This window comes from Nicotiana tabacum, chromosome 10, assembly GCF_000715075.1.
Source record: "Nicotiana tabacum cultivar K326 chromosome 10, ASM71507v2, whole genome shotgun sequence".
NCBI lineage: Eukaryota > Viridiplantae > Streptophyta > Magnoliopsida > Solanales > Solanaceae > Nicotiana > Nicotiana tabacum.
In genome coordinates, this window is record NC_134089.1 from 88,534,442 (window position 1) to 88,606,530 (window position 72,089).

Here is a 72,089-nt window from a genome sequence, read left to right on the forward strand (position 1 = left end):
AAAGCCTCGAGGGTTACCATAGCGTCGATACAAAAACTGAAATGCGCAATACCCGGCTGCTAACTTCTCTTCCTGGGCATTCCGGCTGATACTTAACAAGTCCAAGAATTTGTGTGGCGTTACCGGCCTTGGTGCCAAAGGATAAAGAGTTTTGAAATTTGGGTTGAGACCCGCATAACCCGCCATTTCCTCCAAGGTGGGTGTAAGTTCAAAATCGGAAAACCGGAATATGTTGTGTGCAGGATCCCAAAAAGGTACCAGCGCCTCAATAACATCCACCTTCGGCTCAACATCCAATAAACCGACGAGCCCACCCAAAATTTTTATCGCTGCCTTTCTGCTATCGGCTTCTAAATCATTCCACCACATGTGGAGCTGCAGAGGGATCTCTTTAAGGGCCGTGAATGGTTTATTTTTGGTCGTGCTCATCCTGCACATTTATTAAGGCGATTTAGACAAAAGGGAAAACCTATATTTGACTCAAATATAAAATAAAACTTCTTTTCCCATTTTTCCAATTTTAAAGAAAAGAAAGACTGGTTTTCCGAACACGGCCTTTCAGCGCTTCATGAACAAAGATTTTAAGGCTGTGTGGGCTAACCGGTCAAAACCTAAAATGACTAAAGGTGGCATTTTACGCAAAGTCAGCCTTCCGGCGTCCCTTTCGGGAACATTCGGCTACATTTGACAAAAACGGCATCACCCGACTCAATTATGATGAAATTAAAATTCTGACATTTTGGCTATTTCTACAAAAGGGGAGGTTGGACCCGACGAGGGTTGCTTACGTATCTCACGCCATGTGAGAATCAAACCGGCGTAGTTCCGGCCAATTAACTGAACTATTTTAAAACAGGACCCTTTTTTTCATTTTTGGTAGCAAATAACAAAACCACTTTCAAAGCATGACTCTTTTCATTTTTATTTTTCATGGCAAGACAAACTATTTTCCTTTTCTATTTTTGAAAACAAGACAGAACAACGACTCTTTTTTTTTCAACAAACAATAAAACAACCTATTTTTCCCAAACTAAAATAAAGACTCTTTTCTTTTACTTTTTCTGCGATCAATTTCCAAAAATAAAGGCTCTTTTTCTATTTTTCCTTTGCTTTTAGTAAAACAAACTATTAAAAATAAATTATTTTAAAAAAAAAATTTCGGCAGAGTTTCGACACTATTTGGACATTGTTATTTTTTCAAAGCAGAAGATTAACCCTATACACTGCTATTTTTCTTTCTTTTTTTTTCAAACTTTTCCAATATTCAAAACCGGTCAGCATGCAAGTCCAAAGCAAATAAAATGCACAAGCAGTAAGTAGGATGCATCAGGATGGTCTTTTCTGTTTCAGGTTGTTATTCCTAGACGGACCCAACCCCTGTGTTGAGTCCCCTAAGTCAAAATGCACATGATGCAGATAAGCGTTCCTACTAGGGATCCGACATGAAGTTGAGTTATTCTAAGTTCAGAACCTGGGTGTTTGTTTTAGACCTGGCTTACCCGAGCGGACAACTCGAGCCGGGGGGAAGCGTACCGGGGATACAGAAGCTCAACCCGGCTTTGCAACTTATCCGAACCTCGTTCTAAAAATGGGATTGACTCTAAACAGAAAAGAAGTTACACGAAATGCACCCTTCTTCATGATTTAGAAGACTCGGAGAGGAGATGGGTTTCGGCATAGTTTATATACAGTTCACGAAATATCAAAGCGGTAAAAGCAGTCAACTAGCATTTTAAGCACCGATCACGTAACAAAACAGATAAAGCTCAACATAACAATTTATTCTAAGCTCGATTTCTAACCCTGAACCAGAGGTTCTGGGTATGTCCCCAACAGAGTCGCCAGAGCTGTCACACCTCCTTTTGGCCCGCGCCACAAGGGCGCAGAGGGAGTTTTTCCAATTAAAGGACAATCGAAACGAGATTTGTTTATTTATTTCAGAGTCGCCACTTGGGAGATTTAGGTTGTCCCAAGTCACCAATTTAATCCCGAATCGAGGAAAAGAATGACTCTGTATTACAGTCCGCGAACCAGAAATCTGGATAAGGAATTCTGTTAACCCGGGAGAAGGTGTTAGGCATTCCCGCGTTCCGTGGTTCTAGCACGGTCGCTCAACTGTCATATTCAGCTTGTTTATCTGATTTTATACAATTATGAGCTCATGTGCCAGTTTTAACTCTTTACCGCTTTTATTACTATATTTTAAAAGAATGTGAACATCGTTTAAAAACATGTCTTCGGATTGCGTCACATGCAATGCGCCCGCAATTCAGAATACATTTTTATTCAGTGTTTTGGGATTTGGATTTGGGTCGCATGAAATGCACACCCGAGTTTAAGAAGGTAAGATTATTAAAATGCGCGCCTAAAGAGATTAGCGTATTATTATTTTGTGTAAGGCCGTAGAGTTCGCTAAGCGGCCGATCCCGAGTTCTAAGTAATTAATACATACATTTGTGAGGGCCCCGCAATCTATACGTTTTACTAGGCGAGGCTCATCTCATTTATTTTTTAAATGGACAATCCTAAAATGACTACAATTTTCTATTAAAATTAGTCTCTAAAATAAAGAAAGAAAATCCTAATTAATTAGGAGATTTCAAAAAATTGAGAAAAACGTAACATACTAATTGCTAGATTAAGACAAATATTAAAGGAAAGGAATTTTACTAAAAAAAAATCGAAATTGTAAATAAAATAAGAAATTCGACAACTAATATTCAAAAGAAATCAAATATAGCTAGATTGAAGCTCGCATTGTTATATAAAAAAAACTATTGGAATAAATTATTCACAACCATTTGAAACTAGATTTAACCATAATTACTAAAGTTTATTAAGCTTAGACATTATCTAGTCTCGTTTGAACTCAAATCACGCCTTAAATAAATTTAACTACCCGTTTACGATTAACCTACTATTGACAATATTAAAACATTCATAGCTAGTGAATTAACCCGTTCTGCCAGGCCGATTCACTAAAGACCAACTTATGTTATTTTTATCTTATTCCAATTATTAAACAGTTTGACGGTAAGGGGCATGCTTAAACATATATTACCTAATAACCAAACTAAAACAGAGTACTATTTAGTACATCACTAAAAAATGCCTAGTTATGCAAAGCGATAGAAATTTATAAAATAATAATGCCTGAAATAGCCTAAATACAATCAGTAAAAGAGACAAGGAAAAAGCTAAACTAAAACTTCAAAGTTCCATTCTTCGTGTATTCATGCTTTCACATTCTTCAGCTTGCAATATCTAGTATTACAGTCGTGTACCTGGTATTGGAAACAAGAGAAGTTGAAGATGAGAATCAGCAGCAGTAGTAACAATACAACACAACAACAATAGTCCAGCAACACAGGAATAGACTAGTAACAGAGTTTGCAAACCGATGGAGTAGTAACCCAAGAAAGAAGCTTCAAGCTTAGATGAAACAATAGCAATTAATGCTGATTTCAAACAATGAAGGAAAGTAGAAGATTTTTTTTCTTCAGTTTTGTTCTCTTTCTCGCTGCTCCTCCTTTTTTTTTTCTCTAAGTGTTAAATGAGTCCTCTTATACCCAAAGCAAGACTCCCTTTTTCTTTTTCTCTCTCTCCTTTTTCCCCAATCTTCTTCTACTATGTATAACTTTTAACTTTTTATTATTACCTATACTATTTCTGATTTTTACTTAAGTAAAAGTAGTCAACACGGACCCCACGGTTCCCCTTTTTTGAATGGTCAAAGAAGACATCATCATTAACCCCCTCTTTTTGCTTTACATCATTTTGTCTTGTCCCCCACTATAACATTTTAATATTATTAAACCTAGTGGACGGAGCACTTCAAATTAAATAAATCTACAATTGGTTAATTCCCGTATTACCCCTAAAACTACTGTTACTGGCCTGATTCAAAAATCTGTTCAAACTTCAGAAATTATCTAAGAACTAAAATCAAATTAACAGCTATAACCAATTCACCTAATCAATTAACCAAAATATAGCAACTATAACAAATTCTTAATCAAATTCAATCAACAAATTCAAACTAAATGATGAACAACAACGAAATAACTGGAATTATTTTGACTAAACAATATCTTTAAACAACAAGCCTACTTTCAGATTCAACAACAATATCAAACAATCATATTCAAATTACTGAGTTCAAATTCAAATTATCACTGAACTAAATAACCAATTGAACCTCAAATTGAACCTAACAATATTAGAGTCAAGATGAAGGATTCAAGTTATCAAACTAACATATTTCTATATTAAAACTAAATCCTTTTAAATGAATAAAACAAACTGAAGAAATAATTAATTGGACTTCAACTTAAATCTAACAACATTATAATTAAACTAACAATTTCTATTAAAAATAAACTAGAACAAATGAAAGAACCTGAAGCAATAATCAATAAACAATAAACATGAACAAAAACAAGAATCAAACATCTACTAATTTCAGATCCGAGAATATCAAAACAAAATACGGACATAAACGAAACTTAAACCCACTAACCGAATCGGAACGACGACGAACTCGAACGAAAACAAATCTGCCCGAAAACAATTATCACACCAAAATAACTTGACGCCGAAGACGACCACGAACGGATGATCGAAGAAGATGGTCGTTTGGTGTCGTTTGAAGATGAAGCAGTGGCGTCGAGGAGGCGGTGAAGCAGTAGCAGCTGCTACTGCTGAACATGCTGGGCAGTCCATGGTCGTCCATGGCTGGACGTAGCAGAAGCAACAGTGGCGACGGACATGGGAGGTCGACGGACGTAGCAGGAGCAACCACACGCAGCCATGGATGAGCTTGGAGCAGCTGCGTGTAGTTGAAGACGAGGGAGAGGCTGCCATGGTCGTTCGACGTGGATCTGGTCGAGCTGTTGGACATGACAGTGGTGAAGCAACGATGGGGGTGCTGGTTCGAAGGCAGTCGCGGGGGAGGCAGCCATAGTTGCCGGAGGTGAAGCTCGTTTTGGACTGGTTCGCTGCGTGCCGAAGAAGATGACGAAGCAGCGGTAGGCAGCCATGGTTGCCGGAGGTGATGGTGGTGAAGCAACGAGGGGGGGGCAGCCATGGCTGCTAGGTTTTTGGAGAAGAAGAAGAGGGAGGGGGCGGGTAGGTTCTTAGTTTTTTTTTTGGTTTTTTTTTGTGAAATGAAAGATAGAGAGATAGGGGTGTTGGGTTTTTTGGGTTATGGACTGGGTCGACCCGATTTGAAATGGACTGGGTCGTAGGGGAAGGTTGGGTATCTTTGGGCCTGTGACTTAAAATTGAAGAAAAGGCCCAATCCGATCTCTTCTATTTTTGTCCTTTTCTATTTGTTCAATTTATTAAATAATAAAGCTAAAAATGATAAGATTAAATTATAAAACCCAAAATTATCTGGAAATACTAATTAACTCTTAATAACAATTAACACACAATTAAATAGCGATTAATAATAAAATCACACAATTTGGACATTAAATGCTAAAAATGCAACGTACATTATTTTTATGATTTTTTCATTTTGTAAAACAAACTTAATTAAATATCAAATGCTGATGCGACATATTTTTACATTTTTTATTAATTTAACTCATTAACATGCACAGGCAAAAATACAAATAATTATTAAAAAATGCCAAAAATTGCACACAAAGGAAAATTATTTTATTTTGAATTTTTTGGGAGTAATTCTCATATAGGGCAAAAATCACGTGCTCACAAGTACCATTTTCAAATAAAATACAATATCGACAGAATTATTACCTTTATCATGAGATTTAAGAAATTAACTTAGTAGAAATTCTATTTTTAAGTAAAATAAAACCTCAGACGGTTTAAAGAAATTTAATTGAGTAACTAAATGAATTGAAGATGAAACAATTATTAAAACTTTAAAGTATTGAAAAATATGTATATAAATATGGTGAAGTATTGAAAACGCGATGGGGTTTCTTCGCAAAGGATCACAGCGGTAAAGGAATCTGGACAGTTAAAACACTTGAATTGGTAACAACAAATAAGCATAGCAAACAGAAAGTGTATGACATCACCCTTCATGCTTTATCACTCTTCCTTACTATATGCATAAATAGAAAGGTGCACGGCATCACTCTTCGTGCTTAATCACTCTTCCTCACCATATGTGTCACGACCCAAATCCCGGTCGTGATGGCACCCAACACATTACTAGGCAAGCCCGACCATTATTCAACACTTAACCCAATTTATCAAAAATAGCGGAAAAAAATATCAATTAAGCAAGATTAAAGTACTGAAGATTTTAACAAAATACACAATATATTCTCACTAGGACCCGGTGTCACGAATCTGAGCCTCTAGAATACAGAATATCATCCTAATACATGGTATATCCAAAGTCTGATAATGCGAAAATAAAGAGATAGGATAGGAGAGAGAAGATCAATGGCTGCGAACGCCGTGCAGCTACCTCGATACTCCCAGAGGCTGGGTCTACTGATCAATTGGATCTACTGAGCCTGAGACTGCCCTGGATCTGCACACAAGGTGCAGGGAGTAAAGTGAGTACTCCGAACCAGTGAGTAATAAAAGTAACTCCAGTCCGAAGATAAGAAAATTCAGTAAATGCACAAAGTAAGCTAAAATCCAAATATACAGCAACATATGAAATTGAGCAGCTAAACACCAGTATAAATACAAATACATGAATGCAATGCAATGCATATGATGGTACATTCCAGTACCCACTGCGGCGTGCAGCCCGAGCCATCCATATTTATTTATCGTCGATGGCGCTCACTGGGGGTGTGTACAGACTCCGGAGGGGCTCCTACAGCCCAAGCGCAATATCTTGGTCAGTCATTGTTACCTGACCGGTCAGCCATTGTTACCTGACCAATTTATATCATACAGTGCCATTGTTACCACTGTTCAAGTATATCATCCAGTGTCATTGTTACCACTATTTCAAGTATATCACACAGTGTCATTGTTACCACTGTGTCAAGTATATCACACAGTGTCATTGTTACCACTGTTTCAAGTCACTTTATAATCAGTCCAGAAAATAATATAATAAGCCCATTGGGCATTTACAAAACAAAAGTTCCCAGCCCGGAATACATTTAAAAATATCATTTAAGTTTTCAACACTTAGAATTATGGCTGAGTTTGCCAAACAACATTTAAAACCTTGGACTGAAATTAAATGATATGCAAATCATGCTAAGCAGTAATATCAATCCTCGAAGGATTTTACAAATCAGCACAAGGCCCCAAACATGGCATCAAGCCCAGTAATATCAATGAAGTATGTGTATCAATCACCAGTATAGTATAAACATCACACGGGGTGGACCAAGTCACAATCCCCAGTAGTATCCGACCCCGCACTCGCCATGGAGTGCGTGTCACGCCTCAATATAGCGTTACAATGTGAAAGTCCGGGGTTTCAAACCCTCAGAATAGCATTTACATCTATTACTCACCTCTAACCGGCCGTAGACTAGTCCGCAATGCCCTTTCCTCTTGAATCGACCTCTTCGCGCGTCGAATCTAGTCAAAACCACAACGAATACATTACAATAGGCTAAGGGAATATAACCCAATCGAAAAGACTCGAAAAATGTCGAAAATTCCGAAATTAGCAAAACCCGAGCCCCGGGCCCACGTCTCGAAATTCAGAAATTTTTACATAAATACGACCCTTATCTCGCCACGAGTCTATACATATCAAATTCACAAAAATCGGAGTTCATTTGACCCCGCAAATCACTATTTAATTCTCTTAAGTTTCAAGCCCTAAACCACCATTTTTGTCCATAAATTACTTGAGTTTTCAGCTCTAATCCATGTATTTAACTTGGAAATAAGTAGAAACAACTCACCTTTGATGCTTGATGAAATCCCCCTTGAAATTCTCTCCAAAATAATCCAAGCCAAATGAAAGAAATAAGCCAAATCAGTGTTTAAAAGAATCTGTCCGTGCTTCGTCGAGTTGTACCTTGCACTTGTGCTATACAAGTTGTACATCCTATTAAAATTGTTCCTTGTCGGACACCTTCTGTATAAACACCCATAACGTCTTGTATAAATGTCCAAATGACAAACGGTTTAATGATTTAGAAACTAGACTCAAAGATATTTAATATGATAGGTTGTACACCATATAACTCTTTATATATCCCGAGATATGAGCTTCTAAATCGGCTCCATGAAATCAGAAAATTTCTGGAGAAACTGCTCCACCAGTCATCTTCAATCAATCATAACTTTCTCTACAAATGTCCAAATTATGATTTCTTTAGCTTTCTGGAAACTAGATACGAAGGGATACAACTTTTGTTTTTGAATCATCTCAAAATTCCTTGTAAATAAAAATATATAGGTCTTCGAAGTACGCTCCACGACTGTACATTGTTGTCCAAAGACAGCTTAGCAGCAGAAATTGCAGCAGCTTTTATTTTCACTAAAAAGGCTCTAACTCCATCATACGAACTCGAAATTAGACGATTCTTATTCCTATGAGTCACAAATAATAATATGAACACAACCCTTCAATCGAAACTCAATTCAGAGCTCATTTGCCCAGTTCAATACCCATTTCGCTCGTTAAACAATAAACTCACATTTCACGTCAAAAACTCAATCGCGACTTGATGAAATTAAACCAAAATTTCCAGATCAGTCCTATAATTCATGATTTAAATTCTGAAAGTCTCGAAATTAAATTTGGATATCTAGAACTAAAAATAGACCCTTGGATCATTACATGCTTATGCTCAAAATGGCAAAAATCTTCCAAAAACTCTTCTAAAACTTATTCGAACCTCATGGGACCCCGACCAAAAATGCCAACATAATTCATAACATCATTAAAACCTGCTCAAATCATCAAAACACCTCAAACAACATCAAATTACCCAAAACTCATCGAATTCAAGCCTAAGTTTCCAAAAACTTCCGAAAATACACTTTCGATCAAAAACCCGACCAAACGATGTCCGAATGACCTGAAATTTTGCACACACATCACAAATGACATAACAAAGCTACAGCAATTCTCAGAATTCCATTCCGACTCCCGCATCAAAATCTCACCTATCAACCGAAATTCGCCAAAATACTAACTTCGCCAATTCAAGCCTAATTCTACACCGGACCTCCAAAATTACTTCTGATCACATTCCTAAGTCACAAATCATCCCCCGAAACTAACCAAATCATCGAAATTCAAATCCGAGCCCTCTAACATATAAGTCAATGTTCGGTTGACTTTTCCAACTTAAACCTCCTTAAAAGAGACTAAGTGTCTCAAACCTTACCAAAATCATTCCGGAATGACTTCAAATTTTGCACACAAGTCACATTCGACATTACGGACTTGCCCCATCTTTCGGAACCGCTTTCCGACCCCGATATCAAAATTTCCACTTCCGGTCGAATTTTCTCAAAAACCTTCAAATTTCTATATTTAGCCAAATGACTTCAAAATGACCTCCGGACATCCGAATTCACTTCCGATCGCGCTCCCAACTCCAGAATCACCATACGGAGCTATTCCCAGACTCAGAATCCCAAACGGACATCTATAACACTGAAATGTCTTCCAACCCAAATTTATGAAATTCTTCTAAAGTACTAACTTTCACAATATACGCCGAAATGCTCACGGGTTATCCAAAACCAAATCCGGACATACGCCCAAGTCCGAAATCATCATACGAACATGCTGGAACTTTCAGATCCCAATTCCGAGGTCGTTTACTCAAAATTCCAATCCTAGTTCATTTCTTCAATTTTAAGCTTTCAAAATGAGAATTTCCATTTAGATTTGACTCCAAACTTCCTGAATTTTAATTCTGACCATACACACAAGTCAATATACCTGGGATGAAGCCGCTCATGGCCTCAAACTGCTGAATGACACGCCGGAGCTCAAAACGATCAGTCGGGTCGTTACAATCTCCCCCACTTAAACATACGTTCGTCCTCGAACGTGCTGAGAACTACACTGAAGTAGTCCAAAATCACTTGTTTAACACATCATGCACCTTCCCATGCTACCACTACTCTGTTGAGCACATTAGCTCGATAATTCTGTAGATATACTTATTTATTAAAGCAAATAAGCCATTAGGCCCAATTCCAACATCCTGAATTTCCCTGCCAAGCCTGTTTCCATCATACGACCACCATATCAATCTCCACACGTTGTACCCAAACATGACTGCATAACTTTGCTGAATTCACACTTTGCATCACTTACTCATAGAACCATAATAACATTCTTTAAACATAATGGTCGAAATTCCACGAATCTGATGCTCCCATTGCATTTCATGATCTACACAGGTCTTTCTCTGGTTTTTTTATATATTTTTTTTCAACACCGATACGACTAAAGAGATGTGCCGAAATTCACAACCAACTGCTGAATCAACAATTCATTGGATCTACACTCCTGACAAGTTCCATTACCTTGTCCCAAACCAAAGAATGATCTTTGCTCTATAATATACTTCATATAATCAGTTTGCTCTGACCCCAAATCTAGTAACCTCGTCTCACCCAGTACGAACTGCTCAGGCAATAAGCCACCTCAAACATAATCAAAAATCCCACAAGGCGCCACAATGTGCCAGTATGCTATCAATTCGAATGCGATACAAAAGGAAGGCGAACTCTAGAAGGAACTACTCAACTCGCACACTAACATAGACTTCCTTAGAAAACAGGGAAACAGAACACACAAAAGCAAATATGGGCACTGAACTGAACATCACACTATTGCGGCGTGCAACCCGATCCAAACAACATACCCATGACGGTTTGCCACCCGATCCACATATAGAACTCGCATAAGGAGATATACGTCGAGCTGAATAGCTCATCACATCAAAATACCGAACATCGGTCATAAACACACTAAGGTGCATAATATCATTCCCAAGGAAACATATAGCGCTATAGGCTACAAACTCAAGCACAACTGAGGTGCGATACATGATCTAAGTCTCATCCTGCTCATATAACATCATCGCTGAGCGAAACCTCAACATATAAGGAATTTACCAAGCCATCTCACAACTCATACGGTGCAATATATCTTTTCATGAATTAACTGACCACGAAATAAGACTGCGACTATCCTTCCATAAAGAGCGCAGTGCTGAAATAAACACAACTAGCTTGATGTAAGGCTCACTTCCACATTTAAATCTATCCACCGACCTCAAGTCGATCCTGATCGTGCCAAGCTAGGCCAATAATCTTTCACAGGTCCATAACCCAATAAACAGAGTGCCCTCCAGGCATAAATTCTCAAATGGATGATATTACCAAAATCCTCATACTTGGTTTAAATTTCTAATTAATCAAGTGACTACATGTCACACTTATACAATATTCTTGTGGGACAAGCTCCCACCATCTTTCGAAATAATTAACGGGTCTGCACATCCAAACCACCGGCTGCACTAACGCTGAAAAGCGATCAAGAATCCCTAACCAGGATGTAAAGCCTTTCTCATAGAACACCGACCTCAGGTGATACTGACGTCATTACCCATCTTACTCAAAACACTGAAACTCATATACCGCTCATCCGAGTTCGTGACATCACAGTCATTGACCAAACTGCAACCTTGGTCCTTACTTCAAATTTCATACCACTCACTGCACCTCACGTGCCAATATACGATAGACGCGATTTCCATCACAACTCTGGAACCGCTGATAGGCTAATACTTCATCACATAAGAATTTCCATTTAACTCACTTTAGGAGAACTATAGCAGCATACAGGCAAATCCTCATAATCGTCGAATATGCCAATCTCTAAGTAGTTGTCCAAGCCACCATAACACTTTCAGGGATCCGCCTACTCATAATAGGCCCTAACAAAAGCATGCTTCAGAATAACATCAATCACTGCGGCCGACAAGCCTCACATGCATAACTCGATCACGCTGGACGAACCGATCACTGACACTAGTATACCAACTCAACTATGGCTAATCAATCTACTTCCTTCCAATTTATCCTTGATTGCCTTAGAAATAATAATATCTCCCTTTAACACCTAACTTATTTCAACCAAACTCACCCCGAGTGACCTTAAATCACGAGACCATGCTATCTCAAATACCATGACCATTTCATGTCTCTCAAATGCTACACCGCAAGTCAAAACATCATAGAACATTCTGTGCCTTTCTTCATAAGCTGCTTCAAAAGCTTGACTCTTAACTGTACTTATAGACTCAAAATCATTAGGCACCACACTTTACCTCTTGAATTAACTAGGACCGCTATTGAGAGCCACCCATCTCTGACTTGGCCCCGAATGCAACCAACTCTACTGAATTTTATAACATATGAATACCCTCTCGATAAAGCACCCAGAGGGATCACTTCCCTTGAAGCCGACACCTATACGAGGCATAAATCATGAATCTTCCCTCAAGTCTGAACATGAGCCAATAAGGCTAACCATAGCATGCATCCAACAATTCATTTACTCAAATTACCACTCATGGTCCTTTTCCGTAGCTGCAATAACCCACCAATACGCCAATAACCAGAATTCACGCAGGTAATAAACCGTGCAATCAACTAATCAACAGCAAGCTCCCCAACTTGGCTCGAAGCCATAGATCACAACACATATACTCTATTGCTGTCGTAATATCATGGTGAGATTAAACTCACTCCATCATAAGCTCGTGGAAACACGAATCATCTGGAATTTTAACTCTTCTGCAATTCTTGCATTTACTCACACAACAGCTAAGCCCACTTACTAAGTCCTAAATTTTTCAAAAATTTCGGCAGAGCCTCCTTTTAATTGGTCATATCCACATGCCAGAGAATCACCAAAACCATCCTAACAACACATCCACAACTTGACAAAGCATCACAATGCATATCAATTACATAAATCAAAATTGATACATGGACATGCGTTGCACCTATTTGAATCATAACACATAGAAAATACCCTTCAACCCTCCATTATTGGGCTATTCAACCAAGTAGGAACATATTCTTCCTTTAGTATTTTCGACCGTCGAGGTGGTCTCCTTGACTCAACGATTTCGTCATAATACATTTACGGAAGCGATCTCAACTCCCAGACTTATCTAACTAGGAGACACGAAAAATATTCTTCACGTGCCCATAACTCGGGCTACTCAACAAATCACAATAAGAAACGAATCACTTAACCGTTCATCTACTATCCAGTAGGCTTCTTCGCCACTATTAAGTCATACAAATACACCTCGCAACACTAACATACTCATCACATGGATATCCAACTGCCATTCCGGCTAACAAGGACAATAATGAACATATGAGTTCAAAACACTTGCTCACAAAATTAGCACCTCGGTGCTCAAGCCATTGGCAAAGATTTGGCATCAAGTCCTCCAGACTGGTCTAACTTCAAACTCACAGAGATTACACCTCGCCCCTCGATCGGGGAATCAAAATCCATCGAGACACATCTGATACTGAGCGCCTGTTGGTGCATACGATCACGCGGAAGGAATTTCAAAAGTTTCTTTTCAAGCTGAATCGAGGACGCACGATAAGAATTCAAGAATGTGAAGTTTTCCTAAAGGTTCTGCAGCCTCCCGAGGATAAGTACAGATGTCTCCGTACCGATCCATGAGACTCTACTAAACCGGCTCATGACTCGTGAGACCAAGTAACCTAGGCTCTGATACCAACTTTGTCACGATCCAAATCCCGGTCGTAATGGCGCCCAACACATTACTAGGCAAGCCCAACCATTATTCAACACTTAACCCAATTTATCAAAAATAGTGGAAAAAAAATATCAATTAAGCAAGATTAAAGTACTGAAGATTTTAACAAAATACACAATATATTCTCACTAGGACCCGGTGTCACGAATCTGAGCCTCTAGAATACAGAATATCATCCTAATACATGTTACATCCAAAGTCTGATAATGCGGAAATAAAGAGATAGGATAGGAGAGAGAAGATCAATGGCTGCGAATGTCGTGCAGCTACCTCGATACTCCCAGAGGCTGGATCTGCTGATCAATTGGATCTACTGAGCCTGAGACTGCCCTGGATCTGCACACAAGGTGCAGGGAGTAAAGTGAGTACTCCGACCCAGTGAGTAATAAAAGTAACTACAGTCCGAAGATAAGAAAATCCAGTAAATACACAAAGTAAGCTAAAATCCAAATATACAGCAATATATGGAACTGAGCAGCTAAACACCAGTATAAATACAAATACATGAATGCAATGCAATGCATATGATGGTACATTCCAGTACCCAATGTGAGCACGTAAATTTTGCCCTAAATATGATTATTCCCAAAATCCCAAACAAAATAATTTTTCTTTATTTTTACAATTTTGTGCATTTCAGTATCATTTTCTGATAATTGTTGCATTCTATTTGTGCATGTTAATTTTTATAAAATACAAAAATATGCATTTTTGCATTTAGGTTTTAGTTTTATGTTTTTTAGTATCAACTAAAGTTTAATTTTTTTAGAACAAAACATGAAAATCATAAAATTAGTTCATTTTTGCATTTTAATGTTTTCTATTGGGAATTCGTCATGAAATAGTTTTCAAACAATTTCAAGAATTATTTAGTCTTCGTTTTGAAATAACTAGGATTTCATGTTAGTTTTACATCTCCATAAAAATAAGAAAAATTATAAAAATTGTAAAAAGTAAGAAAAGAAAATAAAAAGAAAATAAGAGTAGAAATTTGGTCTTAATAGAAGACCCAAATTTGGGCCAATTTGTTGGATTTTTCAGGCCCAAACGCCCTAAACCCGTTGCAAACCAGTCCAGCCCAAACCCCCAATCCGGTCCGGTCCCTAGTAAGTCCAAACGACGTCGTTTCCCCAGCATTCAACCATGACCGTTGGATCTCATCAGTCCAACGGTCCGGATCTAACTAGGATGTTTGGTATATAAATGTCCGAAAACTTCCCCCCTACCACATTTATGTCGTCTTCCTCAACCCGCCTATTCTCTCAAACCCTAATCTGCGCCGCCCCTAAACCCCTCTCCGGCGGTGAACGTCACCTGCACCGTTCAAGCCCAAAATTACACCACTCGTCCTCCTCACCCTCCTCTTTCCATTGCACCCATTGGTTCCCCTTGAATAGGGCCGGAGCTCGTCGAATCTTCGATTGAAGTTTCCGGTCAGATCGCAGGTTTACCCAAACCAGCCCAAAGTCACACCACACAATCCTCGGTCTCCCCTCAACACTAATCCATGATTATTTTCCTTCAAATCTCTGTAAAACGGCTCGAATCTCAGATCTAAGAATTTCTACCAAAACCCTAAACCAAAATCTTTATGATTTCGAACCGTAGTATCCTTAACCATGTGTTCTCTTGTAAGAACACATGGTTAGGGATGTTGCGTGTCAAAAATCTGAAAGGATTCGGATGTTAGTGACTGGCCGGAGTTCCTCGGACTTTTGTGAGTCTTTCCTGTTTCTTTTTACTCGCATGGTTGAAGTTTTAGTTACAGTCTTGGTTTCATTAAGTGTTATGTTAATTTTACGGTTTATTTTTGTGTATTAGTATAATTCTGTCAATTGCTGTTAGTTATGAGTTTGATATTTGAATGGTCGACTGTGAGTTTATTAGTTAAGAATTAGTTTAATTTCATTTAATGTTGATCATGTTAGCTTAAGCTTTGCTTTGATTGATCCTGTATTTCTGGTTTCTCTTAGTTTGATTGAGTTGGTATTTGAGCAATTGGGATTGGTTAGTTTGATTAGTTGATTTCTGAGTGCTAATTAATCAATTTCAGTTAGTTTTGGATTAACTTAGGGGATTGGTTATAGCTGTTAAGGATGAGGGTAGGATCAGTAACTTTGAGAAGCCTTCAGGGGTAGTTTGGGTATGGAAAAAGGTAGTTCTGATAGGAATAGTAATATCAAAGTATATGGAAGGGCAGTATAGGTATTGTATGGGTAGAAGAGCATCCTAGAGGCTTCTAGAATAGGATTTTAGTGCATATTTCAGCACAATAGGGGTGCTTACTTGTTTAGCAAGTCAAGAATAGAGGGACTAAAACTGAAATAAGGGAGGGACTAAAAAAGAAGACCTAAAATCTGATCTACTCTCTCTTGTTGCCTATATAAGGGCATGAAATGCCTTGGGAAAGGGGGTTCTTCTTCTTCCTTCAGCTCTAAGCTCGAAAATCCCCACAAAAGGCTCTCCTACCTGCTTTCAAGTCCAGCTAGTATTTCCATTCCAGTATTCAAAAAATAAAAACATCAAAAATGAAGAAATCAAAAACAAACTTACAGTTTCATTATTAGTTTTGGATTTCAGTTGGGTTTTGGGTTTAGCAGTATTGCAGAGGTGTTTAGGTTCAGCTGTGAGGGCTAGAAGTGCATTTGAAGTGTGTGTTGAATTGATCTGTGGAGTCTGCTTGTATTTCTGGTTTTCAAAAGCAGTTCCTGGCATGTTCTGTGGTGTATATTGTTGAGTTTATTGTTGTTGCTGTTCAAAGTAGCTGACTCCTTTCCTTCTCATATTTTCCTTTATCCAGGTACACAATTGTACCCCTGATGAATGTGAGCTCAGATAGGCAGAACTGAATTATGTGAAGAATATTACATGCAGAATTGAGTTCTGATTTAGCAAATTTCCAGATCTACGTATTCAGTGTTCAAATTCATGGATATTGTTTAAAGTTTTATTTGCTTTAGTGCTAAATGGACTATATGAACTGTTATATTTTAGAGTCATGTGAGTACTATGAAGTGAACACCAGTGTTAGTTGATTACATGATAGATTGATAGTAATGTTGGCATGAATTGATTCAGAAATAGCTCGACTGCTTTATGTTATTGAGATTGTGTTTATAGCTTGGTACTCACCTTGATGATGTCTAAGAAACTCACCAGAATGTCATTAGATGAATTAGTCTGTATATGAAGTTGGAATTCAATTGATTAATTTCCTTCTAAGTTAAGTAGATGTGTACTATTTCCCATTGGCTGATTATTGAATACTTGCAATAGCTTACAGATAATTTCAAAGGGTTGTCTGAGTAAGCAAATCAAAGTCTCGCTGGGCTCAACGACGAGCCATCTCAGGCTGTCACGCGAGCAGCCTTCATGAGTTTGGGCTTCTTAAGGGATTCGATCCCAGGTGCTGAGGTCTGTCGCCTGGGCTTCCCTTTCGTTTGCCTGACCAGATTTTGGGCCGTTTCTGAGGCCCATCAGTGGTCCAGCCCACTGTGGAGGTTGGACTACTAAATTTTTTAGTTTACATCTAATTAAGTTCCCTTTCTTCTTTTAGGGATATTTGATCGCTAGAAATTGTAATTATTCTCAAATGGGGTTTTCCCACTCGGGTTTTTGGTTCGCGGACTGTTAACAGAGTCATATTTTTCCTCGATTCGGTATTCAACCGGTGACTTAGGACACCATTAATATCCTAAGTGGCGACTCTGAATCATTAATAATTAAATTCCGTTTTGATTGTCCTTTAATTGGAAAAACTCCTTTACGCCCCTACGGGTGTAAGTGAAAAAGGAGGTGTGACAGCTCTGGCGACTCTGCTGGGGACCGAACCCAGAATCTCCGGTTCAGGGTTCAGAATTCGAGCTTAGATAAATTATTGTATTTGGTTGTATCTGATTTTCCTACATGTTTTGTGCTGAATGTGCTAAATGTTACCGCTTTAATATTATCTGAACTGTATATAAACTGTGCCGACACCCTTCTATCTTCACCTCCGGGGATGTGCTTACTGGTTGAGACTCCCTATTCTGTTAGTGTCATACCCTGAAATAAGAAAGAGGCCGGACAAGTTACGAAGCCGGATGGCCTTTTGGTTCCTGGTAAGTTGCCCCCTCCTCGACTTGAGTTGTCCGCTCGGGTACACAGTCTAGAACACTGACCCGGGTTTTGAACATAGAATAACGTGACTTCATGCCGGATCCCTAGTAGGAACGCTTATCTGCATCACGTTGCATTTGACTTAGGGGACTCAACACAGGGGTTGGGTCCGTCTAGGGCTAGCAACCTGAAATGAAAAGACCATCCTGATGCATCCTACTTGCTCTGTACATATATTTGTTTCGAACCTGCATGTTGACCGGTTTCTGAATCTCGGGAATGTTGGAAAATTGAAAAAAAGAGAAAGGAGAAAAAATATATATCAGTTAGGGAGTTAATTGATTATTTTAGAAGTAAAACCCAATGCCCAAACACTGTCGAAACTCTGCCGAAATTTTGAGAAAATGAAAAAGGAAAATGCTTTATTTTAGTCTGTTTTACTAAAAGAAAAAGAAAAATAGGAAAAAAAAAAGTCTTTTATTTTGGAAAGTGTTTGTTAAAAAGAAAAAGTCTTTTATTCTTAGTTTGGAAAATAGGTTGTTTATTGTTCGAAAAAGTAAAAATGGAAAAAGTCATGTTTTAAAATAGTTCAGTTAATTTGCCCGAACTACGCATGGTTTGATTCTCACAGGGCATGAGATACGTAGGCAACCCTCATCGGGTCCAACCTCCCCTTTGCAAAAAAAAATATAGCCCAAAAAATATCAAAATTTTAATTTTGTCATAAATAAACCAGGTGATGTCATTTTGTCAAAAACAGCCAAATGTTCCCAAACGGAACGCCGGAAGGCTGACCTTGCATAAATAGCCACCTGTGGTCATGTTTTTTTTCTCGATCCACACAGCCTTAAGTTTTCGTCCTCGAGGCGTCGAAAGGCTGTGTTGCAATACTGGGTATTTTTGTCTTAAATTAAAAAAAAGAAAGAGAAGTAAGAATTGTGAATAAGCTAAGCAGAGTCGTCTTGTCATAAATAGCCTTAAAATCTTTGTTCCCAAAATGCTGAAGGGCCATGTTTGAGAGTCAAGTGTTTCGCTTGAAAATATATCGGTAATTTTGAGTCAAAATATAGATAGTTTTTTTTGAGTCAAATAAAAGTTTTCTTTTTGCTTAAACGCTTTAATAAATGTGCAGGATGAGCACGATGATAAATGAGCCCTTTTTAATAATGACCAAAATCCCTTTTGAGCTGCAATTATGGTGGAATGATTTAGGCAAAGAGGGGCAAGACGAAGTGAAAAAATATTTGAAAGACCTTCCGGATTTATTAAACATTCAGCCTCGGGGGGATATTATCAGGGCATTGGTCGCCCATTGGGATTCGGCACATAATGTATTTCATTTCTCAGACTGTGAGCTCACCCCAACATTGGAAGAAATAGCGGGGTATATCGGAAGTGATCAAGCTCCATTGAGGTTCAAATACTTGATTGCTCCTAGGGCCATTACCATACACCGATTCTTGGATTCCTTGAAAATACCCCGAATAGTTCATCATCCAGATTTTACAAAGGGTTTCTGCAGTTTTCGCTTCATATATGATAGGTATGGCCACGTGGGCGGGTTCAACAATCCAGACTTTAAGCTATGTAGTAGAAGTAACCGACAAAAATGGGAGGAACACAGACGGGTGGCTTTTATGATAGCCTTCTTGGGCCTCATAATATTCCCAAGAAAAGATGGTAATATTGATTTGAAAGTAGCAGGGGTCGTCAGTACCTTGCAAACCATGGGGAAAAGCACTTTAGCACCTATGATCGTGGTTGATATCTTCCGAGCTCTCACTGCGTGCAAAGCTGGGGGCAAATTTTTTGAGGGATGTAACTTGTTGTTACAAATGTGGATGACTGAGCATTTGTGCCCTCGCTCTCAGTTATTGAGTTATAGTTCGGTTGAGAAAACTTGTATAGGTGAATTTTACACAAGAATCAAAGGGGCTAGTCTACCTGAAGGAGTCACAGCATGGGCATTATTATTTCGGAACCTCAATGTCAGCTAGATACAGTGGGTGCTTGGATGGTTGCCTGTCGAAGAAGTCATATATATGCCAGCATCTCGGCCGCATTTTTTGTTGATGGGACTCAAAAGCATCCATCCCTATGCACCATATCGGGTTCTGAGGCAACTCGAGAGATATCAAGTAGTACTGAGAGATGAAGATCTGAGTACCCAAGTGGTCGAAATTAGTCCTGACGGTCGATTCCCCGAGGAAGAAATTCGCCAAATTTGGAGTGAGTGTCAACATTTGACGGAGAACACTTGTGTGTCTGATAGGGTTAAAGGGGAAGTTGCCCCAGGGTATCATGATTGGTTCAGAGGTGACGTGGCATGTGGGAGACCGGCTAAAAGACCTCATCTCGAAGATTTCGCCAAGTCGTCCCAAGAGCAGTGGGATTGGTTAGCAAAGGAAGAAGGCTATCGAGTCGAGATTGGTAAACTGAAGCAGCAAGTTGAAAGTTTGAAATTCGAAAACAGTGTACAGGTTGTCGCGGATCAAGGGGAAAAGAATAGACTGGCTCGAGAAAATGAAACACTTAGGGCCCGAATCCGGCAATTGAAGATAACCGTCGATAAGCAACCGAGGAGCCGATCCGATGAGCAATTGATAAAAAGATTGGAAAACAAAGTCAGGAAATGGCGGGATGAATTAGAAAAATCTGAGAATGTCATGGCAGAACTTAAAGCACAGTGGGCTACAAGAACAGAGGAGCGTCGCCAGTACTTGAATAAGTTGAAAAGGGACCATGAGAAAATTGTTGTCAATTTAAAGAGAAAAGTGGTTGCCCTTGAGGGTAAAGCGGTTAGGCAGGCTAGATATTTTGAAATTGAAAGTGGACATTGTTACGACTTGTTGGCCCAAATGGAGGTAAAAGTGCAGTGGCTGCAAGACCAACACCTGCAGGACTCTCGAGCTTTAAAGATGTGCAGCGATCAGATAAGACGCTTGCTCATAGAAAAGAAGCAAACAAAAGATAGGATTAGAGCCATTGCTCATGCCATTTTCAGGAGATGTCAGGTTTGTGAAGACATGACCCATACTACTTTTGTCTCAGCAGTGATGATCTATGTGAAGCAAACCATGAATGAGTTAGATCAGTTTGAAAGGGATTTGGATCCTAGGCCCGCGGCGAGGCCGAACGACGCCCCGCGGACACCTAAGTTTGAAGCACTAGAATATGCATAGTCCGTGTCTGTAATTTTCTACCATTTTTGAGTCAGTCTTTCGTATGTCCGTTATCTTTCCGGGTCAAGCATGTTTGCAGTCTTAGAGTTTGTGGTTTGCTTTTTAAGTTGCGTCTGTTAGTTTCTTTCCAAAAAGTGTTGAGTTTGTAAGAGTTTGTTTTAGTAATGAAAGTTGAAAATTTTATTTCCACCCTTTATTTTCGCATTTATTTTCATGAACTACGCTTGGTCTGCTTCGTGTGGGGTCACGATACGTAAGCAATCCCTATAGGATTCAACCGTAATCGTAAGAAAGGAAAAAACAAGGAAAAGAGAGAAAGAGAGAAAAGAGTAGGAAAATAAAAGAGAAATGAGTGGGAACACAAAAGAGAAAGAAACAAAAGAAAGAGAAGAGCACAAGAAAGGGATGAGGTGAGGAAATTTGAAAGAAGGGTAAAAAGAAACGAGGAACGAAGTACCGGGATGACGCATGCGATCGAGCAAATGCATAATAAAAATGATTAATTGTATAAGTGCATTCATGCCAACGTGCGGTTGCTAAATCTATTAAAACTTAATCGCTAACAAAGTGGTTGTCCAAATGTGTGAGTCCAGGCAGGTGGTTAGTTGATTGGCAATTCTGGCAACTCACCCGTACAACACCCGATCGAAGGATCAAGTAAAAATGACAGGGCAGGATTCGGTAATCAGCATCGTAGACCCTTCAAATGAGGTTGAGGTAACAGATGTGGGTGCTATGAAAGAAGAAATGAGGAAGTTAAAAGCACAAATGGCTGAAATGCATCGGGCATGGTCTCAGGGACATCCGGCACCACTATATCCCGCTAATCCATCTTACATCCCACCCTTGGCCCAAGCTCAGGAGCCCACCACTCCCCACACATCTTCAGCTTTCCTCTATCATGCCCAGGATTATGGTACCACTTCATATGCTCCCCCAGCTCCACCCCCTAAACAGAACCCTCCACCACCCATGGTTCCCGTCTTTGTGGCACCTCCCCCAGCCCCACTACATAGATCGTCCAGTGAACCGCTATTCCAAGCTCACGACACCCAATATTACCCTCCCGAACCCACTTTCAAAGCGCCTGAGCCATATACCTATTCTCCCCATTTTGAAATCCCTGGAGAGGTTGAGAAACCGGTTAAGAATACAGAACAGGAGGAAGGGATTCGTAAAGTCAAAATCCTGGAGCAATCCTTCAGGAACATGCATGGTTTAGGTAACCAAGTCAGCATCGCATACAAAGATTTGTGCCCTTTCCCTGATGTTCAGTTGCCTGCGGGGTTTAAAATGCCGAAGTTTGACTTGTATGAGGGGCACGGTGACCCAGTAGCCCATCTGCGTGGCTTTTGTAGCAAAATGAGAGGTGTTGGGGGAAAGGATGAATTGTTGATAGCATATTTCGGTCAAAACTTGAGCGGGTCAGCGCTAGAATGGTACACGAGACAGGACCCCGGCCGATGGTATACATGGGATGATTTGGCACAAGCATTCATTGGCCATTTTCAATATAACCTTGAGAAAGTCCCCGACCGTCTATCATTGTTGAATCTGGAAAAGAAGCCTGGGGAAAGTTTTAGAGAGTTTGGTTTCCGCTGGAGGGAACAAGCAGCGAGGGTTGATCCTCCGATGAGGGAGAGTGAGATGGTAGATTACTTCTTGCAAACATTTGAGCCTACCTATTTTGGCCATCTGGTGACATCCGTCAGAAAATCGTTTAATGAGGTGGTAAAGATGGGGGCCATGATTGAAGAAGGATTGAAATCTAAAAAGATCTTGAGCTACTCGGCATTGAAAGCAACCACCCAGGCCATCCAAAGCGGTACTGGTGGTGTGCTCAAATGTGAAGGTTCAATGGTTACTCGGGCACTGATCGATAACGGGTCGAGCGCTAATATTTGCACGTTGTCCACATTGAACAAGTTGAAGATCGATGAGGATAAAATCCGCAAAAATAGCATTTGTGTTCGAGGGTTCGACGGAGGGGGAACAAATACAGTAGGGGATATTGTACTCGAATTGACTGTTGGCCCAGTCGAGTTCACTATGGAATTTCAGGTGTTGGATGCTGCAGTATCCTACAATATTTTGTTGGGTCGACCATGGATTCACGCGGCCAAAGCCGTACCTTCGACGCTGCACCAAATGGTCAAGTTCGAGTGGGACAGACAAGAAATTGTGTTACATGGGGAAGATCCCACATGCGCCATGAATGATGCCATTGTGCCCTTTATAGAAACTGAAGATGATAAGGGACCATGGGTTTATCAGGTCTTCGACACGGTCCCTGTGAGCAGATGCCCGAGGGTAAAAGCATGTCGTATCCCAGGGTGGCAGCTGCGACCGTCATGGTAGTATCAGAAATACTGAGTAACGGGTTCGTGCCAGGGAAAGGTCTGGGGGCTGAACTTCAGGGCATTATTCAACCTGTTTCCCTGCCCAAAAATCTGGACACCTTTGGATTAGGGTTCAAACCAACAGCGGCAGATGTTAGAAGGGCCCGTAAATTGAAAAAGAAAGCTTGGGTTCTTCCTAAACCTATTCCACGTTTGTCCAGGTCCTTTATCAGACCGGGTAACAAGAAACAGTCATTGGTAAAGGTGTCAGGTTCATTGATTGGGGCAGAGAGAAATTTGGATAAGGTGTTCGAGAGAGTATTTGCTGAAGTAAACATGGTTGAGGCCGGGGAAGGGTCAAGCAGAGCAGATATACAGTACATCGGACCCCATGCTAACATCAACAATTGGGAAGCTACTCCTCTTCCAATTCGGAGGGAGGCATGGTAATGGGTTTTGTTTTCCTTTTGTCACCTGGATTATTCCACGGTTTGTAATCCAGTTGCTATGTTCCGTCTGTTTGGATGAGTTAAAACCTTGTTATCTTTACATTCAATGAAATGCAATTTTCTTCGTTCCTAATTTTGTTTCCATTTTTTTTCTTTTCTTTGGTACAGTTCTTTTTATGCTGATATCAATGATATGACATGCATGAGGAATCTTCGGCCCAGTTTTAAAAGCCAATCTAGCTCGGAAGTAATAATACAAGAAATCGAGTGTGATGATGGGGTGGATTGTAACAACGATGAAGCTTATGAGGAAATTAGTAAAGAATTAAGTCATTTTGAAGAAAAACCCAAACCTAACCTAAATGACACAGAAGCAGTTAATCTAGGGGACCAAGACAATGTGCGGGAAACTAAAGTAAGTGTTCATCTGGAGCCACAACTCAAGGAGGAGATAATTAAAGTATTGCATGAGTACAAAGATGTTTTTGCATGGTCATATGATGATATGCCAGGTCTAAGCACCGATTTGGTGGTTCATAAATTACCCACTGATCCGGCACTCCTCCCTGTCAAGGAGAAGTTGAGAAAGTTCAAAACGGACATAAGTGTGAAGATCAAAGAAGAGATTACCAAGCAGTTTGAGGCAAAGGTCATTCAGGTTACACGATACCCCACTTGGTTAGCTAATGTTGTGCTTGTGCCGAAGAAAGATGGCAAGACCAGGGTGTGCGTCGATTATCGAGACCTTAACAAGGCAAGTCTAAAAGATAATTTCCCATTACCCAACATCCATATACTGATCGACAATTGTGCCAAACATGATATTGGCTCTTTTGTGGATTGTTATGCGGGTTATCATCAGATTTTAATGGACGAGGAGGATGCAGAAAAGACGGCATTCATCACGCCGTGGGGAACGTATTGCTATCGGGTCATGCCGTTTGGTTTGAAAAACGCTGGGGCAACTTATATGAGGGCCATGACAACCATCTTCCACGATATGATACATAAGGAAATCGAGGTATACGTGGATGATGTGATTGTGAAGTCTAGACAGCAATCCGACCATGTCAGAGATTTGAGAAAGTTCTTTCAAAGGCTTTGCAGGTACAATCTTAAGCTCAATCCTGCAAAGTGTGCTTTCGGGGTGCCATCTGGGAAGTTGTTGGGGTTTATAGTCAGCCGGCGGGGTATTGAATTAGACCCATCAAAGATCAAAGCTATTCAGGAATTGCCACCTCCAAGAAACAAAACCGAGGTGATGAGTTTGTTGGGAAGATTGAACTATATCAGCAGGTTCATTGCTCAGCTCACGGCAACTTGTGAGCCAATTTTCAAATTATTAAAGAAAGACACCGCGGTCAAATGGACTGATGAATGTCAGGAGGCTTTTGATAAAATAAAGGGGTATTTGTCGAACCCACCCATGTTGGTCCCTCCAGAACCAGGGAGGCCTTTGATTCTATATCTGACAGTTGTAGATAGTTCATTTGGCTGTGTACTGGGGCAGCACGATGTTACGGGCAGAAAGGAGCAGGCTATTTACTATCTCAACAAGAAGTTCACATCTTACGAAGTTAAGTATACTCATCTGGAAAGGACATGTTGCGCCTTAACTTGGGTGGCACAGAAGTTGAAAATTGTATGTCATCTTACACTACTTACCTTATATCTCGCTTGGACCCGTTGAAGTATATTTTTCAGAAACCCATGCCCACAGGGAGGCTTGCAAAGTGGCAGATCTTGCTTACAGAGTTCGACATTATCTATGTGACACGGACTGCCATGAAAGCACAAGCATTAGCCGATCATTTGGCTGAGAACCCGGTCGATGAAGATTATGAGCCTTTGAAAACCTATTTCCCTGATGAAGAGGTGATGCACATTGATGAATTGGAATAAGCTGAGAAGTCGGGATGGAAACTTTTCTTTGATGGGGCTGCAAATATGAAAGGCGTGGGAATAAGAGCGGTACTTATTTCTGAAACAGGTCAGCATTACCCTGTTACAGCTCGGCTTTGTTTCTACTGTACGAACAACATGGCAGAATATGAGGCGTGTATATTGGGATTGAGATTAGCTGTGGATATGGGTGTACGGGAAGTCTTGGTCATGGGTGACTCGGACCTACTGGTACACCAGATTCAAGGAGAATGGGAAACACGGGATTTGAAACTTATACCGTATCGGCAGTGTCTGCATGAGCTTTGTCAGTGTTTTCAGGCCATAGAATTCAGGCACATTCCAAGGATTCATAATGAGGTTGCCGATGCTTTGGCTAATTTAGCGTCAATGTTGCATCATCCAGATAAGGCTTATGTTGATCCATTGCAGATTCAGGTCCGTGATCAGCATGCTTACTGTAATGTGATAGAAGAGGAAATTGATGGCGAGCCGTGGTTCCATGATATCAAAGAGTACATTAGAGCGGGAGTATATCCGATACAGGCCACCGGTGATCAGAAAAGAACGATTCGGCGATTGGCAAGCGGGTTTTTCTTTAGTGGAGGAGTGCTGTACAAAAGAACTCTAGATCTCGGGTTTTTGAGATGTACAGATGCAAGACAGGCCACAACTATCATGACTAAGGTACATTCCGGAGTTTGTGGACCGCATATGAGTGGGTGCGTTCTAGCAAAAACGATTCTCCAAGCAGGTTATTATTGGCTCACGATGGAGCGGGATTGTATTAGTTTTGTGCGTAAGTGTCATCAATGCCAAGTGCATGGAGATTTAATTCATTCTCCACCATCAGAATTACATACGATGTCCGCACCATGGCCTTTTGTTGCGTGGGGCGTGGATGTTATTGGGCCAATTGATCCAGCAACGTCAAATGGGCACAGGTTTATTTTGGTAGCTATAGATTATTTACTAAATGGGTGGAAGCTAAGACGTTCAAGTCTGTGACTAAGAAAGCTGTAGTCAACTTCGTGCATTCAAATATCATCTGTCGGTTTGGGATTCCAAAGGTAATCATCACAGATAATGGGGCTAATCTTAATAGTCATTTGATGAAGGAGACATGTGAGCAGTTTAAGATTACTTACAGGCATTCTACTCCATACCGTCCCAAGGCATATGGTGCGGTTTAAGCAGCCAATAAGAATATAAAGAAAATACTCCGGAAGATGGTTGAAGGATCTAGACAGTGGCACGAGAAATTGCCTTTTGCATTGTTAGGATATCGCACCACCGTTCGTACCTCGGTGGGGGCGACTCTTACTCATTGGTATATGGTACCGAAGCAGTAATACCCGCAGAAGTGGAAATCACATCTCTGCGAATCATTGCAGAGACTGAGATCGATAATGATGAATGGGTGAAAAGCCGTCTTGAGCAGTTGAGTTTGATTGACGAGAAGAGATTGGCGTCAGTGTGTCATGGCCAATTGTACCAACAAAGAATGGCAAGAGCATACAACAAGAAAGTACGTCCAAGGAAATTCGAGGTCGGACAATTAGTACTGAGGCGGATTTTGCCTCATTGGGCTGAAGCGAAAGGAAAGTTTGCCCCAAACTGGCAGGGACCATTTGTAATAACCAGAGTGTTGTCTAACGGAGCATTATATTTGACAGATGTGGAAGGAAAATGTATAAAAATGGCCATCAATTCCGATGCGGTCAAGAGATATTATGTATGATTTCTTTATTTTCTAAATGTATCTGTTTGTATTTGGCATATCTTAAAGATTGAAATGATGAAGGCGTTTTGTCCTGCTATCCAAACACTCTTATCCCTTGTTATTCCCTTTGAGCCTTACTTATTTTTCATACCCCTCTTTCAGAATCAACGGCACTATCAGGGAACACAGGTGCCGAACATAAAAGAAAGAAGAGAAAAACAAAAGGAAAAGAAAGAAGATAAAAACAAAGGAAAAGAAAAGAAAAAGGAAGAAGAAGAAAAGGAAAAGAAAGAAAAGCAAAAGAAAAGAAAGAAGAGAAAAACAAAGGAAAAGAAAGAAGAGAAAAACAAAGAAAAAGGAAAAGAAATAAAAAGAAAAGAAAAAGAAAGAGAAAGAAAAGGAAAGAAAGAAAAACACAACAACAAAAGTTAATTATAATACAGTGAACTACGTTTGACTTGATCCCAAAAGGGTACGTAGGCAGCCTTACTCTGAGGTTCAGTTATACCAAAATAGAAATCAAAATTCCCCAAGCAAGAAATTGGGGCAGAAGTGGTGATTGTTGTGGAAATTGGATTCCGAAAGTTGTAATTTGAACCCATTTGAATTGTTTTGAGCCTTTCATACCTTTATTTCTAACCCAATCCAAAAGCCTACATTATGGTCCAAAGAAAGACCTTCTGATCAATTTTAGGAAACGCCAAAATCAAGCAGGTAACGGTAATTCGTGGCAGTGGCAACATTCTGGTTGAAAGCAAAAAAACAAAAGATAAAAATGAGAGAGTCTTATGGGTGAAAACCCTCACGGGCACCGTAAGACGATGGGAGCTGAGAGAAAATAAATGAGAGAGTCTTATTGGTGAAAACCCTCGCGGGCACCTTAAGGCGAAAGTGAGTTTGAAAATGTTTAAAATGGCAAAAGGTCCGTGGGTGGAAAAATGTTTCGAGGTACCGCAGGAAAGCAAGGTTAAGGTCTGGGTAATTCAAACAATTGATGGAAGTTCTGGGCAACATAAGTACGGCAATTGAAAGTTGGTTATTTGGACAGATTGGGCCGATCAATCCAAAATGCATGTCATAACCATTGGTACCAGCTGTCTCGCTCAGATAAGTTTCTTTTCCTTCTCTTTTTAAAATAGCCATCTAGTTTTGGATTCTTCTTATCCTTGACTCAAAAATCATCGCATTTCATTTTCTTTTGAGGGTTTTATCTAGTTGAGATGTTTCAGTACTAGTCTTGGTCAATGTAAGCAGAAAGGACTTCAAAGCTCACTACCGGTTTCTGGAATTGTAAAGCACAACGTGGTCAGAGCATGTCAAAAACAACTTGATGTCAAGGGGAATACAGGAAATTAACGGAAGTTTCATCGGTGAAATGATTGGGAAATGTCGTGGGAAAGGCAAAAGCTTAAACAAAAGGTCAGAAAATGAAATAACAGCATGGGTGTAAAACATTTAGGTCTCCGGATGTTGGGAAATTTAAAAGTTAGTTAGAAAGTCAAGCGGTTCAGGGTCAGTGCGTGGAAGGCAGTCAACACAAAGCAAGGCAGCGGAAGAATTTTTCAGCAAGAAGGCCATCAACTAACCACTGTTTTAAACTGACGAAATTTTCTTTGATTGTAACAGGGGCAGAAAGTTAGCCATTGAGAAGGATTTCTCCAAGAAGGAAAAACAAGCAGTAATCAGGTTTGATCGCAAAGTGCGGTTTGATTAAATACAAGATAATCCTGAATAGCATAAGGGGAATGTAATTTGGTTGCAAGGTTTGCATGATTAGAATAAGTGCAAGTTGTCAGGACCTTCCTGGATAATAGGACGTAATTCATATACCCGGGTAAGATACCTTGGTGCAGTGAGAAGTAACACCTTAGGTTCATAATTGTTTGGAGCAGTCAGGAGCCCGCCTGGATAACAGAGGAATACATTCAATTTCAAATTCAGAAATCAGGAGTCCGCCTGGAGAATAGAGACATACAATTTAATTTTAGCAATCAGGAGTCCGCCTGGATAATAGAGACATACAATTTTATTTTGAAATCAGGAGTCCGCCTGGAGAATAGAGACATACCATTCAGATTTTAAGCAATCAGGAGCCCGCCTGAAGAACGGAGGAGTCCGCCTGGAGAATAGAGACATACAATTTAATTTTAGCAATCAGGAGTCCGCCTGGAGAATAGAGACATACGGTTTAATTTTAGCAGTCAGGAGCCCGCCAGGAAAATGGAGGTGTTAAATATTTTAAGCAGTCGAAATCAGGAGCCCGCCTGGAGAACAGAGGTGATATAATTCAATTTTAGTTTTCAATCAATCTCTTTGTCTATTTTGAAGTCAGGAGCCCGCCTGAAGAATAGAGGCATGCAATTCAAGTTTCGGAGGTCAGGAGTCCGCCTGGAGAATAAAGTTTTCAAACTGGGACAGAAAGTTTTCGTTGTTGTATTTGTGTTGTGAAGTCAGGAGCCCGCCTAGATAACAGAGGAATACATACAGTTCAAGTTTCAGAAGTTGGGAGTCCGCCCAGGGGAATAGCAACAGGGAATTTTATCGAGAAAGAACAAGACAATGAGGCAACAAGGAGACACAAGACAACAAGGCAGCAAGAAAGTACAAGAGCAAGTTTGAAGAATTTAGTTAGGATTTTTGTAATTCATAGAGCATAGTTAGTTTAGCTTCTTTTATCTTTGACGTAGTGTAATAAGGGAGGTCAGCAAGCAGTAACAACAACAGTAACAACAGCAAGCGTAGTACAATCACAGCTCCTGGTAGTCCCAGCTACCAGACATTCCCGAACTACACTGACCTGATTCCTGTTTAGCCCAGGATATATAGGCAACCTCCGAAGCAGGATGCGGTCAAACTTTTCAAAAAATGCTTCACACGAAATTTTCAAATGGGCAAAAATTGCTCGTATTTGCTCACTTATCTTTGCCCGAAAACATTTCATGTTTTCAAGCAAAGAGGGGCAGCTGTGAGCACGTGATTTTTGCCCTAAATATGATTATTCCCAAAATAACAAAATAATTTTTCTTTATTTTTACAATTTTTGTGCATTTCGGTATCATTTTCTGATAATTGTTGCATTCTATTTGTGCATGTTAATTTTTATAAAATACAAAAATATGCATTTTTGCATTTAGGTTTTAGTTTTATGTTTTTTAGTATCAACTAAAGTTTAATTTGTTTAGAACAAAACATGAAAATCACAAAATTAGTTCATTTTTGCATTTTAAAGATTTCTATTGGGAATTCGTCATGAAATAGTTTTCAAATAATTTTAAGAATTAATTAGTCTTCGTTTTGAAATAACTAGGATTTCATGTTAGTTTTACATCTCCATAAAAATAAGAAAAATTATAAAAATTGTAAAAAGTAAGAAAAGAAAATAAGAGTAGAAATTTGGTCTTAATAGAAGACCCAAATTTGGGCCAATTTGTTGGATTTTTCAGGCCCAAACGCCCTAAACCAGTTGCAAACCAGTCCAGCTTAAACCTCCAACCCGGTCCGGTCCCTAGTAAGTCCAAATGACGTCGTTTCCCCAGCATTCAACCACGACCGTTGGATCTCATCAGTCCAACGGTCCGGATCTAACTAGGATGTTTGGTATATAAATGTCCAAAAACTTCCCCCCTACCCCATTTGTCTCGTCTTCCTCACCCCGCCTATCCTCTCAAACCCTAATCCGCTCCGCCCCTAAATCCCTCGCCGGCGATGAACGTCACCTGCACCGTTCAAGCCCAAAATTACACCACTCGTCCTCCTCACTCTCCTCTTTCCATTGCACCCACTGGTTCCCCTTGAATAGGGCCGGAGCTCGTCGAATCTTCGATTGAAGTTTCCGGTCAGATCGCAGGTTTACCCAAACCAGCCCAAAGTCACACCACACAATCCTCGGTCTCCCCTCAACACTAATCCATGATTATTTTCCTTCAAATCTCTGTAAAACGGCTCGAATCTCAGATCTAAGAATTTCTGGCCAAAACCCTAAACCAAAATCTTTATGATTTCGAACCGTAGTATCCTTAACCATGTGTTCTCTTGTAAGAACACATGGTTAGGGATGTTGCGTGTCAAAAATCTGAAAGGATTCGGACGTCAGTGACTGGCCAGAGTTCCTCGAACTTCTGTGAGTCTTTCCTGTTTCTTTTTACTCACATGGTTGAAGTTTTAGTTACAGTCTTGGTTTCATTAAGTGTTCTGTTAATTTTACGGTTTATTTTTGTGTATTAGTATAATTCTGTCAATTGCTGTTAGTTCTGAGTTTGATATTTGTATGGTCGATTGTGAGTTTATTGGTTAAGAATTAGTTTAATTTCATTTAATGTTGATCATGTTAGCTTAAGCTTTGCTTTGATCGATCATGTATTTCTGGTTTCTCTTAGTTTGATTGAGTTGGTATTTGAGCAATTGGGATTGGTTAGTTTGATTAGTTGATTTCTGAGTGCTAATTAATCAATTTCAGTTAGTTTTGGATTAACTTAGGGGATTGGTTATAGCTGTTAAGGATGAGGGTAGGATCAGTAACTTTGAGAAGCCTTCAGGGGTAGTTTGGGTATGGAAAAGGGTAGTTCTGATAGGAATAGTAATATCAAAGTATATGGAAGGGCAGTATAGGTATTGTATGGGTAGAAGAGCATCCTAGAGGCTTCTAGAATAGGATTTTAGTGCACATTTCAGCACAATAAGGGTGCTTACTTGTTTAGCAAATCAAGAATAGAGGGACTAAAACTGAAATAAGGGAGGGACTAAAAAAGAAGGCCTAAAATCTGATCTATTCTCTCTTGTTGCCTATATAAGGGCATGAAATGCCTTGGGAAAGGGGGTTCTTCTTCTTCCTTCAGCTCTAAGCTCGAAAATCCCCACAAAAGGCTCTCCTCCCTACTTTCAATTCCAACTAGTATTTCCATTCCAGTATTCAAAAAATAAAAACATCAAAAATGAAGAAATCAAAAACAATCTTATAGTTTCATTATTAGTTTTGGATTTCAGTTGAGTTTTGGGTTTAGCAGTATTGCAAAGGTGTTTAGGTTCAGCTGTGAGGGCTATAAGTGCATTTGAAGTGTGTGTTGAATTGATCTGTGGAGTCTGCTTGTATTTCTGGTTTTCAAAAGCAGTTCCTGGCATGTTCTGTGGTGTATATTGTTGAGTTTGTTGTTGTTGCTGTTCAAAGTAGCTGACTCCAAATATACAGCAACATATGAAACTGAGCAGCTAAACACCAGTATAAATACAAATACATGAATGCAATGCAATGCATATGATGGTACATTCCAGTACCCACTGCGGCGTGCAGCCCGAGCCATCCATATTTATTTATCGTCGACGGCGCTCACTGGGGTGTGTACAGACTCCGGAGGGGCTCCTATAGCCCAAGTGCAATATCTTGGTCAGTCATTGTTACCTGACCGGTCAGCCATTGTTACCTGACCAATTTATATCATACAGTGCCATTGTTACCACTGTTCAAGTATATCATCCAGTGTCATTGTTACCACTATTTCAAGTATATCACACAGTGTCATTGTTACCACTGTGTCAAGTATATCACACAGTGTCATTGTTACCACTGTTTCAAGTCACTTTATAATCAGTCCAGAAAATAATATAATAAGCCCCTTGGGCATTTACAAAACAGAAGTTCCCAGCCCGGAATACATTTAAAAATATCATTTAAGTTTTCAACACTTAGAATTATGGCTGAGTTTGCAAAACAACATTTAAAACCTTGGACTGAAATTAAATGATATGCAAATCATGTTAAGCAGTAATATCAATCCTCGAAGGATTTTACAAATCAGCACAAGGCCCCAAACATGGCATCAAGCCTAGTAATATCAATGAAGTATGTGTATCAATCACCAGTATAGTATAAACTTCACACGGGGTGGACCAAGTCTCAATCCCCAGTAGTATCCGACCCTGCACTCGCCATGAAGTGCGTGTCACGCCTCAATATAGCGTTACGATGTGAAAGTCCGGGGTTTCAAACCCTCAGAATAGCATTTACATATATTACTCACCTCTAACTAGCCATAGACTAGTCCGCAATGCCCTTTCCTCTTGAATCGACCTCTTCGCGCGTCGAATCTAGTCAAAATCACAACGAATACGTTACAATAGGCTAAGGAATATAACCCAATCGAAAAGACTCAAAAAATGTCAAAAATTCCGAAATTAGCAAAACCCGAGCCCCGGGCCCACGTCTCGAAATTCAGAAATTTTTACATCAATACGACCCTTATCTTGCCACGAGTCTATACATACCAAATTCACAAAAATCAGAGTTCATTTGACCCCTCAAATCACCATTTAATTCTCTTAAGTTTCAAGCCCTAAACCACCATTTTTGTCCATAAATTACTTGAGTTTTCAGCTCTAATCCATGTATTTAACTTGGAAATAAGTAGAAACAACTCACCTTTGATGCTTGATGAAATCCCCCTTGAAATTCTCTCCAAAATAATCCAAGCCAAATGAAAGAAATGAAAGAAATAAGCCAAATCCGTGTTTAAAAGAATCTGTCCGTGCTTCGTCGAGTTGTACCTTGCACTTGTGCTATACAAGTTGTACATCCTATTAAAATTGTTCCTTGTCGGACACCTTCTGTATAAACACCCATAACGTCTTGTATAAATATCCAAATGACAAACAGTTTGATATTTAGAAACTAGACTCAAATATCTTTAATTTGATAGGTTGTACACCATATAACCCTTTATATATCCCGAGATATGAGCTTATAAATCGGCTCCATGAAATCAGAAAATTTCTAGAGAAATTGCTCCACCAGTCATCTTCAATCAATCATAACTTTCTCTACTGATGTCCAAATTAAGATTTCTTTAGCTTTCTGGAAATTAGATACAAAGGGCTGCAACTTTAGTTTTTGAATCATCTCAAAATTCCTTGTAGATCAAACGATAAAGGTCTCCGAAGTACGCTCCACGACTGCACATTGCTGTCCAAAGACAGCTTAGCAACAGAAATTGCAGCAGCTTTTATTTTCACTAAAAAGGCTCTAACTCCATCATACGAACTCGGAATTAGACGATTCTTGTTCCTATGAGTCACAAATAATAATACGAACACAACCCTTCAATAGAAACTCAATTCAGAGCTCGTTTGCCCAGTTCAATACCTATTTCGCTCGTTAAACAATTAACTCACATTTCACGTCAAAAACTCAATCGCGACTTGATGAAATTAAACCAAAATTTCCATATCGGTCATATAATTCATGATTTAAATTCTGAAAGTCTCGAAATTAAAATTTTGATCTCTAGAACTAAAAATAGACCATTGGATCATTACATGCTTATTCTCAAAACGGCAAAAATCTTCCAAAAACTCTTCCAAAACTTATCCGAGCCTCATGGGACCCCGACCAAAAATGCCAACATAATTCATAACATCATTAAAACCTGCTCAAATCATCAAAATACCTCAAACAACATCAAATTACCCAAAACTCATCGAATTCAAGCCTAAGTTTCCAAAAACTTCCGAAAATACACTTTCGATTAAAAACGCGACCAAACAATGTCCGAATGACCTGAAATTTTGCACACACATCACAAATGACATAACAAAGCTACAGCAATTCTCAGAATTCCATTCTGACTCCTAGATCAAAATCTCACCTATCAATCGGAATTCGCCAAAATACTAACTTCGCCAATTCAAGCCTAATTCTACACCGGATCTCCAAAATTACTTCTGATCACACTCCTAAGTCACAAATCATCCCTCGAAGCTAACCGAATCATCGGAATTCAAATCCGAGTCCTCTAACACATAAGTCAATGTTTGGTTGACTTTTCCAAATTAAACCTCCTTAAAAGAGACTAAGTGTCTCAAACCTTACCAAAATCATTCCGGAATGACTTCAAATTTTGCACACAAGTCACATTCGACATTACGGACTTGCCCCATCTTTCGGAACCACATTCCGACCCCGATATCAAAATTTCCACTTCCGATCGAATTTTCTCAAAAACCTTCAAATTTCTATATTTAGCCAAATGACTTCAAAATGACCTCCGGACATCCGAATTCACTTCCGTTCGCGCTCCCAACTCCAGAATCACCGTACGGAGCTATTCCCAGACTCGGAATCCCAAACGGACATCTATAACACTGAAATGCCTTCCAAACCAAATTTATGAATTTCTTCTAAAGTACTAACTTTCACAATATACGCCGAAATGCTCACGGGTTACCCAAAACCAAATCCGGACATACGCCCAAGTCCGAAATCATCATACGAACATGCTGGAAGATCCCAATTCCGAGGTCGTTTACTCAAAATTCCAATCCTAGTTCATTTCTTCAATTTTAAGCTTTAAAAATGAGAATTTCCATTTAGATTTGACTCCAAACTTCCTGAATTTTAATTCTGACCATACACACAAGTCAATATACCTGAGATGAAGCCGCTCATGGCCTCAAACTACTGAATGACACGCCATAGCTCAAAATGATCGGTCGGGTCGTTACAAGATGCATAAATAGACATGGGCACGACATCACCCTTCGTGTTTTAAATCTCTCATAATCATGGCACGACATCACCCTTCGTACTTTTACCCTCAATAATGTGGCACGACATCACCCTTCGTGCTTTTACACTCTTCCTCACAATATCATGCATGGCATCACCCTTCATGCTTTATGCTCTTCCTCACCCAAACAACAGAAACAATAACAGCACGGCAAGAAAATCAACAAATAGAAATAATAACATCCCGGCAAGGGAATCAACAATAGAAACAACAACATCCTAGAAAAGGAATCAACAATAGAAACAATAACATCCCAGCAAGGGAATCAACAATAGAAACAACAACATCCCGGCAAGGGAATCAACAATAGAAACAATAACATCTCGGCAAGGAAATCAACAATAGAAACAATAATCTCCCGGAAAGGGAATCAATAATAACCAATCTTATTTAAACAGTTAGCTTCGCAATATAGATCTCAACTCGAGTCAATTCTCAACAATGGACCACTACCAAGAGAATGTCATAAGTCTCGTTCAACATAAACAATCGTCAACTTAAGCAGGAATAGTACATAATAAGGATCACGGAAAAAACAAGAAGCATGATAACCTCAACAAAACAACAAAACATAATAAGCACGTGATAACTACACCGGTAACCACAACAATTGGATATGTAACATACCTGCACGAAGTCATAGATGAACTCATAGTCAAGAAGTATCCAAACAATAAGGAAGGCAATCACTTCAATTAACGCAATTAAGGGTCAAGTAACACGTAAGAATTAGAGGAAAGCTAACAACATCATGAAGAGCATATAGAGGTAATTTAAGCAATTAGGAAACTCAATCATGACGGGATACTTTTCACATAATGAACATAAAGATCTAAGAATCCTAGAGGCAAATTTCCCATAAATAAGTCCGAGCACACACTCGTCACCTTGCATGCACGGACTACAATTAGCATAGAAGACTCAAATCCTGAGGAAAAGTCCCCCACACAAGGTTAAGCAAGATACTTACCTCAATCCGGCTAATTCAATACTCAATTTAGTTTTTCCTTTACCAATTCATCAACGCTCGGCTCAATCTAGCCAAAAACAACTTGAATACATCTAAAAATGCATGAGAAAATAAATCCAATTAACAAAACTATGATTCTTATACAATTTACAAAAAGTCAACAAAAGTCAACTCCTCGAGCCCACACCTCGGAACCCGACAAAATTTACAAAAATTGAATACCCATTCCGATATGAGTTCACCCATGCAAAAATTATCCAATTTCGATACCATTTGGTCCTTCAAATTACCATTTGGTCTATCCCAAATCACGAATCAAATGATGAATTCATTGATAGATTCATGTATTCTAGCCAAATCCGAGTTAGAATCACTTACCCCGATTAATTTCTTAAAAAACCTTCGAAAAAACGTCAAGATCCGAGCTCTCTAGGTCAAAATATGAAACAAAACCCTAAATCTCGTATTTATAGTGCACCTCCCAGATTTGCATCACTGGTGACCGCAAAAAAACCACCGCTTACCACAGTAAATCCATCGCTACCGCGGAGAATATTGACTGCAGTGATATGCTTTAGTATTTTGGCCATATATTTCTCTACAGATGTCTAAATTGTGATTTCTTTCCCTTCCTGGAAACTAGACACGAAGGGCTACAACTTTCGTTTATGAATCATCTTACAATTTCTTGTAGATCAAAAGATATAGGCTTTCGAAGTCAGACCATTGCACCTGCGGATTCTTCCTCACAACGGACCGCGGACCATTTTTTGCTACCGCAAAAATTCCACTGCTGCAACAAAAATATCACTGCTGACCGCGGTCCTCCCACGATCCGTAACAACTTTCGAGTGCCGAAATGTCCGAACTCGTTCAAAACTCACCCCGAAACTCATCCGAGGCCCCCGGAACCTCAACTAAATATACCAACACATCCCATAACATCATACAAACTTAGCCCCACTTTCAAATCACTTCAAACATCGCTAAGACCATGAATTAGATGCCCAAACGCACGAAAATCACTATGAACTTCAAGAACCTCTAGAATTGCAACCACAAATTCGAACCATATCAAATCAAATCCAAACGAAACCAAATTTTGCAGGCAAGTCCCAAATGACATAACAGAGTTGTTCCAACTTTCAGAATTGCATTTCGACCTCGATAACATAAAAGCCAACTATGGGTCAAATCTCTCCATTTTCCAAACTTCAACTGTTCCAACTTTCACCAAAATGCCTCAAATTACCCTACGGGCCTCCAAACCCAAATCCGAACACACGCCCAAGTCTAAAATCACCATACGAAGCTACTGACATCATCCGAAACTCATTCCGGAGCCGTTTACCCAAAAGTCAAAATTTTGGTCAATTTCTCTCCGCTTAAGCTTCCAGGACTTTATTCCTTCTTTCCAATTCAACTCCGATTCATCCGAAAACTGAATCCAACCCTGCACACAAGTCGATATACATAATGTGAAGCTGCTCTTGAACTCAAACTGTCGAACCGGATGCAATTGTTCAAAATAACCAGTCGGGTCATTATATGATCTTAAGTCTGTCGAACACAGATATAAAAATATTGGCCAAATAGAAGAGACACAATTCAAATAGAATTGGTTTCATATGAAAGACATGTATTTTTGGACATGTAGTTAAAACACTTGAAAATATAAAGCCAATGATATGTGCAATCAATTTTTGATATCTTATTTGTCTAGCATGACATGAAAACTTGATATGCATCTAATTAAAGTCTATTATATGATTTAACTTATATGACAATCCATGAAGAATTTAAATTGCTTAAAGCATATAAAATTCTTGATCTTTAAGTACCACATCCTCAATGCAATTTGTGCACATATGTATCTTGCTATAGCTATAAGCATGATAATATGATAGCGAGAATACCTCTATGGAGATATTGAACAGCCATTCCAAGACATTATACGAAGACATTATATATCTATCAAGAATGATGATTTCAAGGTGCAATATATTCATTCAAGTTAATATGGATGATTTGTTTATCAAATCTCTACCAACGATCTTTTGAAGATGGTGCACAAGATTGGAATGCGAAGGCTCAAGGATGTGAATTGATGCTCTCATCAGGGGGAGTTAATATGCGTTATACTCTTTTTTCCTTATAAGGTTTTGTCCCAATGGGTTTTCCTTGCAAGGTTTTTAATGAGGCAACCAAAAGGCGTATTTCTAATATGTACTCTTTTTCCTTCTCTAGAATTTTTTTCCCACTGAATTTTATTTTAGTTAAGGTTTTAACGAGGCACATTATCTATTGAATAGACATTCAAGGGGGAGTATTATAAATTGTATTTTATTTATGGTGAATATCTATATTTTAGAGAGAATTAAGGGTGTTATTTGGTGGTTAAGTCCCTTTTTTACTATAAATAGATGGGTTCTATTCCATTGTAATTCATCCCAAAATCAATGAGAATTCTCCCTCTCTGCTTTTCTCTGCAATACTCTCCATCTTCTGTTATTATTTTATAACATTTTTAGATTTTTTTGCAAAATGTTGAAGATCCACTTCGAATATGTTTTTATTTTTGCAAAAATTGAAAATAAAATTTCTCTAATGGTGTTTAGCTGGATGATTTTTTTGCAAAAGTAATGTATCAACTTTTTTCCCCAACAGTTTCTGAATTAAACAAATAAATTTATACAAACACGTCAGAAACATCAAAATTGTAAGTTTCTGTCACGACCCTAACTCCGAACCCGGTCGTGATGGCGCATCTCGTGAAGACAAGGACAGCCAATTGAACAAAATTCTCATTTTTTAACAGTTAAACAACACAAAAAAAATAGTCTAAACATGATTAATAATATTGAATAGCATAAATAACGATAACATTGCGGAAAATCCAACCCAACACAGCTCTAACCGGGGTGTTACAAGTCACGAGCATCTCTAAACCACAATACCAGTCTACTAAAGTCATAAACTACTACAAATGTTTGAAAGGAAACGGAAATGATAGAGAAGTAGAGACGGGGCTGCGGACGCCAACAGCTACCTCGTAGTCTCTAGAAAACCGCCTGCAACTGGAGCAATCAGCACTCAGGAACGGAACCAGCAACGCCTGAATCTGCACACAGGGTGCAGAGAGTAAAGTAAGTACTCCAATTCAGTGAGTAACAAATATAAATAACGACTGAAAGTAAGAAATCACGTAAAACACAAGGCAGTCTATAATGAAGCAGTAAATCACTTAAAATCAGTAAAACCAATAAAGATCAAGTAAAATCCTCTTTTAACCAGTAAAACAGGTAATTGACAGATATTTAAGATAAAGTAAACAAATAAAAGTTCGCCCCTCGGGCATAGTGTCAGCAAATCCGCCCCTCGGGCAACATCTCAGAACAATACCAGCCCCTCGGGCTCAATCCCAGAACAATACTAGCCCCTCGGGGTCAATCTCACATCATAATGGGTACCCGCGCTCACTGGGGGTATACAGACTCTGGGAGGGGCCCCTTACGGCCCAAGCGCAATATCAAGCCATCTCGTGGCATCAAATCTAGGCCATCGACCTTATATCAATCAAGCCACCTCGTGGCGTATATATGTATCTCAGGCCCTCGGCCTCATATCAGTACCAGTGTATCCTCACAACTAGGCCCTCGGCCTTACTCAGTCCGAAAATCATCATAAGCCCCTCGGGCATTAGTAAAACAGTATTTCTCAGCCCAAAACATCATTTAAAATATCATTTAAGTCTCAAAACTGAGTAAAATGGCTGAGTAGTAAGACAGTGAAAAATAACATGACTGAGTTCAAGTAATAATCAAAATAGTGAGGAAATAGTAATAAAAATTCCCGAAGGGTTCAAATAGTTGGCACGAAGCCCAAATATGGCAATCAGCCCAAATCATGATGATAGCAAATAAGTTTCAGTCAAATACGCGGTAAAATCATCAATCGGGATGGACCCAGTCACAATCCCCAATAGTGCACAACCCCACGCTCGTCATCAAGCGTGTGCCTCACCTCAATATAGCACTACGATGTGCAATCCCGGGTTTCAAACCTTCAGAGCATCATTTACAATCATTACTCACCTCGAACCGGCTAAATCTCTAGCTCGTGATGCCTTTGCCCCTTGAATGAGCCTCCACGCGCGTCAAATCTATCCAAAATCAGAACGAATACGTCACAATATGCTAAGGGAACAAAGCCCAAGCGAAAACAATCGAAAAATACCAAAAATCCCGAAATTAGCTAAACCCAAGCCCCGGGCCCACTTCTCAAATCTCAGAAATTTTCACATCAACAGATTTCTCGTCTCCCCACGAGTTCATTCATATCAAGAATACAAAAATCGGAGTTCAAACGACCCCTCAAATTCTCATTTTAAGCCCTCTTAAACTCTAGCCCTAATCATTTATTTTTAGTCCTTAAATTCCTTAAATTTTAGTCTCCACGAAATATTACCATAGAAGTATGTTTTAGGTCCAAAATCCTTACCTTAACGAAGTTCCCTTGAAATCTCCCTTCCAGATCGTCCAAAAGTTCCCTAGCCGATGTCCAAAAATGGTGAAATAACCGAATTTCATGAAATAAAATAACTTATATGTTCTGCCCAGGCATACCCGCATCTGCGGTCCAAAAATTCGTTTTTGCGGTACCGCATATGCGGTCAACACCTCCGCTTCAGCGGAACTCACTTAACGGTCACATACCGTATCTGCGGTCCACACGTCGCATCTGCGACTCTGCAGGTGTGGTCCCCATACCGCATCTGCGGTTCCTGACTCCACTTCTCCAATCTGTAGTTGTTCCTTCCCTTCCGCGTGTGCGGCACCGCACCTGTGGTCCCCAAACGGCAAGTGCGAAAACACCAGAAACAACATTATCAGCTACTGCAACAAATCTCCAATTTCCCCGTTAACCATCCAAAATCATCCCGAGGCCCCCGGGACCTCAACCAAAAACACCAACATGACCCAACACCTTATTCAAACTTGTTCCAACCATCAAAACACCTCAAACATCACCAAATCAACCAAAACACCTCGGATTCAAGCCTAAGTTTCTAAAATCTTCCGAAATACGCTTTTGATCAAAAACCCAACCAAACCACGTCCGAATGACCTGAAATTTTGCACACATGTCCAAAATGACACAATAAAGCTACTGCAACTCTCCGAATTCCATTCTGATCCCTATATCAAAAATCTCGCCTACCAACCAGAAATTGCAAAATATTTACTTCGCCAATTCAAGCCTAAATCTTCTCTACACCTCCAAAACCAATTCGGATCACACTCCTAAGTCATAAATCACCTCCCGAAGCTAACCAAACCATCGAAACTCACATCTGATCCCTCTAACTCATAAGTCAACATCCGATTGACTTTTTCAACTTAAACCTTCTTAAAAGAGACTAAGTGTCTCAAACCTTATCAAATCATTCCGGACTCGATCCGACCAACCTGATACCACAAAACACGGATAACGAAGCATAAAGAAGCAGAAATGGGGGAAACGGAGTGGTAACTCATGAAATGACTAGCCGGGTAGTCACATCCTCCCCAACTTAAACAAACATTCTTCCTCGAACGAGTCAAGAAACATACCTGAAGCCTCAAACAGGTGAGGATATCTGCTCTGCATCTCCCGCTCGGTCTTCCAGGTAGCCTCCTCTACGGGCCGACCTCTCCACTGCACCTTCACTGAAGCTATATCCTTTGATCTCAACTTCCAAACCTGATGACACAAAATAGCTACTGGCTCCACATCATAGGTCAAATCATCATCCAACTGAACCGTGCTGAAATCCAGAACATGAGTTGGATCCCCAATATACTTCCGGAGCATAGAAACATGAAATACTGGATGCACACTAGACAAGTTGGGTGGCAAAGCAAGCTCATACGCCACCTCCCCAATCCTCCGAAGCACCTCGAAAGGCCCAATGAATCGAGGACTCAATTTCTCTTTCTTCCCAAATCTCATAACACCTCTTATGGGCGAAACCTTCAACAACACCTTCTCGCCAACCATGTAAGACACATCTTGAAACTTCTTATCAGCATAACTCTTTTGCCTCGACTGCACTGTACGAAGCCTCTCCCGAATCACCTTCACCTTTTCCAAAGCATCATGTACCAAATCAGTCCCCAATAGCCTAGCCTTACCGGGCTCGAACCAACCAACTGGAGATCTACACCGCCTCCCATACAAAACCTCATATGGAGCCATCTGAATACTCGACTGGTAGCTGTTGTTATAAGCAAACACTGCAAGTGGTAGAAACTCATCCCATGATCCTCCGAAATCAATGACACAAGCACGCAACATGTCCTCCAATATCTAAATAGTACGCTCGGACTGCCCGTTCGTCTAAGGATGAAAAGTTGTGCTCAACTCAACCTGAGTACCCAACTCTCTCTACACGGCCCTCCAAAACTGCGAAGTAAATTGAGTACTTCTATCTGAAATGATGAAAACTGGGACATCATGCAAATGAACAATCTCTCAGATATAGATCCTTGCCAACCGCTCTGAAGAATAGGTATTACACACAGGAATGAAGTGCGCGAACTTGGTCAGCCGATCCACAATCACCCAAATAGCATCGAACTTCTTCAAAGTCCGTGGGAGTCCAACAATAAAGTCTATAGTGATCCTCTACCACTTCCACTCAAGAATATCCATCTGCTGAAGCAAGCCACCCGGTCTCTGATGCTCATATTTCACATGCTGACAATTGAGACACCGAGCTACAAATCCCACAATATCTTTCTTCATTCTTCTCCACCAACAGTGCTGCCTCAAATCCTAATACATCTTCGCGGCGCCCGGATGAATCGAATACTGCGAGCTATGGTCCTCCTCCAAATTCAACTCCCGAAGCCCGTCCACATTGGGCACACAAATCCGGCCCTGAATCCTCAACACCCCATCATCACCAATGGTCACATCTCTAGCATCATCATGCTGAACTCTTTCTCTAAGGACAAGCAAATGCGGATCATCATACTAGCGCTCTCTGATGCGATTATATAAGGAACAACGAGAAACCACACAAGCCAATACCCGACTGGGCTCCGAAACATCTAACCTCACAAACCAATTGGCCAAGGCCTGAACATCCACTGTAAGAGGTATCTCCCCAACTGAAATATATGCCAAACTCCCCATACTCACTGCCTCCACATATGGCCCATCTCGCCACACTCATAACAACTCCCAAGTGCTGGAGAAGGGGACTGAAGGGAACTCCTTGCACCGGAGTGACTAGTAGATGCACTCGACAAAGAAGAACCCTGAACCGATGGAGCATGAGATGCACTCTAAGCTGGAAGGGCAATACTGACCCTACTGAGATCCATGATAACCATGACCTGAAGATGCCCCATGATAACTTGGGCGAGCTGACCGTGCATGCCTAAATGAATGGCTTCTGCTGTGCTGAAACTAACCCCTCGAAGGAGCACTACTATAGCTGCCAGATCCTCGAGGCCTCTTGGCCTCCCTCTCCTCTCGCTCCTGACTGAGAACCGACTCAATCTCACGAGCGATATCAACCACCTCCTCGAAAGTAGCACCCATCACCCTCTCTCTGGTCGTAAGAATACGGAGATGATAAGTAAGGCCATCAACAAATCTCCTGATCCTCTCTCGATCTGTCGGAACCATCCAGATGACATGACGATCCAACTCAGAAAACCTCAACTCATACTGTGACACAGTCATATCCCCCTGTCGTAACCACTCAAATTGTCTACGCATCTCCTCTCTACGGGATTGCGGCACATACTTCCCCAGGAAAAGAACGGAGAACTACTGCCAAGTAAGGGGTGCTGCACCAACAGGCCTACCCCTCTCATACGCCTCCCACTAAGTGAAGGCAACCCCAAAAAACTGAAAGGTAGTAAATGCCACACCACTAATCTCAATAATCCCTGTTGTAAGAAGCATCCACTGGCACTTATCCAAGAATCCTTGGGCATTCTCGCCCTCTGCACCACTGAATGTCGGAGGCTAAAGTCTACCAAACCTCTCAAGTCGATGTTGCTTATCATCCGACATAACGGGTACCACAAACTCCTGAGCTGGTGCAACCGGCTGGGCTGGGGGTGCCCCCAGCATCTGAAGTCCCTGCACAACCTACTCAGGTGTGCGAACGGCGAGAGTCTGATTGTCTCCCCCGGCCTGTGAAGTAGTTGCGGCGATAGTGGCTGAAACCGCCTGAGTCAGGCCAGTACAAACCTACAAGATCTGTGTCAACGCCTTCTGAAGACCCGAAATCACGATGGGCACAGCTGGTGCCTGAATTGGTGCTGCTGGAGCATCCATAGCTAGAGCCTGATCCTGAGTTAGGGCAGATGGTGGATCAACATGTGCTGCATTCGCTGCTCTGCCTCTGCCACGATCGCATCCTCGGCCTTTGGTGGTCTCAACTGGTGGCACTAGGGGTCGTCCACCCCATCCGGTAGCGCGCGTCCTCACCATCTGTGAGAGAAAAGAATAACAGAAGTTTAGTACTCGGATCAACAAGTTCGCACGACAAGAATTTTAAGAATATGAAGTTTTTCCTAAAGGTTCTGCAGCCTCTCGAGGATAAATACAGACATCTCTGTACCGATCCACGAGACTCTACTAAACCTGCTCATGACTCGTGAACCTATGTAACCTAGGCTCTGATACCAACTTGTCACGACCCTAACCTTGAACTCGGTCGTGATTGCGCCTCTCGTGAAGACAAGGCCAGCCAATTGAACCAAATTCTCATTTTTTTAACAGTTAAACAACACAAAAAAATAGTCTAAACATGATTAATAATACTGAATAGCGGAAATAACGATAACATTGCGGAAAATCCAACCCGACACAGCCCTAACCAGGGTGTCATAAGTCACGAGCATCTCTAAACCACAATACTAGTCTGCAAAAGTCATAAACTACTACAAATGTTTGAAAGGAAACGGAAATGAAAGAGAAGTAGAGACACGGGGCTGCGGATGCCAACAACTACCTCGTAGTCTCCGGAAAACCACTTGGAACTGGAGGAATCAACACTCAGGAGCGGAACCAGCAACGCCTAAATCTTCACGCAGACTGCAGGGAGTAAAGTGAGTACTCCAACTCAGTGAGTAACAAATGTAAATAACGACTGAAAGTAAGAAATCACGTAAAACACAAAGCAGTATATAATAAAGCAGTAAATCACTTAAAATCAGTAAAACCAGTAAAAATCAAGTAAAATCCTATTTTAACCAGTAAAACAGGTAATTGACAGATATTTAAGATAAAGTAAACAAATAAAAGTTCGTCCCTCGGGCATAGTGTCAGCAAATCCGCCCCTCGGCAATATATCAGAACAATACCAGCCCCTCGGGCTCAATCTCAGAACAATACTAGCCCCTCGGGCTCAATCTCACATCACAATGGGTACTCGCGCTCACTAGGGGTGTACAGACTCCGGGAGGGGCCCCTTACGGCCCAATCGCAATATCAATCCATCTCGTGGCATCAAATCTAGGTCATCGGCCTCATATCAATCAAGCCACCTCATGGCGTATAATGTATCTCAGGCCCTCGGCTTCATATCAGTACCAGTGTATCCTCACAACTAGGCCCTCGGCCTTACTCAATCCGAAAATCAACACAAGCCCCTCGGGCATTAGTAAAACAGTATTTCTCATCCCAAAACATCATTTAAAATATCATTTAAGTCTCAAAACTGAGTAAAATGGCTGAGTAGTAAGACAGTGGAAAATAACATGACTGAGTTCAAGTAATAAATCAGAACAATGAGGAAATAGTAATTAAAATCCCCAAAGGGTTCAAATAGTTGGCACGAAGCCCAAATATGGAAATCAGCCCAAATCATGATGATAGCAAATAAGTTTCAATCAAATACGCGGTAAAATCATCAATCGAGACGGACCAGTCATAATCCCCAATAGTGCATGACCCCACGCTCGTCATCAAGCATGTGTCTCACCTCAATATAGCACTACGATGTGCAATCTAGGGTTTCAAACCCTCAGAGCATCATTTACAATCATTACTCACCTTGAACTGGCTAAATCTCTAGCTCGCAATGCCTTTGCCCCTCGAATCGGCCTCCACGCGCGTCGAATCTATCCAAAATCAGAACGAATATGTCATAATATGCTTAGGGAACAAAGTTCAAGCGAAACCAATCGAAAATATTAAAAATCCCGAAATGAGCTAACCTCGAGCCCTAGGCCCAATTCTCGAATCTCAGAAATTTTCACATCAATAGATTCCTCATCTCCCCACGAGTTCATTCATATCAAGAATACAAAAATCGGAGTTCAAACGACCCCTCAAATTCTCATTCTAAGCCCTCTTAAACTCAAGCCCTAATCCTCTATTTGTAGTCCTTCAATTCCTTAAATTTCAGTCTCCACAAAATATTACCATAGAAGTATGTTTTAGTTCCAAAATCCTTACCTTAACGAAGTTCCCTTGAAATCTCCCTTCCAGATTGTCCAAAAGTTCCCAAGTCGAGGTCCAAAAATGGTGAAATAACCCAATTTCGCGAAATGAAATAACTTATATGTTCTGCCCAGGCATACCCGCATATGCGGTCCAAAATCCGCTTCTGCGGTACCGCATACGTGGTCAACACCTCCGCTTCTGCGGAACTCACTTAACGGCCACATACCATATCTGCGGTCCAGACGTCGCATCTGCAACTCCACAGGTGCGGTCCCCATACCGCATCTGCAGTTCATGAATCCACTTCTCCAATACACATATGCGCCTTCCCTTCCGAACGTGCGGTGTCGCACCTGCGGCTTGATACGTGGTCAACACCTCCGCTTCTGCGGAACTCACTTAACGGCCACATACCACATCTGCGGTCCAGACGTCGCATCTGCGACTCCACAGGTGCGGTCCCCATACCGCATCTGCGATTCATGAATCCACTTCTCCAATACACATATGCGCCTTCCCTTCCGAACGTGCGGTGCCGCACCTGCGGTCCCCAAACCGCAGGTACAAAAACACCAGAAGCAGCAATATCAGCTGCTGCAACAAATCTCCAATTTCCCCGTTAACCACCCGAAATTATCCCGAGGTCCCGGGACCTCAACCAAAAATACCAACATGACCCAATACCTTATTCAAACTTGTTCCAACCATCAAAACACCTCAAACAACACCAAATCAACCAAAACACCTCAAGCCTAAGTTTCTAAAATCTTCCGAAATACGCTTTTGATCAAAAACTCAACCAAACCACGTCCGAATGACCTGAAATTTTGCACACACGTCCAAAATGACACAATAAAGCTACTACAACTCTCGGAATTCCATTTCGACCCTTATATCAAAAATCTTGCCTACCAACCAGAAATCGCCAAAATATCGACTTCGCCAATTCAAGCCTAAATCTTCTCTACACCTCCAAAACCAATTCCGATCACGCTCCTAAGTCATAAGTCACCTCCCGAAGCTAACCAAATCATCAAAACTCATATTCGATCCCTCTAACTCATAAGTCAACATCTGATTAACTTTTCCAACTTAAACCTTCTTAAAAGAGACTAAGTGTCTCAAACCTTATCAAAATCATTCCGGACTCGATCCGACCAATCTGATACCACAAAACATGGATAATGAAGCATAAAAAATCAGAAATGGGAGAAACGGAGCGGTAACTCATGAGATGACTGGTCGGGTCGTCACAGTTTCAGCCTAACCTTCCAAATGTTATTCAATTCAAGAAAAACTATCCACTTGAATCTCGGTTATCTAGTTTCTGTATGATTTTGTATTATTTGTGATAAGAAATTGGATTTAACACAACACCAAAAAATAGTTTAGGAAATGATGATTGTTCAAGATCATGTAAAAAGGCCATCTTTTTCTTCCATATGGGATTCAACAGAGATAGTGATTGAAAATACTAAATATGAATTATAAAAGGATATTTCGTTCCTCTTAAATGGTAAAAATTTCACGGGATGCCTTATTTGGTCACCCAAATTTAATGTGTAACCACCTTTTAAAAAAAGTTTAACTAATACTTAATTTTTAGGTAACTTCGTATAGTTATGCTTTTCTCTTCTTCTTTCCTGCTACTTTCTTCTTCATTATATTCATATCACATATATCCAGGAGTTTCGATGTTGTTTTTTTCTTCTCTGTATTCATGTCTCGTGTATCCAGGAGCCTTTCTTCTTATTATTATTATAATTAGTTGCAAAATGGGTTTGTTAGATTTATTATTATTTTGACAAATTAATGATTGTGTTTATTCTTTATGATAATTGAAATTATGTTTCAAAATTGAGCTTATTTAGAATAGATTTGGCATTGGACCGTGTGTTGGATTATTGAAATTCGAAAAATAAGTTTATGTTTTAGAATTTAAGATTCGATTTCCTAAGTTGCGTTGATGATACAGAGCTACTTAAAATTCAATTTTTCTGAAATTGTATTTGAAAGATAGAAGAACTTAAGATTTGATTTTTGAAGTTGCATTGAAGGGATGAATTACTTAAGATTCAAATTTTGTGAAACTACATTTGAAAGATAGAAGAACTTAAAATTTAATTTCTGAAGTTGTATTGAAAGATAGAACTATTTCAAATTCCGATAGGTAAATTTTGACAATTTTTTATACAATACAGGTATAACTTCAATAACGGCCCAAAAGTAAGTATGTATAAAAATGCCCTCTTAAGTCTTACGTATTGTTTGCATGGTTGTTTCTGGTTGTATTGTATTGTATTGTTACCCCAGATATAATATTTGTTTTGATTGTTAGTATAAAACTGATTGTATTGTATTATTAAATTCATTGTTCCGGAACAAAGAAAAATCCCTTTTTATGAAACAACCAAATCAATGTGGTGGGATTGTTCCATATTTTCCTTAACAATTATGCACACACTTATTATTCTATATTTTAATTTTACCCTTTACCCAATTATTTATATTATATTCACCAAACTAATAAGTACTTTGTCTCCATCTTCTTTCTACCGTGCAACTAGTCAACAACGTACTTCCCTAGTCTTTGTCTCTTTCCAACAAAGTTTTTACAGGTTAAGTTTCATCTCCTTTCTTAACTAATTCCACTGTTGCTAAGGGAATTTTTCTCTAAATAATAAGTGCCTAGAAAAAACTGGCTGAAAAAGGTATCATTTATATACATGGCAATAATATCTACAGCATTATCTTTGCTTGCATCCCAAAAATCTAAAATAATTTATGTAGTGATATTTGGTGGAAAATTTGTTTTTCTAAATATCTATTCAATTTTTTGTGCTTAATCAAGATTCATACCTTGTCTTCTCCATAACTTATTAATAACACTTTTTCTCAAATAATACGTTAGTTTTCCTTCTCTTTTCTTGTGTATTTTTTCTGGTTAGTTTATCTATGATATTTGCAAACTATATGTTTTGGCGATATAATTTATCAAGTTAATATCATGGTTTAAAGTGTAGCACCAAGTTATTAGTTTGATACAGTCAAAACCGACAAAAAATATAAAACATGAATTATGTGTGGCTTCTGTTGTAACAAATAAATTTGCTTATATATTTTCCTGTTTACTTAATTAATTTAGTGTAATGTGATGAAATATTTGACTCGAATTCTCTTTTTTATACAATCCTTTTAGTATATATCTGAATTCTCCTTCATACTTTATATTCATACTTTATAATGTGTTCTATGAAGAAGAGTTTATTTTCGGTTCATATTTATTTTACGTGGTCAATTGGTTGATGCATCTCACTTAATTTTATTATAGATGGTTGATCGGAATAATCAAAATAATAGACAGATATTGGAACAAGTGAGCTCTTTAGCTACATATGCTGCTTGCTTAGTAGCTATTTGGTTTTGGACTTATGTACGTGAAATTGAAAATGACCAACGTACGATCACACATGATATACGACTGGAAAGTGAACAAGTTAGACATGAATTATTGAGTCATTTATTCTCAACTGAACTTTGTCGTAATATTATAAGAATGACCCCTTTAGCTTTTACCGATCTATGTGAGATATTAGTTAGAGAGGGTGATCTTAGACCAACATTTCAAGCTACAGTTGAAGACCAAGTTGCAAAAATACTTTACCTGTTAGCACATAATACGACGAATCGCGAGTTAGCTTTTATCTTTCGACGATCTGGGGAGTCGGTTAGTCGTCATTTTCATATTGTCCTGTGCGAGTGATCTTGGGGTTATATGAAAAATTTATTAAACAACCTGATGGCTCTCAAGTTCCTTCTGAAATTGCCAGCAGCCCAAGATTCTACCCATATTTTAAGGTGAACACAAATACAATTTTATTGAACTTTTAGTTAAATTCAAGGTTGATTGCATATAATTTATTATAATAATATCAGGATTGTATTGATGCAATTGATGGCACACATATACGTGTTAAAGTTTCAAAACGTGAAGCACCCAGATATCGTGGAAGAAAAGATTATCCAACACAAAATGTATTGGCTGCATGTACATTTGATTAAAAATTCACATATGTGTTAGCTGGTTGGGAAGGGACGACATCTGATTCAAGAATCATGAAAGAAGTGTTAAATAGACAAGACCCGCTAAAACTTTCAAAAGGCAAATATTTCATATATTTATCTAGGGAAAGTTAGATGTGATGAATAAATAATTAAAGCTTTTACTTTTTATCTTTAGGAAAATACTACCTTGTTGATGCATTGATGTTGAGAAGTGGACTTATTATGCCTTATCGTGGGGAGCGATATTACTTGAAAGAGTATTCAAGAAATTCATCTCGAGGTCCTCGTGAATTATTTAATCTGCGACACGCATCTTTGCGTAATGCTATTAAACGAGCTTTTGGAGTTCTTAAAAAGAGATTTCCTATAATTTCCAGTTTAACTGAACCGTCATATGGTGTTGAAACCCAAAAGCTTATTATTTTTGCATGTTGTATTTTGCACAACTACTTAAGAGTTGCAGATCCAAATGATGAGTTACTTGCACAAGTTGATGCGGAGCTTATGAATGATAATGATGTGCATGAAGAACCACCAAATCCTAGGGAAAGCAATGAGGAGTTTAGAAGGGGGGAGTTGATTAGAGATGGCATGACAGCTGACATGTGGGCTAATTATCAAGTTTAATCTTCTAGGAGAGAAAAAGTCAATGAATTTTTTTGTGTTTATTTATTTGATGTTGTTTGAAAGTAATTTCGGCTATTATTTGAATAAAATATATTATGTACTATGCATTTATTTTATTTTATAACTCTTACAAATATTATGTCTGATAAAGTTTTCATTAAGTCTTATGAATATCTCTTAATTATATAGTTATCAATATTTCAAAGGCATCCTCAAGCGATACAAATCTTTCAGATAACACTTCTGTTTGTATTTGATCAAATGTTATGGATGATGCCTTAATTGATGCATTCTATCATGAGCACACACTTGGAAACAGGGTTGGTAAAACTTTTATTGCATACGCGATTGACAATATAGTGAAAGAGATGCAATCAAAATTTCCAGGTAAAGTTCTTACCAAGGAGAGAGTTCACAACCGAATGAGAAATATTAAAACAAAATTTAGCAAATGTTATGATACCTTTCCAAATAGGATGAACGGGTTTGCATGGTATTCCAACACAAATATGTGGAATGCTGAATCTGAAGTATGGGATCAATTAATACATGTACATTTATTTTTAGTAGTTTTGTTCTTTATTTGCATCTTATAATGTTTATCTCATTTTCTGCATTATTATATTGTACTTTTTTTTGTAGGTTAAGCCTGAAGCTGCTGAATGGAGAAACAAGCCGATTAGAAATTATGATAAGCTAATTGAGCTATATGGAAGGGATAGAGCTACTGAAAAGCAAGCTGAGACTGGAGCAGATATGGTAAAAAGGGGTGCTCGTAATAATTTGAGAAAATCAATTGATAGCTCATTGACTATTGATGAGTTAGATGAACTAATTTTCATGAATGCTGCCTTTTTGGAAAATATCGAGGAACATGGACAACATGAGCAATATCAATCAACTCAGGAAGCACGTAAATCAAATGCATATTTAGAGGTACCGACTTCTAGCAGGAATAAAAAATCTAAACATGATCATCTTAAAGGCATGAATGATATGTTGAGAGGTGGGATGAATAATTTGGCTAATGCAATTAATCGCCTTTCAACTATGCCACCTATTCCTGAGAGTGAGATATGGTAAATGGTACAAGTGTTGGATTTAGATCCTAGTATGCACATGACGGCTTATATATTTCTTTGCAAAAATGCAGACTTGTGTCACACACTGATTGGGTGTCTATTGGAAGACCGCAATTTGTTTTACTGACCTTGATGTCGTCACCTGACAATTGAGTTAGACTAAATATTTTTTGTGCTTTAGCTATTGAGGATTTTATAGAATTTGACTAGATCGATATGAATTTTATATGTCATATTGCTAGAAATTTTTATTATATTATACACTTTAAGTTATGGATTATTTGCAACATTAAAGGTGAGGAACTCAAGGTCAGTTGTCTATACTGTTTTGATGGGGTTGTGAATTTTTTGTTTGTTTGTGTGAAATCGATTTGGGGCTTTTGCTATTATAGTAGAATGATGATTCCCTATGAGGAAGATACAGAGGTCAAATGAATAAATTATTTTTATGAGTAATTCTTAATAAGCATTGTATTTAAAATAATTGAGGGTATTTTAGTAAACTTAGCAGTACAGTATAGTACAATACAATCAAACCAATTAATAAAGATGTTATTTAACAACAACAAACGATACAGTCTATCCAAACGTTATATCCATCGAAACGATATAATACAATACAGTACAATACATTATAAAATGATGGGAAACAATGATCCAAACAGAGCGTTAAGTGGCATGTCCAACTTGGTTTGCCTCAAGTCAATTGACTTTGTTAAGGAGTGGATTATGTCCTAACAAATTATAGTTGTGAGTTCAAAAATTGTACGAAGATACAACAAGACGCAAACTTTTGCATTAAAATTTTCTAATATATTGATTGCAACGAAATTTAGCTCTTCCATAATAAAATAAGACATTTTATTTAGGATATTATTTATTGGGAAACTTACACAAATGTCTCAAATAAATCTCAACTTACCAATCTCTAGCCATTAGTCATAGACTTACCAAAACTAGCCAACAAAAATTTAAAAATCAAATAATAGGGTTCTTTCTATTGAAGAATCACATGCAAAAATCACCGTCCATATTTTTAAGTGTGATTAGCAAAATTAAATACAAGACGAAAAGGAAATATCATGGACGAGGTAGCAAATAAGGTGATGAAATACAAAAATCTATACAATATCACACCTCCTTTTTACCTACACCCCCGGAAGGGTATAAGGGAGTTTTTCCAACTTATAGTGATAATCGAAATGGGATTTATTTGTTTAAGAATCAGAGTCGCCACTCGGGATAATTTATGGTGTCCCAAGTCACCAGTTTAAATCCCAAATCGAGGAAAAGATTGACTCTGTATTACAGTCCGCGAACACAGAAATCTGGGTAAGGAATTATGTTAACCCGGGAGAAGGTGTTAGGCATTCCTGAATTCCGTGGTTCTAGCACGGTCGCTCAACAGTTATAATTGGCCTATTATCTGATTTTAATACATGTTTTAACCTATTGTGCAATTTTAAACTATTAACCATTTTTAATCATTTTAAATCATTTTTGCAACGTCATTTAAAATATGTCTTGAAACACGTCACATAAATGCACCCGCGATCCACGACACATTTTATCTAACGTTGTCGAGATTTGGATTTGGATTACATAAATGCACACCCGAGTTTAAGAAGGTAATTTTTAAAATAGCGTGCCTAAAGCAACTACGCAATTTAAATTTGCGAGGGCCATGAAAAATTCAACTAAATGGCACGCCTCGATTGCCCCATTCTTAAAGGAAATTCGAAATTAAGCTTTTGAGGGCCATCAACTATTTCCATTATTCAAAATGGCTCAACTCAAATCTATTTTTTAGGAGACCAACTAATTAATTAAGGAAAGGCTCAATGAAATTGATGCTACTTATAAACTAAAGTTTGAACTCAAATTGTTATTCAAAGGTCCAGTAAGAGAAAAGATCTGATCCATTATTTATTCAAAAAAGAAAAACATGGGCCTGGCAGCAGACCCAATAATTTACTGAAGATCTCCACCTTGAGCAGAGAATCACGGGACTGCCCAAGGCAACAAACCCCCTTTCGTCTCACAATAACTTCGACGTTCAGGCCCAGAAGAGACCCAACCTTTACAAATATGCAAGTTGAGGGCAGAAGACCCAGAATCGAGCCTAAATGAAAACAAACTGACATACAAGTTAAAAAGATATGCCAAAAGAGCCTAATCATCAATGTCAAACAGCTTGACATGCATGAAACATTAAATGCTTTTAAAAACCATCTTACATTCATGCCCCTGTTATCAAATTTCAATCTATATTAAACAGCTGATTTCATCAAAGATAAGGCAGACCATATAAAATTCATCACCTAGTGCAAACCTCAACATGAAAGTTCCTGATTTCAAACTTTAGGGACATCAATCTCAAAACAAATTTAGGCACATTTGCAGAACAACACTGGCTTCAACAGGCCAGATCAGACCTGAAACATATTTGATGCTACTGAAATCTCCTTGCATTAGTTCTCTACCACTTATACATGTGATTATAAACCTTCTAGCATTTAAACTAAGCAAGTGAAAAGGAAAATTTATACAACACTGTAACAGAACCTAAAAGGCAATGACAAGAAATTAAATAACTCATATGAATCTAGGAGGAACATGAAAACAAAATATAATAGATTTTTAAGCTGGTAATGCAACAGAGAATGAGCAACAATCAGTTTCTTCAACTTGAATTACACGACTTCAACATAACAGCCATAACAAACTTCATTTCTATCCCTGGTTTGAAGGAAATACCTGGTAATGAACAAGGGAAAAACCAAAAGAAGTGAAGGATCAACAGCAAGCAGTAGCAGAAATCAGCCCAGATTCAGTCAATAAAACAGTGAAATCAGCTCAGGAAAAATCAATTGAATCGTAGAGGCAATCCAAAACCAACTCCAAACCAAAGCTTAAGCCACATCTCTAACCAGATGCACAATCTGGAAGTTTTTTTTCCAGAAATTCTAGATTAACAGAAGATTCAGAGAACCAAAACCAAGAAATCAAAAATAGTCCAAACAATTTTCAGCAGTTTCTCGGAATTTTCAGAAGGAAATTAATTGATTCTGAAATTTAGTATTTCTTCTTATCTTTTTAGTCTCTCTAGGGAGCCCAAAAAACTGTGTATTGAGTGAAAAGAAGGCTCCATTTATAAGGATAGGGGTCTGTTGTGTGCCTTCCAAGGCAAGGCAATCAGATTTTTCCAAAATACCCTCACCGGGCATCTTTTAAAATTGATTTTTGGACAGCTGTCCATTTCCTTCAGATATTTTTAATTTGCAGCCTGTTTTCCCTAGTAATTTTGGGCAGTTGTCCATTTAGGAAGCTTCACAATCAGTTATTAAAAGATTCTTCAAGTTAACCCAATCCCCAAAACTACCCCTAAAGTTTTCCTAGTTATACACTTACCCCCTCCTAAGTTCTGAATGCTCACAATCACAATAAACAATAAGCAAACGAGCTGACACTTTCAGCTGGATTGAAAATCAGTGAAATTCAAAACAATTGTTGAATCATATTAAACCATGAAAGATTAGTCTGAATTAAATCTAAGATCCTTCACATATAAACATGGACTAAAAAATGCTCTTGAAACAGGAATTAATGCAAATGATGACCTATACTTGGCTAATCTCAATGCTTCAGTTCCAGAATTAATTCTCGAACATAAAAATGAAACCTAGCAGACAGAAGAAAATCCCATGAATTGAAAACAAATTATGCTCAAACCCTATGAAGCTGATTGTCATTAATAGTTTAGCAGACAAGTTAACTAATGAACCTAAAAACCAGAGACGTAATGCAATTAAACAAGAAACGAAACTTCTGAAGAGATAAACGGGAAAACAAACAAACAAACAAAAGAGAAGATCAAACGGAAAGTAATCGACATAAAGAAATTATCTAAAACCTGCCTCAGCAAGAACCCGCATGCACTCGAATAAAACTTTTGAAGAAGAAAGTGAACCTTTGACAGATGTTAATCGATTGTCCTTAACAAAAGACAAACGGTTAATGACGGTTTGGGGTCACTCAACCCTGCTGGACCAGGAAAAAAACACAAGGCAAGACCTAGGGCATTTCAGACTTCTGCTCCACCACTGACGAGCTAAATTGACGGGAAGCAAGAACGTGTTTTGGGGCGGGAAATAGGTGAAGGGTCATTTGGGGTGAACTCGGGTAGATTTGTGGGTTTTAGGATTTTTTAGATCTTGGATTTAGATTTGACATTCGAGCGTTTGTGGTGGGATTCGAGGGAAAGTAGTCAGAGATTTGGGAAGAGGGAGGTGAGGGGGTTCCAGGGTGTTAAGATGAGGGTGATTGGAGGTGGTGCCGCTGGGCGGATGCGATGGAAAAAAGGGCGGCGGATTAGGGTTAGGGATTTTGGTCTCTGAGAATGGGAGATGAGAGAGACGAGTGAGAGAGGGGTAGGGGTTCGGACAGTTATATACGAGGGAGGGATTAGTTCTGGTCCGGTGGATTTCGTTGATCCAACGGTTAAGAGGAGATGTAATGAAACAGTGTCGTTTGATTTTGAGTGGGGGCAGACCGGATGAGAGATTGGTTTTGGGCTTGGGTTAAACTGGTTTAAGGGGTAATTGAATTGGGCTTTGGGAAATTTAAAAGACTTAGCCCAAAAAATCTGATTTCTTCAACTTTTTTCTTTTCTTTCTAAAAATTCTTTTTCTTTTTCCAAAATTGAAAAATAACACCTAAATTAAATCCTAAACCAAATTAATTAACTCTAAATAATAACTACCACAACTAATTAAATACCAAACTAAAAGAAAAACTCCCAACATTCGAAACTTAAATTAAAATGCAAAAATGAGTTATTTTTTTGTGATTTTTCCATTTTTATAAAACAAACTAATTTACTAACTAATCTAAAAATGTAAAATTAAATCTTAAATGCAAATGCAATATATTTTTGTATTTTTTATGAATTAAACAAAATAAACATGCGTAAACCAATGCAAGCAATAACAAAAAAATGCCACGAAAATCCATGAAATTGTAAACAATGGAAGAAATTATTTTGTTTTGAATTTGTAGGAGTAATTCATATAGGGCAGAAATCACGTGCTCACATACAATATTCCAAAAATCTAAACAAAAAAGGAACTTTTTCAATGGGTATAGTTGAAATTCATTGAAAATATATAGATAAGTCAATATACAAAATTTGAGGACGATTGGAGGTGATTTGGATTAGTTTTGTATCAAAATTCGTAATTAAATCGAATTCAAAAAAGTCTTCAGCGACACATGTATCAAACATGTATCACGCATGTATCTCACACACATGTATACATGGATATACATGTGATACACAATTGATACAAATATGATACATATGTGATACACAAATCATTTTTTTTCATGTTCGGCTTTACTTCGAATTTTCAATTCAAACCACCTTAAAACTTCACCAAATCTTCCCAAAACTGAGATTCAAGCTCCTTAAGTTGTGCCCAATCTATTCTAATAACACCCACTCAAAATAAAGAAAAAAATTGATATTTTTTGCTACAAATAGCTAATTGGCTAATTTGGCTAATATTAGTAATATTTTATCAATTGACCAATTTTTATAATGAACTACTTATAAATGGACATTGCTGGTAATTTCCCTTATTTGTTCTACTTGTGTCAAAACCTTACTAGCAGACTTTAGGAGTAACAAAAACTATAGGGAGTATATTGGCAAGAGGGTCTTTCAATAATAACTATACATAATAGGTGCTTTTTCCCAAATGCGAATTTAGAATTTAATGTTTATAGGTTCCCGCAACGACTTCGAGTAAATTCAATAATAATTGGGTTTACATTTAAATATTTATAGATATTTAATGAATTTTTAAAATACATTTACACTGTCTGGACAAAAACTATTGGGTTCACGGGAACCCGTAGATGACCGGCTAGATCCGCACATGCTCTTTCGTACATGTGAAATGATTCTTTGATAAAAATAGGATAGTTGTCAACTTTACGTATACATAATAAGTATTTCATATAATCAAATTTATTTTTCGTTGCGGAAATATTGTTGGGATTTTACTGTTTCTATTGATTTCTAGCTAATTTTCTTTTGTTGCTTTATTTCCCTTTAAAAAAATTAATTTTTTTATGAAACGAGAAAAAGAAATTAAAAGAAATCATTAATATAATATAGTGATTTTTTGGACTTAAAATGTTAATGACGGCGCCTATTATTGGGCCCAAGCGCGTCGGCCGTGCGTGGTGCCAACCGACTATGGCAAACAAAGGGAATAAAACAAAGGAGTAAAATAATTGGTCAAATAAAATACAATATACTCCCCTTGTTTTTTTGTATTCTACAGTGTCTTCTTCCTTTCTTCCTCCGGTGCGAATCGGGTCGAACCGAATCCGAAGTTCCCAGCTCAACCGTCTCTCTGATTCTGCCATTGATTCTCGTCACTCGTTAGGTAATCGAAAAATCCGATTTTCTAATTCCAATTTTAGGGCTCATCCATCATACACTGCGACAAATCAATATGTTTTCAAGGGTTCCACTGCATTGAATTATCTTAATGTTTGTTTTGCCCTAGTTTGTCTTGCATTTAATTTCTTGCCTTGTGTTGTTTATACTGAGTAAAGAAGTTATTTTTATTGATAGATTCGGTGGAGGAGAATTTTGAATTATGACAACAGCAGCTAGGCCTACATGGGCGCCAGCTAAAGGTGGCAATGAACAAGGTGGAACTCGAATTTTTGGTCCATCTCAGAAATATTCTTCCAGAGACATTGCATCTCACACTACTTTAAAGCCCAGGTTTTTATTCTTGTCCGATTCTCTTCTTTTGTTTATTTAATGCTTGTTTTTAAACTTTTATGGCACTTCTTTTATCTTTTATATGGGGTAAAAGAACAGAAGAATGTCGTAATCCGGCTGGTTAAATCGAAGGGAGGTGCTGATGGTGATGATTCTATAATTTCGAGGTTACTTTGACATAGTTCTCAGGTGACCCCCCCCCTCCCCCCCCCCCCCGAAAAAGGAGAGTCTTTTCAGTAGGCTAATACTTATTTGTTAAGACTGGTATATTTTATCTTCTTAGTTTCTAGTTGTTCTAGCAAAAAATTTGCATGACTAGAGATATTCTTGTGTTAGAAGCAACACAGAGACATAACTAGAGTGTAATTTAGAAGCAAAAGTTGCATGACTTTGATTTATCCTACACTGGTGGATGAACTTTGTTGGAGGTTGTGGCCCTGTACAAAAACTATTTTACTGTGACGATCCTAAATTGAATTGGATGAGGATCTTCTATTTCCTTTTATTGTGGTAAGGGGTATTGATGACTTCCGAAAATGCAAAAGATGGAATTTTTTGTGGCTTGCACAAGTTACCTAGCTCAGTAGTGAGCTTTTTGGTTATTGTGTGTGTAGATTTCTGATGTGAAGTGGCGTATGCTAACTCGCAACTAAGTGCAATTGGAAGGTTACATTGAATATAATTGTTGAGGGACTTGTGAATTAGGTCACAGGTTCTAGTCCTGCGTCATGCGAACTAAGCCTGGAGAAGGTAGAGGGGTGGGGTGGGCCCATTATCCCTGAGTTTCAAAGGCTGAGGGATTTCTTGGTCTCAATAATAATTGTAGCTGATAATGATAATGTGTACTCATTTTCAGTTTTATATGCAATTTATTCTTTGATATATATATATATATATATATATATATATATATATATATATATATATATATTTCTCTCCTTTAGTGTGTTATCACAGAGTAAATCAGCTTTCCACATAAAAGTAACTGGGAAGTCCTTGTGAAGTCAATATTTGCAAGAAACAGATCACGTTTATGATACAAATAAAATATGTATTCTTATTTCTACCCTGTATGGGCAAATTGATAGGTCTTTCTGCATTCGAGTTGTTGAAAATTTATGTGTCAAGGATGAATTTAGCAAAACCATAATATGACAAGGATCTTTGTACTACATGAATGCTAGAATTAGAAAAGGATGCGTAGTTTATGATATCTTATGTCCTTGTTATCTAGGTACTGCAGTTCATGGTATGAATTGGATCATTAATAGGTGCCGGAGGGCTTTGGTTCAACCTTACAAACGTAGCTCATGATGTGTGGATTAGGTGCACATCACAAGTTTGAACCCTGCCGCGAACAAAAGCTTGGTATTCAAGTGGAGAAGGGTAAAAGGTGCCCATGTACATCACGAGTTCGAATCCTGCCACAAACAAAAGTTTGGTATTTAAGTGAGTAGGGTAAAAGGGGGCCCGTTATCAGTTGAATTTTTAACCGTGCGCCAGCTGGCTCTCCAGGATTTCTCACATAAAAATTAGATCATTAATTGGTGTTGTAGTGAGTTTTATTTGTGTGACTTTGAAGTAGAAACAATTTTGATCTAAAGTTTTCTGAGGGCTGAAACAATATATTTGCGTGAGAAACAGGCTGAATTATGCGCTGTACTTTGTGTCTAAACTGTTTGATGAACTTCCAGTAGTCATACTTCATGGTATATGAAATTGAGACTGTATTTTTAACTCAATTGAGTTTCTCATTAAGGCAATATTAGTTGGTTGTCTTCTGATTTGTATCACGAGTCTAAATTAAACTCGATACCGTTATTTGCATGGCAGAAACAGGGCATTTCTCTATCCCATTAATGATTGTGCCTTAGTAACTTAAATTGGTAGTCCTCTAAAATGTATCATCATTCCAAATTAAATTGTGTTTCCATTGTCATGCATGACACAGAAAGGATGGACAGGACACTCAGGATGAGTTGCAGAGGAGAAACCTCCGGGAAGAGTTAGAAGACCGTGAGCGGAGACACTTTTCTTCAAAAGATAAAGGCTATGGTATGTGAAATGTGGACACTCTCTATGTCTTGCACACAGACACACAAGCACACATACAGAAACAGATACAAACACATATATTGACGCATGCTAACTTTACCCGGTAAAAAAAACACATACTGACGCATGCTAATTCCAATCTGATTTTGTTCAACTCTTAAACTTGTACTCTATTTTGTTGTAGAGGACAGAGACCGGAGAAAGGGTGGTCAACTCCTTTTAGAAGGTGAGTGCTGTTTGTTCATTAGACTGGTCTAGGATTTCAAATTTGACACTGAGTATCCATTATTATATGACATTATGCTGCAGGGGGCAAAAGAGAGATTGAAGATCGCATTGTTCCACGCAGTGCTGACGCTGATGATGCTGACGTCAAAAGTGATGATGAGAGGTTTGTACCTCGTTCCCTATTTGTACCAACATGGGTATGCCTGATAATTTTCCATTGATATATTAGGGATAATATTTTGCAAAGGCAGTGGTGGGTATGCAGTTTTTGTTGTACGATCAAAAAGTTGTTATAGAATGCATGTAGCCATGTATCAGTTGAATACTACCAGTCCGCCCTTGATGTGGTTCCCCCCTTACTGTAGCTTTGCTTAACAATTGTATTATTTTGTTACTTCAAAAACTTAAAAGTTGTTTACACTGATTAGTGAGGATGATGATGACGATGATGATACAGAGGCTCTCCTGGCAGAGCTTGAACAGATAAAGAAGGAAAAAGCTGAGGAGAAACTTCGGAAAGTAAGTATAACTAAATGCTCAATAGTTTCTTTATCAATTAATATGTTGGTTCTTCAATTTTATTTATTTATTTATTTTTTGTTTCTTGAACTATATTTCTCTGTAGTTTAATATTAAATTGGTGGTATTCATTCTCTGTGGGAATAGCTTCAGGAACTGTGTAAAATTTCCATTCAGAGATTTAAATAACATTGCTATAAACTCTAAGTTCTGTCTTTTTGGCAGGAACGGCTAGAGCAAGAGGAGGAGCTTAAAGCAAAGGAAGCAGAACTGTTGAAGGGAAACCCTCTATTAAACCAGCCAACATCTTTCAGTGTGAAGAGAAGGTTGACCCCTTAAGATATGTCTTATTTAAGACTTTTTAGCTTTACTTTAGTGTAAAATTTACCACATTTGGCTTTAATTTATTCTCTTTAGGTGGGATGATGATGTGGTCTTCAAGAATCAGGCTCGCGGGGAACTGAAGGCGGCCAAGCGCTTTATAAATGACACCATTCGGAATGACTTTCATAGGAAGTTCCTGCAGAAATACATGAAATGATAGTAGGATTTAATGTGAAAAAAGGCAAGCAACAAACTTTAGCGCCTAGTGGATAGTTTTGTTGAGTTGTTTCTCAAATGTCCTCTACATCATTCTGTTGAAACACTCAACTATCCCTGTGTAATACTGCCATTTTTAAACTAGCTATTCACAATGAGAAATTGAATACATTTCTGTTCTCGATTCTGTCCTTTTCTCTTATAATTTTTTTTTTTTGAATTGATTAGGGGGAAACAAAATATATAATATATATCTGCAGTTAATTTAACATGTATCATGGTTTGAATATGCATCTGATTCAGAAGTCATGCAACTTACGCTACTTCTATCACTTGGAAAAAACCAACCTATCTCCGAGCTGTATTTCACATTTTCAAATCGAGGTTTATTTGAATCTAATTGTAGGTCATAACATTTTACAGTGAATTGATTAAAGGTGATCTTTAGCACATGTCACGAGCTAGACATAAAGGCATTCGAAACACTGAAAAAGTTTCTCTTCACACGATCAAAGTTTTACAAAGAGGATACACAATTGTATACAAATTAAATATTTAAAGGAGCTAGCAACTTCTGCACACTATCAACAGAGAAAAAACCTCAACCCAATTTGTGGAGAACAAAACACGGATGATGCAAGCCTATCACATGTGGGATACAGTTGACTGGGAGAAAAAAGAATTCAGTTTATATTGCAATGTATTTCCATCAAGCAAAGTGGCAGCGCCCTTCTTCAAAGGCCAAGACATTGCAAATATGGATTTTTTTTTTCCTACTTATTCCTTCTGTTCTTCCAATACAAACTCAACATACAAATCTTTTAGTGCAATCACAACGGTAGTCATTAGTGGCCCCATTATTGCTCCCTGCGCAACATATACACAAAAAAACGATGTCAAAGTCTTAAACCCGTTAGGGCATATACCATGCAATAGCACAGAACTACCAAGTATGATCTTTTTCCCAATGCTGGTGTAAGGAAATATACAATCTTTGAGTTTCCAGCATTGAGTATGCACCTAAAGGACCCTACCGACCCTATGCATCTGACTTCCTAATTCACCATTCTTGAAATCTTTCTTTATACTGACTCATTATTTCTGCAAGGACTCATCATTTGGTGCTAGAGATTTTGTAAAGGTATTCTATCAAGCCACTTGAAACACTTATGGTAATAAATTCATCTTAAGTGAAATAAGGAAACTCTAGTTCCAAGACCATGATGATCTATAAAATGATTGGAGTTAAGAATAAGGTTGAAGGACTCGTAGCTTCTTTCCCTAATGGTATTATTGCCGTTCCTGTCATGCTATCTCATGTGACAGTCAGAACATAAAAGAGCTGAAATCTTGTTCCCTTTTTGACTGGTAAATAAAGAATTAAAAAAAGTTAGTAATATTTTTCTGTCTAATATGGAAGATATATTAATAGCTGATCCATGGCAGTCGCAAATTCTCCAGGTTCACTTCTTTTCTCATACTCAACAAGAGGACAACATGACAAACCTTTCACAGCTAACACAAGTGATGCAAGGAAATTCATAATGGAAATTCAAGAGAGAGTGATGTCGGTTAATTACCTCAACTGCTGAAGGGAACAATGTCATTCCCCCAATAATGCTGAGACCAGTGAGATACGCATTATAGCCAGGGATATCCTCCATAATTTCGGATGTACCATAGTCCATAAGCACAAGATGTATAATGGATAGGCTGACGGCCAATACATATCGACCTTCAAGCACCAACTGTAAAGCTGCTGGGATAGTTGAGAGCAGTGACGGGAAAATAGGAAATAAAGGACTAAGAAATGCAAGGATTGTCGACATGTACAAAAAATGTATGGAGAATAATCTGAACAAGAGCCAAGTAAGGCATCCCTGAAAGAGTGCAATCTCAGCAGTTGCTAAAAGAACCCCAGAAATAGCTTTGTCAAGAACCTCAACACTTCGCCTCTTTGCAGAATGTGACATAGGGAGCATACTAATCACCTGTTCTGTTACTCCACCAGAATCCGACGTGATAAGATAATAAAGTACCCATATGAATACCATTAGCTGAGATACAAAATTAAAAAGACCAGCAGCACCTGAAACTATGGAATTCCCAATCAAGAATACAACTTTCATGCTTCCACCTAAGACGGATGTGCTACTAACAAGTATCCGTTGCATTACATTTACTCCTTGAAGAGCAAACCCCTTAGCCTTCTCAACCAAGTCCTCTCTAGTGATCAGCAGTTCCCTGAACATAACATCCACTTCTGTATATATCTGTGCCCATTCTCGATCCTTAATCCTTCTTTTTAAACTTAAGAATTTCTCTGCATATGGAGAGGGGGATGCCAAAGCCGTGGAGTGATTAAATGAGTTGTTTGCAGGGGCTATTACAAAATGTTTTATTCCAGAAACAAACTCCGTCATATTATATTGCATAGCGTAGCTATCAATTTGGGTAAATACTGTCTCGTACATTTGAGAGGTGTACTTATCCACCATCCCCGGGACATCATTTTCGTCCATCCATTGCTTAACACCAATTTTCTCAGCATAATTACTTTCCTCTACGTGGGATTTCAATGCAATAACTGCATCTTTCCCCTCAACACCAATTTTATAAGAGAAGAAAATCATACCTGCCAAAGAACCCACACTCAATCCAACAATCAAACCAATCGCCACAATAGTCTTCAATTTTTTCAATATCCCTCTAGTAAAGAAAGCAGTGATGGGGAATCTACGAAAGCTATGACTTCTAAAAGATGTTACTGCATTCATAGTGGAATCAACACTGTTAGCCGTAAACATAAATCCCAAGGCAAGCAGAGCAACTGACCCCATTCCACCAATCTGCTCATAAGCAATCACAAACACCCAAAAAGACACAAGCCACCTTAACAAAATGAAAAATCCACTAGTATGACGCCTCGACGCATTAACTTTAGGTCTCCTAAGAACAACCCTGAAAATCTTATCCTTAATATCAACAAGGGTCCCAAGGAAGACCCTAAAAACAGCCACAGGAACAGCCAAAATGGTCTCAGTAAGGCCTAACTTTAAAGGTTCAGACCAAAATGCAACAAGGGTTTGCTGAATTCCCCTCAAAGGAATTGAACATAGTACAGCCCATAACATAGCTCTCAAATACTCTTCAAGCAATTTACCAACTCCATAAATAATGAAAATTGTGAATACAAGTCCAGCATGAGCCATAGCTATGTAAAGGGCTAAACGTACCTGAGGATCAGAAGACAAAGAATTCTCATCTGTTGAGTTATTTTCCTTTGTGGGGTTTGTTGGCTGAGGTTCAGAAGGTGGCTGGTTCTGTGGTTTTGGTTCTTCTGGTTTCCTCATTGAGGCTGATCTAAACATATCTTCCCAAGGTGGATTAATACAGCTTGATTCAGACTTTGGGTCTGAATAAGGTATCAGTTCCATTAACTCAAGAATCCTTACAGAAAAGTGTTTGAAAAAATAATGAAATTCAAGACTAAGTCTTTTTGTCAGAACATGTGCTTGTTCAAAATGGGGAAAATTCTTAAGATTGACTTTCTTGACTCACCATAAATGGTGCCTTTTAGTATCTGTACAACTTCTTATACTGTAAAAATTTGAAGGAAATTGATAGGGGGGAAAGGGTGTTTCAGGACTAAGCTGACACAAATTGACAGAATTTATGTATCCTCCAATGGGAAATTTTAGGAAGACTCTAACATGAATGATGTCTTTTATTAGTATCCACAACTTCAAACTGATACAAAAACAGGTTTCAATGATTTGAGAACCTCTTAGTTTTTGAGCACATGGTCCATTCCTATTTCTTTTGCAATGACGGTTTTGCCCTTTGCTATTTTCTCGTTCTAATCCTTGAATTTGCTTTTTTCTTCTAAAAGCAATTGTCTCAAGTTAGCTGTCATTTAAATTAATTATTTTTTTCTTATTTTACCCAATAGTAATTGTTTTTAAAAATAGAGATTGTGATTTTTGGAGAGAAAGAACTTTATATATATAAGTGGGCAATAAGAAAGTGAGGTGACACGTCTCTTAGGCCAAGAAACATATTTATCTTTTTTCTCCTTTTTTGGGAATTTTTCATCATTCTTTCAATTTATTTTATAATAAAAATAAAATAAAATTATTTTCATAACTCAAAATTTTGAATATGAACACTGTTCCATTAGTTACTGTTTCACCAATGGAAACAGTGTGTAGTCACAAGGAAAATGAGCTGAACATCATGGAGAATAAGGTAATCGACAGTGCGAACAAAGAAATTACTTTGAAAGACCAGCAATTGCTGAATCAAAAAGCAACGAAGGAGGTAGAACAGGAGAAATCAAAAGTAGTAGCGGGAGAAAATCAACAGAAATGGTCAAATCCGTTCACAGGGAATAAAATGGCTGCAAGAGGTATGGATCTAGTGTTCACACCCCCTACTATTCAGGATGGGGTTAAAAGATACAATTACATCAGGAGGAGATGGAATTGGAAACTACAAAGTGGCAGAAAGCTATAATTGTATATATCATTGGAGAATCACCGTCAATAGGAGCCATGGAGAGATTCATAGCTATGCAATGGAACTTTGCTGCCAAACCTACAGTGTATTATCATAATGAAGGCTATTTTGTGATACTATTCAATAGTATGGATGATAAAAATGCTGTACTATACTAGGACCATATACAATGGGAGTGAAGCCATTGATTCTGAAGTCATGTACAGAGGACTTCGATTTGTACAATGAAGTCCTTAAAACTATTCCATTATGGGTAAGCTTCCCTAACTTGCCTTTGAACTGTTGGGGACGATTGACATTGGGTAGAATTGCTAGTGGACTAGGAACACCTTTGTATGCTGATGAATGTACAAGTAATGCTTCTAGAATTTCCTATGCTCGAGTGCTTATAGAGATGGATATCAGCAAGGAGTTACCTAAGTGTATCAAAATTCAATATCCTTCAGGCAAAGAGTTTGAGCAAATGGTGGAGTATGATTGGGTTCTTCAGTATTGTAAGAAGTGCTTGATGGTGGGTCATGATTGTGAAAGAGATCAAGGCAGAGCTAGAACAACAAAAAGAAGTGTACAAAATAAGCAATATTAGACTAAGCAACAAGGAAGGAGTACCAACGTAATTGGGAATATACAGCAAACAAGGAAACCAACAACTCAATGGGTGACAATAGGGCCATCAAAGCAAGTAGAGAGGGACACGGGCAAACAGATCGATCAAGAAGATGAAACACAGGATCCAAAAGAAGATCAACAAGTATGGACAAAAGCAAATGGCAGGGTGGGACTGACAAGTCCTATACAGCAAGTTATAAGGACTACCAATGGCTTTTCTCCATTGAGAGAAGTAGCAAATGAAGGCAAAACATGATGGGCAGATGATGATAAAGCTGGATGTAGTAGGGGAGAAGGTGAAGAGATAAGTCCAACTAAGTAGAAACCTATATGAAGATAGTGACATGGATTGTGAGGGGTTTTAATAAGGCTCATAAACAAAAGGAGATGAAAAATTTCTTGAAAAAACAAAAAATCATTCTTATAGTAATAGTTGAGCATACAGTACAGAGTAGTAAAGAAAAGGAGGTCATAAATAAATGTGCACCAGGCTGGAGTTGGTGCTCAAATAGTAAGGTTACTGAAAGAGGTAGAATTTGGATTCTATGGGATGCAAATAGTATTCAATTCACTATGTTGCAATCTCATACTCAATATATTCATGGTATAGTCAAAAATAATAACTCCAGCCAGCAATTTGCTTTTACATCTATATATGGACTGCATACTGTTGCTCATAGGTGTGATATGTGGGAAGAATAAAGGAAAATCGATTCACAGATGGATAGTACTTAGCTGCTCATGGGGGACTTTAATGCAGTACTGGACAAAGAAGACAGAGTAAATGGTACAGAAATACAGGATAATGAAATCAAGAACTTTAGAGCTCTAACGGAGGATTGCAGGTTAAATGAACTAAGAACTGTGGGAAGAACATACACATGGACAAACAACCATGTGTTTAGTAGAATTGATGGAGCTATTGTAAATGCACATTGGATGATGAATATGCCACCATTGCAAGTTTGTGTGATGGATCCTCAGTTCTCTGATCACTCTCCTTTATGTATAGCGGTGAAGGCAGGAATGGAGTATAAAGGGAGACCTTTCAAGTTTTTTAACTGTCTCACTGAGCATCCAGAGTTTGAACAAATAATAAGTAGAAGATGGGAAAATGAGAATAGAAATATGAAGGATATATGGTGTAATTTGAAGCAGATCAAAGAAGAGATGAAAAGTATAAACAAGAGAGCGTTTTCCAATACAACAAAGAAGGTGCAGAAGTTAAGGGAAAACTTAGCAAACATTCAAGCACAGATGAGAACAACTAACACAGCAGCTGATATGTTTGATGTGGAGAGAAACACAAAGCATCAGCTAGAGAAGTGGAGTAATATAGAAGAGAGCATCTATAAGCAAAGGTCTCGAATATAATGGCTTCGGCTAGGTGGTTCCAACACAGCTTTTTTCTTTGCAAGCATGAAAGGGAGAGTAGCACAGAATCAAATAAAGAGTTTAACAGATAGCAATGGAAGATTGATCAACAATCCAGAGGGCATTTAACAGGAGATAGTGGGGTTCTATAGAGGATTATTAGGGAGATAAACTAACAATATGCCTACTATTAATCTTTGCATAATGAGGAATGGTCCAAGACTTACAAGGTCACAGCAGCTTCAGCTTATAGCCCCCTTTACTAAGGAAGATGTGAAGATAGCCTTGCAGAGGATTGGTGACTCAAAGGCACCAGGTGCAGATGGTTTCAATGACTACTTCTACAAGAAGACTTGGCATATAATTGGCAAGGACATCACAAAAGCAGTTCTGAAATTCTTTGATGAAGGTATAATGTATAAACAGGTAAATAGGACAACAGTTACTCTGATCCCAAAAGTGAAAAATCCTTCTTCTATAAAGCAGTTTAGGCCAATATCCTGTTGCACTATTGTTTACAAAATTATTTTCAAAATGCTCACAAATAGGCTGAAGTCAGTAATGGGAGACTTAGTTGATCTGAGTCAGGCAACATTTGTATCAGGGAGAATACTAAGTGACAATGTTCTACTGGGGCATGAACTTGTAAAAGGATATGGGAGAAAAGGTGTGTCACCAAGATGTATGGTTAAAATTGATAAGCAAAAGGCGTATGATTATGTAGAATGGTGTTTCCTTGAACAAGTACTTATAGAAATGAATATCCTAGGGAAATTTCTTTCTTGGATTATGACATGTGTTACTACAGTGTCTTATGCTATTGTGGTTAATGGAAAGCCAACAACTCCTTTTGATGCAAAGAGAGGAATTAGACAAGGTGATCCATTATCACCATATTTGTTTGTTCTAGCTATGGAGTATCTTATAAGGATCTTGAAGACTCTTAAAGAGAAGCCTGACTTTAACTACCATCCTAGGTGTGAGAAGTTGAATATTATCCAACTCAGTTTTGCAGATGACTTATTGCTGTTTTGCAGGGGAGATGTGGTGTCTATACAGCTATTGTATGAATGTTTTCAACAGTTTTCAAAGGTTTCAGGTCTGATTGCTAATCAGGAAAAAAACTGTATCTATTTTGGAGGGGTCACTGAAGATATTCAACAAAACATTATCCAGTGCTTAGGTTTTTCTAAAGGCTCTTTGCCTTTCAGATACTTGGGAGTCCCATTGAGTAGTAAAAGGTTATCTATTACTCAACGTCAACCTTTACTGGATAAGATGTTAGGCAGAATCAAAAACCGGACAACAAAGTTTCTGTCTTATGCAGACAGGTTGCAGCTGATCAAGATTGTTTTATTTGCTATTCAATCATTTTGGTCACAGATATTTCCTTTACCTAAGAAGATCCTACAAGGAATTGAGACAATTTGCAAGAGATTTTTGTGGATAGGTGAAACAAAAACCAAAGCTAAAGCTTTAGTAGCTTGGAGACAACTATGTTGGCCAAAATCTGCAGGGGGCTTGAATATCACAGATATGGTTATATGGAATAGAGCTGCCCTAATCAAGCAACTGTGGAATCTAAACAAGAAGAAGGAGATGATCAAACTGATAATTCAGGAAGTGCACTGTCGTGGAATGTTGAATTCTAAGATAGCGAGACATTTACAGAATTTCAATTTTTATCCATAGTTTGTAGTTGAGTAGTTATGTAGATATGAGGGCACTAGATTTAGGGTTACATGTCCAAATCTATGTTAGTTTTGAGGGTTCTTGTTATACTTGTAAATATTTTCCCTCTTTAATTACCAAAAAAAAAAAGCTCACATAACTTTAGCAATTGAATACCATTTTCTTTATTTATCTTTGTTGTCCTTTATTTACTTTAAAATTTAAACTTTTATTTTCATAACTCATACTACCTTAACTTCTACTCTCAATAATATCCATAACTTCCATGCTTTTCATATTCATAACCCCCACATATTTAATTTAAAAATTAAAATACCTTATGGTATTCATCTATTTTTTCCTATATAAATTCATAAGTTTGTTTCATGAGACCCCTACCCAAGACTACCCTTTCTATTCTCTATCTGAAATAGTAATGTTGTCATATTTACTGCAATATTTGATTCATGTTTAGTTTCATTTGAGGAAGAAGGTTCTTGAATAATGATCGATATTGCGGGAGGGGGTGCCGATAAGAACTCGAAAAATTATACACTGATTTTGCATTTCTATTTCCT

General features: G+C 38.6%; 4 protein-coding genes across 5 annotated transcripts; 3 read left to right on the forward strand and 1 right to left on the reverse strand.

Annotated features, from left to right (window-relative positions):
• Window positions 1-5,084: 5,084 nt before the first annotated feature.
• LOC107805043 (uncharacterized) lies at window positions 5,085-52,113 on the forward strand. The gene is made up of 2 exons (XM_075223835.1): window positions 5,085-5,127; window positions 51,662-52,113. The coding sequence occupies exons 1-2, from the start codon at window positions 5,085-5,087 to the stop codon at window positions 52,111-52,113; spliced, it is 495 nt and encodes a 164-aa protein (XP_075079936.1).
• Window positions 52,114-59,506: 7,393 nt separating this feature from the next.
• On the forward strand, window positions 59,507-63,526 carry LOC107783476 (uncharacterized). Of its 2 annotated transcripts, XM_075223097.1 has the most exons (8): window positions 59,507-59,650; window positions 59,842-59,997; window positions 61,949-62,052; window positions 62,237-62,278; window positions 62,362-62,443; window positions 62,709-62,799; window positions 63,025-63,125; window positions 63,217-63,526. In XM_075223097.1, exons 2-8 carry the CDS (start codon window positions 59,867-59,869, stop codon window positions 63,338-63,340), a joined length of 675 nt encoding a protein of 224 aa, XP_075079198.1. In that variant the 5' UTR covers window positions 59,507-59,650; window positions 59,842-59,866; the 3' UTR covers window positions 63,341-63,526. The 2 variants fall into 2 exon arrangements, with proteins under 2 accessions (XP_075079198.1, XP_075079199.1); XM_075223098.1 differs by lacking the exons at window positions 59,507-59,650; window positions 59,842-59,997 and adding an exon at window positions 61,266-61,446.
• Window positions 63,527-63,815: 289 nt separating this feature from the next.
• On the reverse strand, window positions 63,816-67,107 carry LOC107783477 (uncharacterized). Its single transcript, XM_016604451.2, has 2 exons — window positions 64,920-67,107; window positions 63,816-64,206 (listed from the first exon to the last, which is right to left on the reverse strand). Exons 1-2 carry the CDS (start codon window positions 66,774-66,776, stop codon window positions 64,117-64,119), a joined length of 1,947 nt encoding a protein of 648 aa, XP_016459937.1. The 5' UTR covers window positions 66,777-67,107; the 3' UTR covers window positions 63,816-64,116.
• A 2,100-nt stretch (window positions 67,108-69,207) lies between these two features.
• On the forward strand, window positions 69,208-69,840 carry LOC107783474 (uncharacterized). The gene has a single exon (XM_016604447.1). It carries the CDS (start codon window positions 69,208-69,210, stop codon window positions 69,838-69,840), a length of 633 nt encoding a protein of 210 aa, XP_016459933.1.
• Window positions 69,841-72,089: the final 2,249 nt, after the last annotated feature.

Bases quoted from the DNA above. Each gene is read 5' to 3' on its own strand.
- LOC107783476 (XM_075223097.1), top strand. From the start codon at position 59,867: ATGACAACAGCAGCTAGGCCTACATGGGCGCCAGCTAAAGGTGGCAAT. The intron at 59,998-61,948 runs GTTTTTATTCTT...TGCATGACACAG, and splicing joins CACACTACTTTAAAGCCCAG to AAAGGATGGACAGGACACTC. The intron at 62,800-63,024 runs GTAAGTATAACT...TCTTTTTGGCAG, and splicing joins CTGAGGAGAAACTTCGGAAA to GAACGGCTAGAGCAAGAGGA.
- LOC107805043 (XM_075223835.1), top strand. From the start codon at position 5,085: ATGGCTGCTAGGTTTTTGGAGAAGAAGAAGAGGGAGGGGGCGG. The intron at 5,128-51,661 runs GTAGGTTCTTAG...TTTTATCTTTAG, and splicing joins GAAGAAGAGGGAGGGGGCGG to GAAAATACTACCTTGTTGAT.
- LOC107783474 (XM_016604447.1), top strand. From the start codon at position 69,208: ATGGGGGACTTTAATGCAGTACTGGACAAAGAAGACAGAGTAAATGGT.
- LOC107783477 (XM_016604451.2), bottom strand. From the start codon at position 66,776: ATGGAACTGATACCTTATTCAGACCCAAAGTCTGAATCAAGCTGTATT. The intron at 64,207-64,919 runs GTAATTAACCGA...TATGTTGCGCAG, and splicing joins TGTTCCCTTCAGCAGTTGAG to GGAGCAATAATGGGGCCACT.